Genomic DNA, 72,089 nt, shown 5'->3' with positions numbered 1-72,089 from the left:
ATCTCGAAGAATTTCGCGGAAAATTCTTAATGCACCTATCAGGACGATGGCCACGTACGGACTCACGGCCGCGATAAAAGCTCTATCGGCCGGCCCACCGGGAAAACTCCCGATCATCCTGATTGCCCCTCCGCCCCTGAATGTGGCAACGGCAACGTTTTGAATGCATTTGTTTTTTTTTTTATTCACATTTTTTTATTTTCAAACATAGTGCAAAATAACAGTTACACTCTAGGTATTTAAACCAATACTGTAATACATTATATCAAGTACATCCTTACACACTACATTATCACACAACAACAACAAAAACAAACAAACAAAAAAACATACACAACATAGCCGCACAGCAGGTTCCCTCTCTTCCCCCTCTCCCCCAACACACACCATAATACACAATATCACACATTATCATATATATCAATTGTTATCACAACTTATTTTCTACTGATCCCCATCTTTAATATATGTCAGGAAACTACCCCACATAGCAGAGAACTTTGACACTGAGTCTCTCACTTTAGCAAGCATTAGTTCGTAAGAGGCTGTACTTGTCATGAGCTCCCACATGAGATGTAGAAAAGTACCCACATAGTTCTTACATTTCCAGCATTTGTCGTTTTTTAATTAAGTGTGCTTGCAAAGCAGCACACTTATTGTTCTTCTTAAGTTTTATTATTTTTCCCGTCTCCCTAATTTTTTGTCAGCCCTAGCGCCTAGGCCCTTTGAGACAGAGACACCGTTCCAACTTTAAAACGTCCGGTCAGTACCGGTGTAAGTTGGTCACGAAGATGATGTCAGGTGGGCGTGTCGTTTGTCCACCATATTGGATTGAACAGAAAGCGAAACTAAATTTTCACTGGTCACAAATTTGGTCCGAACGCCACGAAACGTTTGCGTCACAGCCAAACGAAATCGAAGCTCCGAAACAGGAAGTCGTCCATATCTCAGGAACACTGTCACATATCGATACCAAATTTTGTATTTGAACTGGGGACTCCAATGTGAGGGTGCATAAGCTAAAAACAAAAGAAAACATTCCAAAAGTTTCCATCATTTGGCAAACCACCCACAGGTATTTAGTAACTCTCACCATTCACCTTCTATCACAACTCCTTCAAAGTATGCTCAATGTTTCTGAGCAGCCACAATATCTCTGGGCAATCTTGCCCAATCATGAAATCCTTGCTCTGCCATGGGATAGTATGGACTCACGAACTGAAATAGCAAGGAGAACAGTAGCTATATATAGCTTACATAATAGAGTTGTTTTCACATAGACGGTTTTCAAATTAAATTTGTCATTATTGTTAAATATCATGATGGGAGAGTATTATTAAAAATGTTACAAGTATGCAAATGCATATGTTTACGGGTATTTAGGTTTTACTGTGTTGTTTTGTTGTAAAGACATGCAAGGCATTCTGGGCCATGTAATGAACAGTGGTCGGCAGCACTCCATAGGCTACGTATTACTATGAATAGGTGTTTCTGTAAACCTAGGGACAATAAACAGCTATCTCTGTTACAAAAACGAGCTGGTAATCGCTCATTGAAGAGGGAACTATGATAAAAAGATTGTTTTCCTAAAAGCATGGAGTTGACGAAAGAATAAACAAGCAATGTCACGTTAATGTTAAATAGCCTACATCTGACGCTTAGGTGGCAACGTTGTATTACATTTCACTAGTGTAGCCTACTTGAAATACGATGTGAGATTCACAAGTAAGGAAGGTGCAAATATTATGTAATTTATCATGGGAAATTATTGGAAATTTTATTTCTTGTTTATTCTAATTGCAAACCACACACATCCATTCGGAAGCACACGTACACATTTAATACTGAAAGACTATCATTTCGTTCAGAGCCATATAAAGGTAACCTTATATCAAAGATCCTTGATTACTAGCAAGATAGAGCAACGTAATTCGTTACTATGGGAGCAAAATGGGACAGTTCCGGTCTGCATAAGTGGGAGTGTCACCTTACGTCACTAAATAAACTTTCTCTCTTAATAAGCAATAAGAACAGATAAACATAATTGTGTTCACAATATCATTGTCTATAATCATGTATGATACCAATGAATCATTCTTTAGGACATGATATAAATAATTTAATTAGTCATGTGTACCGATTAGTCAGCTAGCTAGCTAGCTAACGCTAGCTTAAAACGCCATACAAGTGGATGGGAGTAGCTATGGCAATACAGATATGCGCTAACAAGTGACTAGTAGTTGAAGGACTCCAAAGCTGCTTGCTGTCAGATTTGGTTCCGAGGGTACAAGTTCAGTGTATCAACAACACTCAATAACAGTTTATGTGATGTGTTAATCAATTAAATTCCCAACAATTTCACAACAGCTAGTTCTGGAGTAGGCCATTCAACTAGCCCGCTTGCTTATGACGAGACTCACGAGATTCAGGCTGCGCAGTTGGCACCCGCTTCCTTATTTGGGTTTTGGGTTGCCAGGTTTTAGCCTATGACAAAACGGTTGAAATTGAAACTAAGTGATCGTGTATGTGTAGGGTGTATTTCATACACAATCTGGCAACCTGAATGGATCAATGATTTTAAAATGAAGTTTGATGGCCATGCAAATAGTTTTCCGGGAGAAATAACAAAACGGGAGGGTGCTGGGAGATGACCTTGAAATACGGGAGAAACCCGGGAAAAACGGGAGTGTTGACAGGTATGCTATGCATGGTAAGGGAGAGGGGGGGTGCAGGGCTATAGACTACTTAGGGTAAGCAGTGGTACCCTAGTACTTTGGGACATGTAGCACCATGTAGAATTAATGTTACACATACACACACACACACCCACAAACCCAACACACACATACCTTGGTGCCTTCCCTCGCATAGGCCTATATTTGATACATGGCTAGAGAAGGTGTGGCTTCTGCAGCTAGCAAGATAACCAGGCTCTCTTCCTGTTTTCAGTCTGTGGCTGCGAGGGTGTTTGTGTTTGAGACATCTAACCCAAGAGACGCTGAATACAAACACGCAAAACTAAGTAGTGAGACAACACAGGTAAATAACTTGATAGACTCAACAATGCGGTACATGTATTTGCTTGCAATTCATACACATACACATACACACACACACACACACACACACACACACACACACACACACACATATTATTGCCCACAAATATTTGCACACAAACATGCACATAGACATAACTAGATGTAAATCAGGTTTCTAGGCCAAGTATACTTGCATACAAGGAATTTGGTCTCTGCATTTATCTCATATTCATGAATTAGTGAACACAGAGCACATAGTGAACACACAGTGAGGTGAAGCACACACTAACCAGGAGCAGTGAGCTGCCTTGCTACAGCAGCGCTCGGGGAGCAGTGAGGAAGCAGTGAGGGGTTAGGTGCTCAAGGGCATAGATATACATAATAAAGGCTAGATGTCTTATGGCGGAGTCTCTAACGGCATCACCAGCTGCCATCTTGTCACAGGCAAGCTATCTGGTGGGCTCTGTGGTACCTGATGTAAGGTATATCTCTTCTTCTAAAGGCACAACATATAACAATGACACCTTCAGGTCACTACCTGTCATTACAGTGCACCATTGAAACACAATGTTATGAGTTTGATGTTATGAGAGGCATTTGGCCGCCGACTTTTTTGAAAAAATGGCATTACATGGTTGCAACTTCCGGCACCAGTTTCTACATGCTGATTGGTAGATGACAGCTCATGCACCAGTGTTGGGCACGCACGAGCGTCCTCGTGCGTCCATGTTGGTTAACCATATTTCTGGAAGACGACAAATAAAATGACTGCCTACTTGGATTAAGCTACTGATACTTGGCTTAATGCCTACATGGTTAAGCTGTATTATACCAGACATTGTGGTATATAAAAGAGAAAAGTAAATGTTGTCATAGCAACTATTATTTGCCTTATTTGTGGGTTGACAAGGAAACAGACTATGACAACACATTTATGCATAGCAATGACCTATATCCAATTATTAGCCTATAGTATAATCATTGTGTTGTGTATGAAAACTATTTTAAAACGCACAGGCTGTAGTTCCTATCTGTAGTCCATGACAACGCAACGTCGAGATCATGTAGGCTAGTAAGGCCCAAGTGTTTTCAAACCAAACAAATGCAATTACTTATTTATTTTGCTTTCTTGCGACATTGACATGATTAGGCTATGCATTTGATTCAAATGTTCAGGCTTCCAGTCGAGGCAAAAACCAAATATCCAACAACAGTGCGGACTCTTGAAATGCCTGCTCGAACCACAATAGCCTACTTGAGGGATGTGCGCTTCTATCGGTAAGTTTAATTTGCGTTGGCTTCATTTCGTCTGCCTGCAAATGTAGCCTAGGTTTAACAAGCTGCAAATTCACACTGGGTGCAGCAAAAATCCCAGCTATCCACAAGATTCTTATGTCCCATGTCTACTTAATTATAGTCTATTAAAGCGCATTCGAGATCCAAAATGTTTGTAGAGGCGGAGCTCCACCTGTAACATACTATATATGACAGAATCCTACACGTGAGATAACTTTGTTTTTCAAGACAAATTTTCAAGGGCACATTTGTTGTTTATTTGTTGAGTAGCAACAGCGATATGGGCGGGTGCACAAATACACCCTGCTTCTGTCATCCACAGGAAAGCGCACCAGCACACATCCATGCAAAACATTACAAATAGGCCTTTATCACGGCAGCCGAAGTAGGAAGTGAACAGCCCTGTTCCTGTGTGAGCACAGGTTTTTCTAATTAAGTGTCAGATTCGGCCACAGTTACTTCAACCAGAGGCCTCGTTAATGTTTTTAGGAACACCTGTGGTTTTGCCCGTGGGCTGCCGTGATAAAGGCCTATTTGTAATGTTTTGCATGGATGTGTGCTGGTGCGCTTTGCTGTGGATGACAGAAGCAGGGTGTATTTGTGCACCCGCCCATATCACTGTTGATACTTATATATAAATAATAAATTACACGATTACAATGGGAAACATCATTATAATAAAGATGGAGCACATAAAGCTATACAGCAGCCTCCAAACAAATCACAGAATTTCTCTTACAGAACAACTTACTTGATCCCAATCAGTCTGGGTTCAGACGTGGCCACACACAGCACACAGCAATACACAACTTTATCTATCCTTCCCTTCTGATGATGTCAGTCTCAGCACTGTCTCTCGAACTGTCTCCCTGATATATCTGCTTGGATGAAAGAACATCATCTGTTCATTGAGTTCCTGATGACACAGTAATGACATTTCAATCTTTTTCATAATTTCATATGGTGGCCATTGTTCCCGGTCATCACAGTAAGGGTGGGAAGTATCAAACACATGGACTAAAACATTATTGTCACTGTTATACTTATTTAAACACTGTTTAATTACAGTTTTACTGTTAGGGATATTTCTACTTTAGATAAAAGTTGGTTACAATACTGCTGGGGTTATTTATCCTTCAGATAGATTTAGTCACAAAAAAAAAAAAACATCCAGCGGCTGAAACAAACTCAGGCCTCTACAGAGGAAACCACTGTGGTTCTGGTCCCCACCACCTCTTCTCCCTGTTCTGGCTGACTGTGTGAAAAATGTCACATAGGCTTATGCATTTTGCACATAGCTGATTCTCCTCAAAGTACATAGAGGAACATACAGGTCTTGACAAACATTGCCTGACAGATGTCAGGTGGTTGACACGTGACATCTGTGGTTGACAGGTTTTGTTATAGGCTGTTTGCCAGTAACTCACCGGTCTCATTTAGCAAACTTAATACAGAATGCGTGAGTGTGTGATTGTGTGACTGAGTGATATATTGTACCACTAGTTTAATGCTAACAGGGTAACATACATTCACTAAATTATTTTTTTTTTAAATAAACATACAAGGCAACACATCAGATTGTTGACTAAAATGCATTCATTTAAAAGTGAGAAAGAAAAAAATATAGAGATTTTTTTAATATAGAGAGATTCATGTGTGAAACACACAAAGTCTGCAAAGGAAAACAACATGCAGCTATTGCGGTTTTGTCAGTATAGAAAACATACCATGTCAAATGAAGTGTGACATTTAAACGACCAAAGAGAGGCTGGAAACAGACAGACAGACTGAATAACTGACAACAGGAAGCAGCTGCAGTGGCCACACCTTCCCTAAGCTAGCTGTCAAATATAGGCCTGTGTGACGGAGAGCAAGCTAGCTGTCAAATATAGGCCTGTATGACGGGGAGCAAGGCAACATGTCTGGACAAATTTTACAGGGCAGGTGAAAGCCTTGTTTTTCCTGGATGATGTTGTGCAATCCAAATATGGACACTTCCTTTGTAGGATTCCTGTCGATTCCTGCCTTCTACCGTTGTGCCCTTGAGCAAGGCACTTAACCCCAAATTGCTCTGGGGGAAAAAAAATTAATCCCTTGTACATACAGTATGTAAGTCACTTTGGACAAAAAGTGTCTGCTAAATGTAATGTAATATACTTGCACTGAAAACATGCAAAAGTCTGGGCTGTCCCATTTATCAAACCATCATATTATTTTGCCACAACAATCAATTTATCCAACAGAATCATGCAAGATCACTGTGGCTTTCTCAGTGTAGCAAACAAACTCTGACACAAGGTCACATATTGCACCAGTCCCACCCCTCTTTTCTGCTTCCTCTCTGTGGTTTTTCGTTATGAGCTGGGTGGTCACTCACACTTTTTCACTAGAGGCTTTTTTGGCATGTAGCTAGGCGGAGCTAAGTGGAACGAAATTCATCTGGTTAGGGTCAGGTTAAGAATTATTGGCACCTCTGCTAAAGTTGACTAAAACTGCCCCGCCCCGCAATCGGCCCGCACTCGGGATGACCTACAGTAGAGAGGGAGACAGAGAGACTAGACAACCCACGCACCACAGCGCAAACAGGCAACACAATATTAATGCTACAGGAGCATCTGCGTAACACCCCCACCGTTAGGAAAATAAATTGGGGGGTAAATATAAACCCAGTATCAAAAAAACGACCGCCACCAAGTGCCAATTTACAATTTAGGTCCCGGGTTCAAATCCCGGACGAGCCCCCATTATTATGTTACGAGACCATACAATCAATGAGATGGTTCAACATAACATAACAAAGGCCAGAGAGAAGTGACGGTTTAAGGATATTTAATTGAACAAATAGCCAGAAATAATAGTTGTACCCTGTGACTGACTGACTCAAAAGAAAATCAAGCTGACTCCCGACTGTAAACAAAAGACAATAAGGATTTGTGAGTCTTCTCGGGTCTGCTTCACTCCCTGGGCCTGTTTCTAATAACGTGCAATAACCCGCCACCAAACACCACCCGCTCAGATAAACATAAATAAAGTACAAGTGCTTTACAACTAGCCTGTATAATGTGAGTGCTAACTTAACTAACGATATTGCAAACAAAGGAAAAATGGCGATAGCAGAGGATCGACGAAAGCGCGACGAGCCAGCAGTTCCGCTCCGAGAGAGGCGAGAGCGAGGAACGAAAAGAGAGCCCTCCTTCTAGGACGCGGCCGTCTTATTTAGGCCCTGCCCCGCCCCGCAATCGGCCTGCACTCGGGATGACCTAGAGAGGGAGACAGAGAGACTAGACAACCCACGCCCCACAGCGCAAACAGGCAATATTAATGCTACAGGAGCATCTGCGTAACAACCGGTATAAAGCAAATTTATTAATAAATAATTTATAAAGGGAAGCAAATTTATTTTGAGAAAAAGGAAAATCTCATAAATAAATAAATATAAATGAACAGAAACAGAGGACAACAGCTGTATATAGACACACACACACACACACACACACATGCAAAGGCAAATATGTGCGCACACACACACACACACACACACACACACACACACACACACACAAGAACAATATGTAAACAGACAGATTTTGAATGTATGCACCCCTCCCCCTACAACCTCCTTCTTATCAGATTGGGTGTTGCTTCTGGCAAGCAATTACTTTTTCCTGTACTATTTTGGATCAGACAGACAAGTATAAGAGGCTATAGAAGAACATCAAAAAGAAGGAAGGTATAAAGAAAGACAGACTGACTTCAGGCTAAGGACTGAATCACAGAGCAGATAGGCATACCTTTTTCATATACAGTAGCTTTTGTGTAACTAGTACACACACAGACAGACACACACACACACACATACAGTGTACGTTTTCTGTAATGACATACAATCTGATGTGTTGACACTTTTCAAGTTTCTCAAACTTAGGATAATATGAACAAGTTTGTAGTGTAGATTGTGTACACATACATGTACGTTTTCTGTAATGACATACAATCTGATGTGTTGACACTTTTCAAGTTTCTCAAACTTAGGATAATATGAACAAGTTTGTAGTGTAGATTGTGATTTTCAATCAGAACCAGTTCAAGTTTTAGTTAATTATGTTCTTCTCATATCCATGCATCAACTTGGTTACATTTCTATTCAAAAGAGACAGTGAAGAGATGTTTTAAAGGGACACAAGGCAAGCCTGATGCTTTTTCTCTACGAAACTCCCCCTCGCTCAGTCTGAAGCTCTTTTCCTTTACTTTGCATCTTCCGTCAAGGGTTTTCGCTGCTTCTTCGCCAGCTCTGCCATTATACACACGTTTGCAACAATCGCTAGCGTTTCGTTAGCCTGCCTCTGTGCTGTGGATGCAGGATGTAAACTGATCCTGCTTCGGTCGGCTGGTACAATACACTGAACTTGCAGGGTGTAGGGGCGGGCAAGAGAGTCTTCATTCGCCCTGTAATGAGTCATTTAACCATATACCGACTTACGAAGATGAGTAATTAACACAAAAACATTGCCTGGTGTCCCTTTAATAGGCAGACTGGCCACAGCAGCACCACCGCAGAGACATTATAAAACATATAAAACGTGACACAGCAGCCATGGAACAGACACACAATGCACATTCAGGGCTCTATCTTGCACTCTAGCACAATTAACTTTGCGCAAGTTGCTTTGTGGGAGGATCTTGGGCGGTGAAGCTATTTTACTGGCGGGATAATGACTGTTGCGCCCGACGCAAATCTAAAATGGTGTGGTCTGTAGTAGCTACATTACTCATGGGTGTGGTTTGGGCGTAACATGCAATAAACCAATCAGAGCGTCATCTCACATTCCCTTTAACAACAGGCCCGCTTGTTCCATAGTGGATTGCTATTATGATGGCGGATTTGCCAGGCGCAGCCAGGAACGGTTCACAGCGCTATAGTCAGTTGGGAACAGTTTGCTATTGATTTTTCCCCATGACAAAATATAATACAGAAATGTCACTTTCCGATGTTTTGGGATCACTCTCACTGAATCACAAGGTTATGAATGCATGGTGATATTTTTGCAATGTAATCTAACATTACCTCACTATAGACCAGTGGTCCCCAAACTTTTTCTTCCAAGGGCCAGCTTACTATGCCTGGCTCTAAGAGAGGGCCAGAGACTCGGAGTATATCAGTAACCATAAATAGCTTAGTGCTGTGAACAACAGCAGTCAACCTTAGTCGAATATTCCATTACATTTAATCTATAGGCTATTGCAATTTAATACCATTGTTAGCTGTGTTTATATTGCCATCATGCCATATCAGTGTAAAACATAACTCAAATTAAATAATACTAATAAAAAGACTTTTGCATTCCCAAAAGTATATTTTATTAGAAATGTGTGAACTCTGCGGTGTCGAGTCAGTCAATGAAACCCGGAAGCTTCTTTTCACTCATGGCCTCAAGTCCCTGGATTCAATCCCCCCGACCCATATGCCTTATTCCAGCATGGAAAGCGTGCCCTGCACACTGCAGCTTTTGTCTGGAAGCAGTCCCTCTCCAAAACTCCAGAGATTCCAGACCCCAGTGAGTGGGGTTGGGAATGGAATGCCAGAACCAAAGTCTGGGTGCCATATTGGACAGATCTGGAAGATGCCAGCAAGTGATGCTCACTCCTCCTCAACTGTGGCTGTGTGGTTGCCTGTAGAGATAGATAGATAGATAGATAGATAGATAGATACTTTATTGATCCCCAGGGGAAATTCAAGGTCTCAGCAGCATATATACAAGACAAACACATTCTTTAACAGCAGAAGAGTAATTAAAGTATATAATATAAAAATATAAAAACTCTAAGGTGCTCTGTGTGAATGAGTGTCATGGTGGTAGTGCAATGGTGATAGTGGTCATGGTGATAGTGCAAATGAGTAAGTCAACAGTGCAACAATGCAGAAATAAAGTAAAGTCTGTATATCTATATATTTAACTATTTAAGAAAATGTATAAGTGTGGCCACAGTTCGGCTGTGGCATGGAGGGGGGGGTTATGCATATGTGCTAATGTGCTAATATAGCACGCAAACAGTGAGGCATAAAGACAGTGGTACAAGTGGCTAGTGGACAGGCAGTACCAAACATGGAGGGGATGAAGAGGCAGACAGACTATGCAGAGAAGTCTATCTCTCCACTTCCCTTAAGTGAGGCATTGAACAGTTCAATGGCCCTGGGGACAAATGACTTTCTCAGTCTGTCAGTTGTGCAAGGCAGTGAGCGAAGTCTCCGGCTGATCAGGCTCTTCTGTTTAACAATAGTGCTGTGGAGTGGGTGACACTCATTGTCCAAGATGTTGATCAGTCTGTTCAGGGTCCTTTTGTCAGATAGTGAAGTGATACACTCCAGTTATGGGCAACTGTAAGTGCCACCGAGCTGGACTTTGCTGTACCACATTGTGCAAGTGTGAGGGAGGCTGTACTAATAATAATGAAGAGTGAAACCAAAAAATCTTTTAATAAATACATGATGTTTAAGCAAAGTCCTTTTAGGCAAGTCCCTCCACTCGGTGGCCATATTGCAACGCTTTTTGGGCACTCATCAGGCATCCATTTCGGAAGCAATGAGCGTGCGCAAGGCTTCACGACACCAATCTTGCTCCAGCGGTGAGATCACAACACATGATTGGCACGATGTCTTCACAACACACTACATTATTGGTTCAATGTATTCATAACACAGCACATGATTGGCTCAATGGATTCACATGTCAACATTTTGCCGCGGAAGGGGTGTGATTTGGGATTAGACAACTGCCATATTGCCGTTACAAACTAAGCTCATGCATTTCTATTGAGGATTTTTTGAGTACTGTGTCTCCTCATTAGAAAGCCTCTGGTTTAAGTATGATTTTTATTTTGTGTTATTTGACTAAAATGTAATATTGATCCTTAACATGATGAAAAGCCTAATGTACTGTAACTTTTCACTGTGGCATAGTTCTGAATTTGTGTTTATTTAAGGCCTCAACAATGGTCCTTTTGGTCACAACATGTGATTTTTGACACTATAGTGATAGTGACCTGTCCAATCAACAAAGAAAAAGCATACCTTGGAGGTAAAATATGGGTCTAGGGACCTGAGTAATATTTCAATGTGACTTTTTCAGATATATTGACAGTTTATGAGCTAAATATGACTATGATACTAAATTTAACATGAAAATGGACTTAAAATAAGAAGAATATATCAAAATTGGATTCCTTGTATCAAACAAACTAGAGAAAATACATTGTACAACAATTTAAGACTAAAGGAAGCTGAGATATAACCTTTTTTTCTTTTCGGTGGGGGCCATTTTGGATTTTATGGATAACTGCCACTAGGGGGGCCACCCATCTTGTATCCATGGATTTTTGAAAACCTAGGCCTATACCTAAGTAACACCCTGCCAAAAATCAAAAAAATGTTTAAAGGGCCAGTACAAATGACCTCGCGGGCCGCCAATTGAAGAGCCCTGGTCTATGCGCTTTATCGGTCATGAAGTTTGTGCGTTGGATATTGCGCACCCGCTCAAGACCCTGCAATAATGCATGGTCATCCCCTGTCTGCACATCTTTGGCATAGCTCCAATGCTTGTCTTTCAAATGTTTATTCGCTTCAGATGGTATAATTGTATGCGGACGAAAGCTCCGGTAATCTCCCCTGTCATGCAGGTGGCCTTGCAAAAACAATGAGTAGACGTCTGCATTATATAACTACCTGGCCACTTGGTAGCGATAAACAGAAAAGCGCAACACAGCAGGGTATCCTCAAGCGCTACCATAGAAGAAGCTATGAGGAAGCGCCTCAGAGAGGGCGTGTCTTGTAGTTTTGCTGGGCGCAGATGGTGCATGTAGATACTGATAGGAGTTTCATATCACCACCACGCACTGCCTAAATGTGGATGTTCTTCTGTAGCAGAACCGCAGGGGATCTTGAAAAACATTTCTTAAAACGACGACTCTGGGAAGAAAAAACTCTAGAGATAGCCTGCCTACACACAAAACTGAAAACATTCGTTTGGGAATTTGAAGGACCCAAGGCAAGGCAAGTTATATGTCCATAATAAAACCTAAGGAAACTTATCTTAGCAGAACAAGGAAATGAAATAGCCTTACTGTCAAAACCTATCGTTATATTAATCAATATGTTGTTTCTTCCTGATGGATGTGACGTGACGTCCCGTATGGATACTGTATGTCTTGGAGGAAATCATTGAAGTTCAGCTAGTCCGTGTACGACGACAGAGTATTAGGGTCACACATGACGTGTCGACATTAAACTCAACATCTTGAGAATACAGTTTGGAGAGAGAACGACCGCACAAAAGTAGGGTACAAACGGGACGATCGAAAAGGAGGACGAATTAAACATTACAGTTTTCTAACATTAACCTCCATTGCTCAGCCAAATTCGTTCCTGTTACGTCCTTGAGTTATTATAGTCCGGTGGCATAATTAAAATACCGTTACCGAGGTGATAAAAGCACCAAATTTTGCATGGTGTTTCCTTAGGGTCTATAGTGTCATTTTTGCCTAGGAACCCTCGGAAAAAAAACTTTGTGACATGTCATATTAGAAGTATATCATTATCAATGAAATATGCTTAAATATAACAGCGATATTCAAGTTCCTGCACAAAATAAAGTGTTCAAATGAATCCCAAAGTTAACATTTTATATGTTTATTTATGTTTATGAACTTTTACATAACTAAAGCTTCAATACATGTCAAAGTATTAGCAATATGATCTTTATTGGCCCTGTAAATGATAATTTTGCACTGTAAAAAAACGTCCCGGCCTACATTTTTCTTAAAGGGATCACATATTAATCTTTACTGAAATTCAATTTTATATTACAATATATAACAATAAGTGACACTAAAGGCTATATATACTGTTGTTGTGTAATTTATGTGTAATTTATGTTGATAAATCACCCCATCAAGTGACTATCCAAAACACACTAATCCTGTGAGTAGAACTAGTGCTGAGAGACAGACACAGATCTGTAGCTGGAAACCATACAGGTATCCTGTCTCTGCTATATTACAGAGGCTAAGCAAATGTGGCCTTTTTTAGTACTTTGATGGGAGACCTGCTTGGAAACGTATGATGATGCTGGAAATGGTGGTGTTAGTGGCTGTCCATTAAAAGGCACTCTCCTCTCTGGTCAGGATAATATCAACCCCTATTGCCTTAGTGATGTCATGAATACATTTAACTGCAGGAAAGGGCCTTTGAATGCAACGGTGAAACAAACTCCTGACTCACTGTGAAAATGAAAGATTAGGGGGATCCCTGAACCTCTGGTCAAATTCCCAACATGGCTACCTCACTCTCCACCTCAGGCTGGTGAGCATTCTGGCACATAATGGCTGCAATGCATCACCCAGGTGAGTGCTAAATATTGGTGGTGCTTAGTGCAGTACTTTCAGAGCATAGTAAAGCACTATATGTAACATGTTTATATTGTTTTACCCAAGCATTAGTATAAGTATAATGTGATATACTCTTTTGATCCCTTGAGGGAAATTTGGTCTCTGCATTTATCCCAATCCGTGAATTAGTGAAACACACACAGCACACAGTGAACACACAGTGAGGTGCAGCACACACTAACCCGGAGCAGTGAGTTGGCTGCTACAGCGGCGTTCGGGGAGCAGTGAGGGGTTAGGTGCCTTACTTAAGGGCACTTCAGCCGTGGATGTGGGCATGGGAGACCAGTGCTCAACCACTTCCCCCGCCATTTCATACTGGGTCGGGGATTGAATCGGTAACCCTTCGGTTACAAACCCGAAGCCTTAACCAGTAGGCCACGGCTGCCCCCACTTAGGGTGTTTTGGATAGTCATCTACTTGATAGTGTGATGCATCAACATAAATTACACGTATACAAGTATAGTTTACTTGATTTAAATGATCATGTTTACTTTTCCACCTCGACATTAAATTACACTCATTTTAGGCAAGTAATCTCAAAATAAAAGACAAAATCAACATAATCAACAAAAGACAAAAACTGAGTTACATTTTACACATTTTAAGTAAGGATGGCTGTTAGATTTTACAGTGTATGAGTAGTTTTGCATAATGAAAGAGAGGGAGAGACTATAAAGCCTGTCCTAACAAACAACTGTTAGGTAGGTCTGCAAAAATAGCACAGAGAGGCCCATCACTATGATTTACCTGGCATCACTTTCTCTCTCTTTCTCACTCCTACATGTAGACTAATCGATTTTCCACAAAAGTGTGATGATTTCACACGGAATGACCCTGATGCAAATCTAAAATGAACATTTACCAATTTAAGGAGTTTGCTTTTGCATGGCTTCCTGCGTGATGGAATGGCAGTTGATTCCTTATGGTTCATGTCTGTCGGCCTACATGTAGGTCTGTTATTAAGATATCTTTGGAATCTGTGGAAATATTCTGAATATGAATAAGTGGGCTATTCGGTGAATTCATCACACCAATACTTTGTGACTGATTGGTTGGCAGATGTTCCAAGGACATACGGTACACTGTTAGACATTTCATTACTGTACTTTATATCACACAGTAAAATACTTTAAATTATTATTTCAGTACGTTTCTGCAAGTATGTGGATTTTGCGTGATAAGTGTGGTAAGTCACCAGATTTTTTAATTGTAGTAAGTTACCAGGTTTTTAAAAATTGCTGTCTACGTCACCTGCGACCACACACAAGTCAGAGTGACTTTCTTTGTTTATGTAAAGACTGACACAGTTTGAATGGCAGCACTCAGACTATGTGTTAGTGACATGTTAGAACATTTTTTATAAGCAATGGATTTTTTTTTTTTTAATTGGTGAAATTAAATTAAGTTAAATGTGTAATTTGGATAAAATAAACTTTTTAATATTTTTCAATAAGTTTGGCTGTGTTAATTTGATCAGCAGTAGGCTACTTCTATATAATACATTCACAATGAAATACAATATTATAATTATACACAATACTAATTAGGCCATTATTATTGATAGTATTATTATAGTAATATTGTCCAGTACAGTACTGTAAATCTGAATTGCAGTAACTTGTTGCCATTTAGTTACTGTAAAAAAAAAGCACTGACATGTCTAACAGTGTATTGTAAGAAGTCATGAGAGACATGTTTGTTACTAATGAGAAATATTTAAGATAAGATTTAACAACCTCGGCATCGATGCCAATGCACAGATCTCTCTAGCATTTTGTTGTCACAGGGGCCTTGCCACATCATGGACTACATTACCCATAACACCTTGCACATCTCATTCAAACCCACAACAACAGCTTAGTTCACTGTAACTATTTTTTTTAGCTACCTCAGATGCGAGTTAAGTAATGGCTGAGACTGAGAAGTTGGAGGAGTGTTCAAACCAGGTGAAGAGGAAACGCAGTCCCTCACCAACAATAGGGTCAGTTATGCCCAACACCTACACCTTTTACAGTGATGAATAATACATGATGCGTATATATTGTTGCCTGAGGTCTAATAGATGTTAAACCCTGCTCTGCCTTGGGACTGCATATAAATTAGCCCAAGGCTATAATGCATCAAATGGCAACGGACCTAGGGAAATATGTACAATATGTGTCATGTCCAGTTAAGTGTACTAACGGCTACATAATGTACAATATGTTGAATGTCCAGTTAAGTGTACTAATGGCTAGATAATGTACAATATGTTGAATGTCCAGTTAAGTGTACTAATGGCTACATAATGTACAATATGTTGAAATTCTAGTTAAGTGTACTAATGGCTACATAATGACATGATGTGCAATGTGTTGAATGTCCAGTTAAGTGTACTAATGGCTACATAATGTCATTTGTCAATAGGGAGTCAGCTGCTGATACTTTCAAAAAGTCTGGTGAGAATTCCATTTAATGCAAATTACAACTTATCAACGTTTCAATATTCACTAAGGGAAAATGTATGATAATATGCCATGTTATTATGACCACCTTTTTGAAAGTAGGTTTTGTATGCTACATCTAGCTAAGTTGCTCGGATATGACTTCTGCTGGGTGGTATGTTCAATATGTCTGCTGCATTTTCACTTCCAGTGCTGTTTCTTGTAGACATGTTGGCTAGTGAAAGACAGCTAATGCACTGCAGTGATAATTAGTGCTGTATGCTAAGTGCACACAGACTGGTATGTGGAAATAACTGAATTTTCTCTTTTTGCTTTTTGAATACCTGGACAATTCTTCTCCACTGCTTCCTCCAACCCAGTCCAGCCAGCTTCCGTCTCGTCCTCCATTACAGCTGAAACTGGAGGAGTTGTTGTGTCCCCAAATCTTGCCGGCAATATCATCCATGGACCAGTATCCATTCAGGTTTTTTCAGGTATAAAATTATGTTATGCATAATGTATGACATGTGCAATGCCAGACTTGCACACTTCATGGTTTAGATTTCTGGTGTGTTGAGGGTATTTGTTTCCCAAAATCGCTGTTGAGCAAACCATATGGTTAAATCACAATCTATGTTCCATTATTTAATGATTACTTGTCTGCCCCTCATCATTTTCTATATGGATGTATTAAGTAATTATTAAATATTATTAATTATGTTTTGCTTAGGATCTCATAAAATGGTTGTATTACACACTGATGTACACAGTTGACATGGTATATATTTGAAAAAAAAAAAAAATGTTATTCAGCAATGGAGAACCATCTTTGTGTCTCTTTTGTCTTCAAAGGATCTGCTGGAGCAACTTCTGCACAGAAAGAGGATGTTCGTTCTTCCGTGTCATGTGATGCAAAGACAGGTTCTGTATACAAACATATATGTTCGATTCAAGTGCATTAGAAGTGAGTTAGACCAGTTGGCCTATAACTCCAGTGAATTATGTGAAAGATCACACAACACATGAGTACCTTGTCTACCTCGCCACAGCACAAGCAATCTCTGTGCCCAAGTAGCACTGCTTCACCCCAATAGTCCCAAGTCAATACCTGCCTAGGAAATTGTCTCGTCTTAATCTACATTGCCATTTGTACTAAATGTGAATATGCAGACCATAAGAATTAATTAGGGATTTTTTGGCTCACTTTTACTCAAGACATTCTATCTGGCGACGAGATATTTCATTCACTATTCTAAGCTATGCTAGCGGGGTTGCTGCCAGACTATGGCAGGGATCACATTAGCCAGCGGCAGTGGCAAGCATAACGCAATGCTCAGACCATAATAAGCATACCATAACCATACCGAACCATAAAGAACAATAGGAAACCTGCCGCTTGCTAATGTGATCCCCGTCTAAGACAATGGAGGCAAAATGCTTTTGCTCATTCACGTGATGTGTTCCTTTAATAATGGACTTATTTATCCTGTAGTTGAGTTTTTTTTTTGTTCCCTTTTACATAGATGATGTCATTATTAAGAGCATCAGTGATCGAACCAAGAGGAGACTTAAGAGTACAGAGTACCTGTTTGAAGGTACTGAAGTGCGGAGAAAAGAAAAACTCTGTGAGGTCTACACGGAACTCTGTATCACAGATGGAGTGAGCGATGAGGTGAAAACTCAACATGAGTTGCGACAGATGGAAGTACAGTTTCAAAGGGAAAGATTTGCACAAGCTGCCATCAACTACAATGACATTTTCAAACTCTCTGCTGAACCTGGAGAACACATTAGAACTGTCATGACCAAAGGGATTGCTGGCATTGGCAAGAGTGTAACAGTGCAGAAGTTCATTCTGGACTGGAGAGAAAAAAGAGCCAATCGAGATGTGGATTTTATCTTAATGCTTCCTTTCCGTGAACTGAATTTGTTCATCGATGACCAGTACAGTCTGCATGGTCTGCTCTGCGAGTTTCACCCTGAGCTACGGAATATCCCCAATGTGGAGTTGTTCGACAAAGCCAAGATAATATTAATCTTTGATGGTCTAGATGAGAGTAAATTTTGTTTAAATTTCAAAGGGAAGGGGTCTTTGTCAAGCATTACAGACACATCATCGGTGTGCATGCTGATAGTCAACCTCCTGAAGGAGAATCTACTGCCCTCCGCCTCCATATGGATCACGTCCCGTCCAGCTGCTGCCCACCAGATTCCTCCTGAGTATATTGACCGATGGACGGAGATCCAGGGCTTTAATGATGAACAGAAGGAGCAGTACTTCAGAAACAAAATCAAAGATGGACCGGAAGCCGACAGGCTCATGAAACAGATTAAGGCTTCCAGGAGCCTCTACATCATGTCTTCCATACCTGTATTCTGCTGGATTTTAGCAACTGTGATCTTAAGAACGGGGACCAAAGGCAAGCAAGCGATTCCCCAAACACTTACTGAACTTTTCGCTCACTTTCTTCTGATTCAGCTCACAAGGACGGAGCAGAAGAATGAGGATCCTGATGACAAAGATGTAAGACAGGTCCTGAATTCCAACAAAGATGTAATCTTAAAATTGGCAGAGTTGGCATACAGAGAGCTGGAAAAGGATAATGCACTGTTTTCCGAGGAGAACTTGAAAGATTGCAGAATCGATATCCAAGACCTGGAGAAATCCGGTATGTGCACAGAAGTGTTTGTCTCAGAAACTGTGATCCTCCAGAAGAAAGTGTTCAGCTTCGTACACTTGAGCATCCAGGAGTTTCTTGCAGCTCTGTTTGTGTTTTACTCATTCTCCACTGGCAACCTGGAGGTGCTGAAGTCCTTTGCCATGGAAGGACAGCAGCTGCATGACCTGCTGGAGAGCGCAGTCAGGAAGTCCCTTCAGAGCCAGAATGGACATCTGGACCTTTTCCTCCGATTCCTTCTTGGCCTATCTCTGGAATCCAACCAGAAGCTCCTTAAAGGACTGCTCATGCACACTCAAGAAAACTCAGGGAGCATCAAGAGGACCGTCCAGTACATCAAAAATACCATCAACAGGCACAACCAGTCCACAGAGAGATGCATGAACCTTCTCCTCTGTCTGCTGGAACTGAAGGACCGCTCTCTGCACGAGGAGGTGCAACGGTATGTGGAGTCAGGGGAACTGCTCTCTCCTGCCATTTGCTCCACCCTGGCCTACATACGTCTGGTGTCAGAGGATACCCAGGAGATGTTTGACTTGACGAAGTACAATACGACAGATAAGGGACGCATGAGACTGGTCATCGCTGTCAGGAGTTGCAGAAAGGCTCGGTATGTAAGATAATGACTGAGATATTGGTCTCCAACACAACATTACAATTTGTATGATGGTAATGTTCCTGACCAAAAACATTTGATAATGCTCCCACAGAAAGACTGATTGAAAGGAAATATGAGTATTTGACTATATACACTTTAGATGCAATACTTCACCCATACCCTTGTCAGTTAGCCATTATTTTATATCAAACAGGACTGAAGCCATTGCTAAAGCTACAACAGCATTGAAGCCAATGGGAGTGTTAACACATTGTACATTTTCTTTGTTCTTTTTTGTAGGCTTGTCCACTGTGGTCTTACCAAAGACTCGTGTGAAACTATATCATCTGCTTTGAAGTTAGAGGGCTCTCAGCTGATGGAGGTCGATCTGAGTTACAACGCGGTGGGAGACTCTGGGGTGAGCATGTTACTGGAGGGGTTGACTGACCGAAACAGCAGACTGCACACTTTGAGGTTAGTATAAGCACACATGTTTATTTCAATCTAAACCATTTTTGCTATGGAAACTCTTGTTGCACCCATTTAGGTGATGAGATAATATTCAACTTGTGTTTCGAAGGGTGGTGGGTTCAATCCCTTGACAGCGCTTAGTTAGAAACTGCCGAGATAAGTTTTTTTTTTTTTTTTTTTTATAGACACAAATAGAAATAATTTACCTGTTATTGAATGAATGATTTTATGAATGTTATATTGCTATTGTGTGTAAAATCATCGGAAACCAATGACACCACAATATGGCAGCTGGATGTTGGACATGTTGGAAAATTCAATCCCACTAGTCTCACACTTTTCAAAACACTGTACAAACAGATTGAGGTGAATCAATATATAAATTACATGAAATTCCAGTAATGGTATGGAGCATATTCTAGACCAGGGGTTCACAAACTTTTCCACGACAAGGCCCCCCAAATACCACTAGGTTCTGGCCAAGGACCCCCTTGCTGTGTTCGTAAACCTATCGACAATACTATGGCAAATGTAAAATTACATTAAGCTAATTCTAACAATTATTTTAGCCACAAGCACTTCGCGATGGAGCATACATTGAGGCCCCCCTGGCACCCCCTCGCGGCCCCCACTTTGAAAACCACTGTTCTAGACGACTCATTTGTAGCAAATACTTCAGTCATTTCCCCTTGGAAAAGTAGGCTTTTACAATGTTACATTGCTAAGTATTTGCCCAAACACACCATGTAACTAGGTTATATCAGTGCCAACCGTGCCATTATTTTAAGGTTGCTAAAATTTGGCTTTGTAGGTAGATGGGTAGGGGATAGGCAGCTTGCCCCGCTAGGTTTTAGACCAAAAGCGCCTCACCAATGATTTCAGTTATAGATGGCGTCCTTTGTTGGATTAAAGTTAATAGCAGTAGTTTATGAACAGTGCAGCATTTTTTTTCCCCACCATGTTGCGGGCTGACTGAAAGTAGTATGCTGGCCGTATATTGCCCAGGTATGTTTTAGACCAATGCTCCTCACCAGCTCTATGCTATTCTCTCAGTGTTTCCCATACATTGACTTGTTTGTGGCGGCCCACCACAATATCAACACTGACCACCACACAATGATTTTCCACGTTGTACTAAATTGTGCTTAGATCTGGTTAGCATCATAACTACGCTGTGCTAATTTGTTAAAAACTGTTGTATTAAGGTTAATTCTGCAAATCAACCACCACAAATGGAATCCAATACTGTGGGAAACACTGTCTCTGTTCCCTCTCCGTGCAGGATGGCGAGCTGTGATCTAACAGGAAGTACTTGCAGGTCTCTAGCATCAGCCCTTCAGCTCGCGGAGTCACATCTGAGAGAGCTGGACCTGACCAACAACGACCTGACCGATTCAGGTGTAGCAGAGTTGTACTCTGCATTGTGCCACCAGGATTGCAAACTCAAGACATTGAGGTACGATGTGTACACTGATATCACTGACTGTTCTCATCCTGGAGTCCAGAAATGTATATCTACAATGCATGAACATTAGGGAGGTAACAGGCATTGTGTTCCTTTCAGTATATGAAGAAATATTTTGAGTTTTAATTTGTCTCCAACTTATTCTATTTAAAGAATCTTTAGAAAATCATATTATGAATTTAAAATTGTGAATCACACTGAATCAGGAGTTGAGTGTATTGTTACATCCCTAATGAAGTCATTCATTCATTCATGTATTTTATCCAATGCAACTAAGGCCATCGTTATACCAGAAGACTTTGACTTGATTTGTGAAAGATTCTTGAAAGATTATAGTCTTTTGAGTAAAGCTTGACTGGGAGGCATTAGTTGAAAGACTCCAATCTTTCACAAATCTTTCACAAATCCCGTCAAAGTCTTCTGATGTATGGGTAGCATTAGTCAGATATTTTGGTGATTGCAAAGCCAGTCTCATTAGATCAATTTGGGGTCAAGTGTCTTGCGCAAATATTTGCTTTTAACACTTATACGCACAATATGAAATCTTGATACAGTATATCATAAAGTACTTCAATTAAAACACAGTAATATTTAGCTAAATCACAGAGAAAGAATATCCCTTGGGATCAATAATGGTATATATACTAATTTAATACTGGACTATAAGAATAGTGCATAGAGAATAGTGCTGACATATAATTAATATCATGTGATGTGGCCTCCAACAGCAGGAAAGATGCATGTGGTATTTGGCTTGAGTTGTCTCTGCTGAAACTACAGCATGACAATCATGGGTTTTGTCATGTATGTAATGGTTTTGCCTGGAAACAATGTAATTGAACCTGTATAGGAATGGGCCTCGCCCCAGAGAACTTGGTTTTTCTGCTGGATATTGGTAACATGATTGATGGTAACATGTCCCCGGTCATGATTAAAGATGGCACCCTTTTTACTGTGTTGCTTTGTGGTTAAGATTCTTTAACACATTTCACTTGAGAATACAGTAAACTAGTCATATTTATTTTATTCCTATGGATTATTTACAACTGCTTTTGTTCATGGCAGACTTGCACAGTGCAACCTCACAGGAGACTCTTGTGTGAAGCTGGCTTCAGCTCTGCGATCGGCACATTCCACCATTTTGGAGCTGGACCTGTCCAATAACGACCTGGGTGACTCGGGAGTTGAGGGGTTGTGTGCGGCACTGGGTGACCTGAACTGCAAACTGGAAATGCTGAAGTAAGTACTTCACACACTTCAGAGGAGTATACCGGTTGTTATATGCCTGACGAGTTCGGACATCTCATAACATAACCTCTTTCTCTTATGCTCTTGGGTTGTCTTGTCTCAGTGAGAGGTTTCTTCAGCCCATCTCTCTCTCTCTCTCTCTCTCTCTCTTTCTCTCCCATAGACTCTGTGGTTGTCTTCACCATACCTAGAGATTGGCATGGGGTACTTTCCATAAGATCATCTCTCAATGCAAATCAAACCAGCTATTGGGCTAACTGAAATAAAACCATGCCAATCTAGGTATGGTGAAGGGTATGTGATGATGTGGGCCTATTTTAATTCCAAAGGCCAAGTGTCCTGGATCCATGGAATAACTGACCTTTAAAAATAAAATTCTGCCTGCCTCTATGGGAATTTAACATAGGAGTGTGTACACATATGCCCCCTGTATTTTAAGGAAGAGCATGCATTTATTAATGATACATTACCAATATTTATTCACAAAAAAAATTGGTGTCCTTAAAGGTAGGATTTTTCCTCTTTTTTTAAATTCAGGCATTAAAGAGCAATTTCCAAAAAATGATTTCTTTCCCCTATTTTTAGTCAACTTTAGCATGGGTTTGTAAACTTATTCTCACCACTGTAGTTGTGTAAATGTCTAAACTGGTTGAATGGAAGTCCCCTTCGTGGGACAATTTATATTGTTCTTTTTTGTTTGTTAGTGGGGTATTCTATTTGTTATACTGGTATCCTAAGTCAGTGTGTTACCTGTAGTGAAGTTTTTTTAATCAAATCTCTTCTCTTCTCTCTCTCTCTCTCTCTCTCTCTCTCTCTCTCTCTCCCCGAATAGGCTCTCCGGTTGTCTTGTCACAGAGAAGGGTTGTGGCTTCCTGTCCTCAGCTCTCAGACAATGTCCTTCCCGCCTCAGAGAACTGGACCTGAGCTACAATTACCCAGGAGACACTGGATGCCTGAAGGACAAAGAGTGCCACCTAGAAAAACTGAAGTGAGTTTTAGTGTTGTTTGTGTATGTATGACCAGAAATGTACTTGTATTCATTTAGAGTTGATGTTTTATACAAAGTGATTTACAAATGAGGAATGACGTTTAAACTACAGTGCAATAGTGCTAAGAGCATGGATGGATTATCATGACCATAGGCCCTAGGCACAACATGCGAACACATACACACAGTCTAACAGGTGACATATGGTTTGGTGTTGGTTTACTCATGCATTACCATTTTCAAAAAGTGTGAAACCTGTGAGAAATAGGCGAAAGGCTAATCATTAATCTACTAGCCTACAAGCTGAAATTTGGTATGAAATTGTAGGCTATTCTGTTTAGATTCTATTAAATTCTGGAGTACGGGGGTTTCTGGCAGATAATTGGACGATTTCCACACAATTTTGAAAATAAGCTTTAGGATAGCTGCCTGTCATCTGACTCATCCAAACCATGTGCATGTGTGAAACAAACACTAACATGGGACTTGGACATCACAATGAATGAGGAATAAACAAATCTGCACTGATAAGTAGTACTACTAGTTTAGTACTACTTTAGTATAGTAAATTTTAAAGAGGCCATCATTGTTTCTCAAAGCTGCTGTTGCCTACTGGTTGTGCTTTGGGGTTAGTATGTCTATATTTCTTCACTTTTAGCTTTAACTTTGGACAAAATGTGTCGCATATCAACACACATTGATTGTAAGCTATACCAGGCACTAACAACAAACAATAATGTGCTTGCTCTATGCGTAAATCCATTTTAAATTATGCATGTGCTTACTGCGCTACACTCAAAATATAATTTGCAGTAGTGTCTATCCCGCTCAAAAGTTTAGACAGAAGTAGATTTCATGTTCATGAGTTGTTGAAGTAGATAGATCATCACATACCCTAGGATTGTTATGAATAGTGTACTTGATGTGAGCGCATTGCTTGCAATAATATCAATTATTGCGGAAGTTTCGTGTCACATGTCTGTAAATAAGTGCAATTTGTCAAGTCTTTCAGGACCCCCCTGGAGTGCTAAGTGCCCACTTTGCCTAGATGCATTAATCCGTCTATGCCTAAGAGTAACAGGAAATGCTTTGGAAATACAAAGAGAGGGTTGCCAACACAGCTCATTTTAATTTCAGGAAAATGTTAGATATTGCAGATCAAAAGCACAGGGATTATTTATGATTGACGGTGATGATGGTTACTAAATCAATCCTATTCAGTAAAGGTTTTGATATCTTGTAAATAATTGTCAACTACGCAATACATGTGTATATTATTTGTATGTTTGTATGTATGTGTATCAATGTATGTTTGCATCTGTGTTTCCTTTCCTTACAGTGTGGATCATAATGACGGTTGCTGGCTGAAACCAGGTCTACAGAAATGTAATTATGAAACCTCTGGATTTTGTTTTCTATGTATTTGCTGAAATCCTTCCTGTGTTCTGGATTGTGTTGATGTATCATCAGATAAGTCATAGCAGTTATTTTGGGGGTTTGTGTGTGTATATTGGATCCACAGATGCACGTCCAGATTGTTTATGTTTATGGTTGTTATGAAAATGTGCCATTATTGTTATTATTTAGAATATGTGCAGATGTCTGGGATACACACACACACATAAAGTGTATTTTTTAAGTATATTGTTGGGGCTTGTTTGGGACACACACACACATAAAGTGTAGTTTTTTAAGTATATTGTTGGGGCTTGTTTGGGATACACACACACACATAAAGTATATCAGTGTTTCCCATACATTGACTAATCTGTGGCGGGTCACCACAAAATAAAAATCGGCCGCCACACATAAATATTCTATGTTTAATTTAATTTAATTTAATTTAAATATAAGATCAAATCCTTGCATTGCCATTGAGCTGTAGCCTGGCGGGCCATCCTATATCATTGAAATGTATAGTCTGGAATCGAACCATTTAACTCACTTAATCCAAGGGGCGGGCAGAGAATTGTCTTTCAAACTGCCTAGGCATGCAATAGGCCAGCGCTACGACCATATCCGTATCCGGTCACCAAAATGGCAAATACATCCTTCTTCGAAAGGAATGACTTAAGTGCATTGTGTTGCTCAACTTTCAAAGAAAAGCACAAATCCAACTCCTCCAACGTTAATGCCAACGCCGATTCAAACAACCACACTTCGTTCGCCATAGCCACCTTCCTTGTTGTTCACCGTCGCAGGACTGTTGTTATCCTGTTAAGCCCGCCTTAAGACTCTCTAACAAAATAGAGCGCTGTGATTGGATGACATCCACAGCGTCAGCCAATAGAAATCCCTATGGTTTGGTACTAGACGTACAGGCTGAGCAAATTAATTTGCCGCCGCTAGGTTGTGTCTAGATTTCTAGGCTAATTGAGCTGCGCTTTTTATGCACGCAGCCTTTCCTTGCCCCGCCCCGCTCTCTCTCGTAGCCCGCTGCCCCTCCTCTGCATGTGCATTTAACAAAATATTCACGATTGTTGAAGGATTGTTGTTGCCACATAGAAGCATTGCATAGAAGACGTCTGGCTAAATTGCTATTAAATCCGCTTAGTATCGTGACCATGCTGCGCAAATTTGTTCAAAACTGCTGCATTGAAGTTAACTCTGCTAAGATCTTATCACAACATAGTAGGCTACATTGAAGAGACTAAACTAAGTTCAGTTATGCAATCAAGCAGTATCTCAAAGCTAACATTAGAATACTGTTTGGGTGTCGAATTTAGCATGCTTAGCCTACTTACAGCTGCTTGTCAATTTAAGTTGAAGGGCTCATTTTATTGACTCTGACACTGAATGTTTGCAAAATCCCGATGTAAATGGAAAAGTGTTTTCCAAAATTCAAAAGTGCTTGTCCCAAGGAGAAGTACGAACATTTATTTTAACTATGTAGAAAACGTTATGAATTGCATCCACACATCAGCAGCCTTTAAACTGTGTTACAATTGCAATTTGCAAGGGTTCCCTCACGAACGTCTTAAAGTGACAGGCACTCAATTAGACCTATACACTACCAAGGCGTGCCCCCCTCCCGTTGTCCAAGTCAGCTACCGCCACAAATAGAATCTAATTCTGTGGGAAACACTGTATATTGTTGGGGCTTGTCTGGGATTCACACACACACACACACACACATAAAGTGTAGTTTTTTAAGTATATTGTTTGTGATAGTATATTGTTGTTGTTATTATTTTTTTTAATTATATTGTTGGAGCTTGTTTGCCGTTATTGTGATGAAAGAGACTGACAGCAAGCGTGTGGGAGAGAGAGATCGGAAGGGATTGGGAAATGACCCGGGTTGGACTCGAACCTGGGACCCCGTGGCCACTCGGACCTCGAAGTGGTGCGGGCGCTGTAGCCAGGTGTGCCACAGTAAGTGTAATATATATAATCTGACATTTCTGCAGATGCCTGGGAGCTCACACTGGACATCAACACGGTCCACCCCGAGGTGCAGCTCAGCGACGGGAACAGGACGCTGACACATGTGGACAAGGAGCAGCCGTACCTTGACCACCCGGAGCGGTTTGACCACTGCCCCCAGGTGCTGTGCACCGAGGGCCTCAGGGGACGCCACTACTGGGAGGCCGAGTGGAGCGGCGGCGAGGCCGTCATCGGCGTGGCCTACCGGAGCATCCGCAGGAAGATGTGGGGCGCCGACTGCAAGATCGGACTGGACGACAAGTCGTGCGGCCTGTGGTGTGAAGGTGGGCGGTACTCCATGAGGCATAACAAGAACAAAACGATCATACCCCCACCGGCATCCTCCTCCTCCTCCTCCTCCAACCCCACCCATTCCAAGAGAGTGGGAGTGTATCTGGACTGGCCCGCCGGAACCCTGTCCTTCTTTAGTGTCTCGTCCGGAAGACTCGTCCACATGCACACCTTCTACTCCACGTTCACCGATCCCCTCTACCCGGGGTTCTGGGTCCACGTCGATTCCTCCGTGTCCCTGTGCCAGGTCACATGATGCCCACAGCCACTAGTTGGGTTCATCCAAATCTGGATGCCTGTAGCAGCACGGTAATACATCACATCATAAAAAAAAAAAATCCATCATGGGACGATTACCCTGTTTTTGGACCTTTTAGACCTTTTTTATGTTTGGACCATTTACCAGTGGGGATGTCGATACAACAAAAACTGTGGTTAAAACATGGACCAAATAATCATGTGAAGGAGTTTTGACACTCCTTATTGTATAGTTATGTAAGTGTGTGCATAAATAACAGTACAATAATTTAAAGGTTGTATTCATTAGGTGTTTTTAATATTTGTTTAGTTTGTTCTTGGTTTTATCTTAGATGGGACTCTTGAGGTCCACACAAGTTGCATGTCTGCACTGGCTCCCTGGTTCATCTACTTTACATTCATTCACCCACCCTGTAGCTGCCTTGCTGACCTAGCTGTTGGCTGCAGCAACTCAAGCTAGGTAGCACCAATTTCCGTTTTATTTTTCATACCAACATTACTCTGTGACCTCGAGAACAGAGATCACTAGATTTCTCCTTTAAGTGTCACCTGTATCCAAAAATGTTATATTTTATGAATGTATTGGTTTTTTTTTATCTGCACTGTATAGTATTTTGTTTTAGATAAAGTATTTGGTAGTATATATTTTATAATACAGCAGTTCGTTTTGTACCTAGTTTAGCATTTAGTTTAATTTTGTAATATATGGCCTGTGTGGTCACGTCCTGCAGTGTGTCTTTCTCTCTTTTATGAGACTGACTGCTCTTGTCTGAGAAAAAACACTGAACAAATAAATTGTAAAACTGATATCTAAAATATCTGTTTTATATTGAAGGTTCCGTCCACGATTCTAATGCAATCAAAACTACCATGAAAAAAATATATTAAAGATGACAACAGCGAGTTTGATGTTACATTCCAATACACTTTCATTACACATTTACACATACACTAAGACTGGACTGAAAGGATCTGTAGACAAAGCATTTAATTCTTATGAAGTTTCATTACTAAAGCACAGCTGATCTCAATTCTTCAGTTAACAGTCTCATAGAAACCCAGACTGCTCGTTTACCTTTATGAGATAAATCTCTGGTGTCACAGAGAGAAAAAGTGCAAGCAGAGAACATAATTCAGGTTTGAGAGACTTGTAGTATACGTCAAAACTGAAGTTCCAATGATCTACAAATCAGCCCTCCCTGTGAAAATACCTCCCATACTGTACTCTTAAAACAGTCCTGTAGTGATGTAGCAGCCTCCTCACTCCTGCATTGTCTTTACAGCTGGTTTGGTTCTGCAGACAACTGGTTTATAAGATGTCAGTGTCAGAAAGAGTGAACGAGCAGAGAACCTAAATCAGGTTTGATAGACCGGAAGGATATGTAGAAACTGGAGTTCTCACTAGTTGAACCCACAATAAACAAAACTAAATGCATGGGATATTTATGTTTACTCACTACGCAGGTACTGATCTCAGACTCTAAAGGGCATATAACTAAGGCATGCATTATGTACTTTGTGCATTATGTACTTTGTGCATTATGTACTTAGTGATGTCATAATAGATGATGTTCGTACAGCGGAGTAAGGACATTACTGTGCCCCGGAACGTACACACTACTGCTCTGCTATATGCTATACATGTATGTGTACTACAATACTGCCATACGATTGCAGTGCCACCTACAGGTCATTACATGGCATTCCCATCCACTACATTCTGATACATTTTCAATCATAACACGTTCCCCTGGGAAAATGAAGCCATGGTATGAGTAGCACTTTTTTTCAAGTTTACACAAGTTGTTCATCACTAAAATATGGAGTACTGGAGAATCAAAATGACAAGCATCATCTCACATCAAAACAGAATTGTCCCAGGTTACCCATTTGAAACATGAACACAACACTACAATTTGATGTTGTATAAATGTTGTAAGTGCAGCTGCACCCACTGTAGGTTCAAATCTTACCCATGGTCATTTCCTGTGCCCAACCTATCTTCTCCTCCAGGTATTATGTAAGATAATATATTGTGTTATTCCACTGCTTGGTTGAATTTCCCATTGTCCTAGGTAATTTAGAACGACCATTAACCGTATGTTATTTGCACACCTATGAAGTAGATCCATTTTGTTGGCCGTATCACACTTGTATATTAATTCGCCGAACTCGTTGTGAAGTTTAAATGAACTGTCACGTTGCATCTGAGCTGTAAAATGCAGACGTTCAGAACATAGTAACATTGTAGCATATGACGGAGATGGCTTTTAGCTAGATGGATTACAGCAGGCTAAGTAAAATAGCGATGTTTCACAGCTAAAGTTCATGAGAATCTTGGGATACGCCATACCTGTCAACATATGGACCCTTTCAACAATAAAAACAAAAACAATGCTTGAACATTCTATTTGGGCCCCAATCTACTTCCTCTGCATTAAGATAACATATGGAATGTTAAAAAGGAAGTCTTGTGGGGCCAACTATGATGCTGATAATGGAACTGTCTTGAAAGGGTCTTAAAAAATATACAATATTGCAAGTAGGCTAGCCTATGTCAGCAACATGTTGATATATTTATATGTATATAGATATCATTTTAGCGGAAGGCTTAAATGCAAGTAGGCTACGACCCTAAATATTTGAAGTAATATTGAAGTAATACTTGAAGATATGGATTCACTTAAATTGAGACAAAATTGGACAGAAACCTTAGTGTGCGATGATCACTGAATTGCTGGCATATGAGAGGAAATACCACATGGAAACAAAGCACCCCTGTCAAAGACAAACCTGTTGAGCACTGAAAGGTGACATCAGGAGTTGAAGACTTCACAAATATAATGCCAAACATCAGCATGTTCCAAACATACAGGCACTTTGCATGTATCTGTTGGCATAATCGCAAAAAAATATATATAAATAAAAAAAAAAAAATATATATATATATATTTATATATAGGTCACGACTAAATGAACATGGGAAATTGTGGGTCCCAAAGCAAGACCAGTTAAGAACCACTGATCTAATGTATCTGTGCACTGCATAGTTGTAGACTAAGAACTACACTGTAGTCTTTAGGTGTGAGTTTCACAAGCCTCACACCTAACTGCTCTTGGAGATGGAGAGGTCTCTTCTCTTCTCTTGACTCCTGCAGCTGTTTTAGATCCAATAGTGTGCGTGGATACAATAGTGTGCGTGGAGGTCACACTGACCTCCCTCCCTCCTTCTCTTTAGTCTTGTCTTTCCTTTGGCTCTCTTCGACTGGCTAGGCTCTGTCCGGCTTGTTCACTTCTTCTGGAGGAGACCTTGCTTCCACTGGCCTCCCTCTCTCTTCCTCCCTCCCTCTCTCTCTTTCTCTCTCTCTCTCTCTCATTTATATGAGGTCTGTTTCTTTATGTTTCATGAATTGTTTTATCTGGTGTATTTGACAGACTAACCTGTTAACTTGTTACGTTTGCCTACTTTGTTCTTTTGTTACTTTGTTACAGTTTGCTTACCTATCTGAGTTTTTACTTTACATTCAATATGGTATAGGGCTGGGATAAACGATTATTTTTTAAACGATTAATCTAGCGATTATTTTTTTCGATGCATCGATTAATCTAACGATTCATTTTTTCAGTCCGATTCGATTTCGATTCGATTATCGATTATCTCCCCATTAATTGACTAATAGCAACTCATACATGTTGATTTACATATCTGAATGAAAAAAACATGAATTCCTTAACATTGGAATATATGTTTATTGCTCTTAAGATTCCAAAATAAAAGACTATACAAGTGCAAAGTAATGCATTCTTAGCATTCAGCTCAGTTCAGTAGTGTATAGGTCTAATTGAGTGCCTGTCACTTTAAGGCGACGTTCGTGAGGGAATCCTTGCAATTAACATTAACACAATTAAAACGCTGCTGATGTGTGGATGCAATTCATAACGTAGTTCAAATAACGGTTCGTACTTCTCCTTGGGACAAACACTTTTGAGTCTTGGCAAACATTCAGAGTCAGTAAAATGAGCCCTACATGAGTAACGAAATTGACAAGCAGATGTAAGTAAGCATTTCCAAAAATGGGAGATTTTTTTTTTTTCGCGGGGTAGCGGGGTCAGTGTTTATACCGGATCTGTGTTTGCATATTTAATACGTTTCATACACGTGTTTCAACACTGCATTTCGGTCGCTGCTTTTACCTTACCATTACCTTACGCATGCCAGTTACTGTATGTATCCGCCAGCTGCCTGCAGTCTACTTCCAAAACTCCAAAACTGCTTGCTGTCAGATTTGGTTCCGAGGGCACAAGTTCAGTGTATCAACAACACTCAATAACAGTTTATGTGATGTGTTAATCAATTAAATTCCCAACAATTTCACAACAGCTAGTTCTGGAGTAGGCCATTCAACTAGCCCGCTTGCTTACGACGAGACTCAGGCTGCGCAGTCGGCACCCGCTTGCTTATTTGGGTTTTGGGTTGCCAGGTTTTAGCCTATGACAAAACGGTTGAAATTTAAACTAAGTGATCGTGTATGTGTGGGGTGTATTTCATACACAATCTGGCAACCTGAATGGATCAATGATTTTAAAATGAAGTTTGATGGCCATGCAAATTACGGGAGTTTTCCGGGAGAAATAACAAAACGGGAGGGTGCTGGGAGATGACCTTGAAATACGGGAGAAACCCGGGAAAAACGGGAGTGTTGACAGGTATGGGATACGCCCGCTTGACAACGGGATGGATAGAACTAACGACTGGCCTTTGGCCGTAGCAACCAAAGATTCTAGAGCGTTACGCGTATAATTGCAAAAAGTAGAAAAAAAGTAGAGCTCAATGCAAATCAAACCAGCTAATAGGCTAACTGAAATAACACCATGCCAATCTCTAGGTATGGTGAAGGGTATGTGATGATGTGGGGCTATTTTAATTCCAAAGGCCAAGGTAACTTTATCAGGATGCACAGTATTCTGGATCCATGAAATAACTGGCCTTTAAAAATAAAAATCTGCCTGTCTCTATGGGAATTTAACATAGGGGTGGGAATACTTATGACCCCTGTATTTTGTTATTGTTATGATTATGGTTATGGTTATGGATTTAGCAGACGCCTTTGTCCAAAGCGACACATAAATACAAAACAACATAATAATATTTAAAATTGAACAGGGAACAGATTAAAATGTAGGTCAAATATAGTAAGGAGAATAGTTGTAGTACACAATAATATCAATTCAAGCAATAGCCTAATAAAAAGGAATGTAAAAAAGGGGAAAGGCAATAATAAAACAATAATGTCAATTCAATCAATAATATAAAAACAATGACATGCTAAGACTACATTAAGGAGAATATCAATAATAAACAATAATGTCAAATTAATTAACAGCCCAATTAAAATAAAACAACATTATATAAACCATAACACATAAGCGCTTAAACAACTAAGTATATGTTGAATAGGAATGTCTTTAGACCCCTCTTAAACGACCCAAAACTACCACAGGAACGGAGAGCACTGGGCAGTTCATTCCACCAACATGAAACCACTGAAGAAAAGAGTCTGGAATTAGACCCAGTTTTCATGACTGGTCGACACAACATACGCTCACCAGATGACCGCAGTGGGCGGTTGGGGATGTAAGGCTTGATTATTGAATTAAAATAACTAGGAGCAGATCTAGTTAGTGTCCTATAGGCCAAAGTGAGAGATTTAAATTTAATTCTGGCTACTATAGGGAGCCAATGGAGAGTAACTAGGAGAGGAGTTACATGTGTCCTCATTTTAGGGAAGAACATTTATTTATTTATGATACATTATTCATTCACTAAGAAAATTGGTGTCCTTAAATGTTAGATATTTCCTCATTTTTCACTTAAGGCATTAAGATCAATTTCTAAAAGATGATTTTATATTCCTCTTTTCAGTCAACTTTAGCATGGGTGCCAATACTTTTGGCCATCACTGTACATATACAGGAAAAATTAGGGGGAAAAAAATGAAATAAGGCTAATAAGATAAATGTTCTGCTCTCTACACCCAGATAAACATCAATGGGCTATTACTCAGCTGAATATCTCCTCTCAGGCAAAAACTGACAGAGATATACACAAGGAAATGTAGACAAGGAAAACCACATAGTGCCAAAGGCACTTTGTGTGTTCTCCAGACCAGCCTATACAAACACAGAGGCAAGCAAACATAATCAAACTTTGACTATAGATAGATAGATAGATAGATAAAATAAATAAGTAAATAAATAAATAAAAAGTTTGAGTTGGATTTGAAGTCAGTCATTTAATATGACATAATATGACAAGTCTTAGCTCGACTAACAGTCAAATATATATCCAACAGCCAATATATATCCAAAAGGCAATATTTACCTCTCTTGTTCCATCTCACTGAATTTATTTACTAACAAATTCAGTGTGGTGGAATGAGAACAAGTGAGTGTTAAGGCAACTGTGCAACTGGATGTAAAACAGGATTTGCATCTGCACAGATTACATCAGTCTGATCTGACCTGGGGGCTTGTTTTGAGGGTTACCTCTTCACCAGCGTTTCCTCAATTTCCATGAATACTGAGGCCACCTTCACACAGTGGTGCATTGGAGGCCACCTGCACAGTGGTGCCTTTCATCTGGATACGTCACCTTCATTTCTCTGACACACGGTACCTTCTTCTCACTGTGTTGCTGTCTACAACCCACTAATGACCCTACGGGGACTGACACCATTTCACAACTGCAAGTTGGCTGTAGCTGACATGGCTGTCCAAAATTGCTCACCAAAAGGAGTTTAGATGGGATTACGTACCTTGAAGATGGTGGTCATGGGGTCAATAAGAAAAACAAATGTCCTTCGACTGACATGTAAGTAACTTTGATAGTTTAAATGTAACAATTAGTATTGAAAGTATTTGATGAATTAATGTTTTTCACTGAATGCATGACTTAACAGCCAATATATATCCAACAGCTATTATGTATCATAAAGGCAATATATATATCCAATAGGGGAATATTTACCTCTCTTGTTCCATCTCACTGAATTTATTTACTAACAAATTCAGTGAGGCAGAATGAGAACAAGTGAGTGTTAAGGCAACTGTGCAACTGGATGTAAAACAGGATTTGCATCTGCACAGATTACATCAGTCTGATCTGACCTGGGGCTTGTTTTGAGGGTTACCTCTCTCCACCAATGTTTCCTCAACTTCCATGAATACTGAGGCCACCTTAACACAGTGGTGCATTTGAGGCCACTTGCACAGTGGTGCCTTTCATCTGGATACGTCACCTTCGCTTCTCTGACACACGGTACCTTCTTCTCACTGTGCTGCTGTCTATGCACTACATACTGAATGACCCTATTTGACTGACACCATTTCACAACTGTGACTCGGCTGTAGCTGTCGGCTGTCCAAACGTGCTCCCCAAAAGGAGTTTTTATGGGATTACGTACCTTGAAGATGGTTGGTCATCTGGTCATAAGAAAATGAATGTCCTTCAATTGACATGTAAGTAGCATTGATAACATAAATGAAAGAAGTATTGAAAGTATTATTTTGATGAATTAATGTTTTTCACCAAAGGCACGGCATAGAGTTGATAAAATGTGCATGCCTCTCATCACTGTAAAGATAAAAATAAAGATATACTTGCTTGGGCAAATGAGAGTGACAATGGTATTTCAGTGTTTCCCATACATTGACTTATTTGTGGCGGCCCACCAGTATCAACATTGACCACCACACAATGATTTAACAGGTTGTACTAAATTGTGCTTAGATCTGGTTAGCATCATAACCACAGCGTGCTAATTCATTAAAAACTGTTGCATTCAAGTCAATTCTGCAAACCAGCCACCACAAATGGAATTCAATTATCTTGGAAACACTGTATTTGTTAATCATTTCATATGTTTCAGCATTTTCTGTTCACTTCCTTTTACCACTGTTGTGTGTGATAATGAGGTCTGTACGTATTCTTTGGCAGTTTGGCTCGTCATCTTTCTTCTCCTGGATGGAGTCCCATGTGTGTCAGCACTTAATACTACAGGTGAACCCAATTTACCAGCTAGACCTGTTTGATAGACTGAGACAATCAGCTATAGCCTACTCCAACAGTTCGTCTTGCTCCCAACCCATATGTGTGAACTGAGCCATTACAGATTTCACTAAACCCAATCCCAGACTAAAAGATGTTTCAGTACAAATCTGCATTGACATTCTCTTTTAGTTTTGGGCTGTATCGCAAACCACCTACTTGCACACTTCAAATACTTAGTTTAAGTATATAGTGCAGATATTGGGACAATACTAACCATCGAAAAGTGGACACAACGCAAGTAAGCGCTTAGTGCACATTAGCAGCGTACTGACGGAAGTATTCGTTTTGAGACAGCCTTGGACTAGGCTTAATCCACAACTGTTAATCCAGCCTATATGTCTACCTCTCTTTTTATAGGGAGCTCTTTTGCTCAGTTAAAGGCACAATCCGTCAGGATTTCGTTTTATTTAATTCACACTCCACACGCCAATCCAGTTGGGGGCAGCATGTAGGAAAACAATGATGTCACAATGATTTGCTAGTGGTAGAAATGACGAAACGCACATTGCCCATGCCCTCCTCTCCTCCTCCCTCCCCGTCTCCGTTTTCGCTACTGTGTCTATCAGAGAATGTCTCTGTGTCTATGGTCGCCGCCTAGAAAAAAAAACTCCTAAATCCGGAAAATGTCTTCTTCAAGCGGCTCACCCTTACCCAATCACTACATATAACAGTTTTTTATTAACGTTTTGCTTTTCACACTGGTATTGTTGGTAATGAGACATTTGGGAAATAAATACAGATTTGCTAGCGGCATTTGGCAAGTGAGTAGCAAAGGCTAAGCCTAGCCTGCGTGTAGTAGCGATTGTATGGATGGATAAAACTGAAAATAGTAATAAGGTATTTTTTTCGGGTGGAGACTGACAACGAAGATTACATCCCCCCTGCATCGAGTCAGACAAGAGTGGGCAAACGTAAGGGCCAGGCAAAGAAGAAAAGGCCTGGGTGTCTAGTGTCAGTCCCAGACCTGGAGAGAACAGTACAGGGACGGCTCGAGCTGTCAGAGCAGCCAGAGCAGAGCGCTGACCAGCAGAGGCGTTTGGAGAACAGTCACTGTGAAAGTCTGGCAGCAACACAGGTGTTCTTGCTACGTAGCCAGTAACTAAAATGCTCCATGTAGTCAGTGGCTACAGCCAATCGTTCTGTTTACTATTAGAGGTCATTATTATTACCATTTATTACACGGCTCTTTATAATGCTGTAGAATGCTCCATTCACTCCGATGGGACTTCCCAACGTCCTACGGTCTGATCATTTTTAATACCGGACCGTTGCTAAGTATAACCAGAGAATGTCAAGGAAAGTGAAACTCGGCAGGCCACGGCCAGCGCTGCATCACTGTCGGGAGATATGCCACGATAATGACCGCCTTACAGAACGTTATTCCTTACACAATCATCCTCTACAACTAACAATAAAACTTTCTAAGAGCACAGTGGCTACATTTCATGTAACATAAAGAATACCTGAATTATGACTAAAATGTATGTTTATCTTTTCCTTTGCACCTTTAGGCTATGAGTTCATATTTAAAACTATGGGCACAAATGTCAAGAGCCAAAGCTACCACTTGAAATTACATGAGTTTAAACAACTCTTTAACAACAAATAGATTCTAAGAAGTCAGGAACAGGAGAGAAAAGCATGATGTTAGTATACCAATCTTGATCAAAGAACACTTTCAGGCAGGCTTGGAATTTCACCATTCTGGGGGCAAGGCCACTTGGCCTTCAGTTGGGCATATTTGGTGGGGGGCACAAAGGCCACATGTCAGGGCACCAAGGCCAAAGTTAACTATACAGTAGTAGGCTATAAAAATGATCAAAGTTTAGCCTATTCACTGCAGTAGACCTGCATCACTGTATGAAACATTACAAAAACATGAAATGAAAACATGACATATTACATAGAACTGTAAATCATCTGACTATCTAGGCTATATATAACATTTATTTTATATTTGGCCTGTTATGAAATCATGTATTGAACAATTTAATCACAGCTCAGCTTTAAGAAACTCAAATAGCCTAGATGCATGCTTAGCATTTTGTGATCATTAAGGCTACTTTCACAAATTCTTAGTCAGCTGTACTCTGATTTACCAATATCTAGGCGATATTTGTAACATTTATTTTTATTTGGCCCGTTATGAAATCATGTGGAACAATTTAAACACATTGTAAAACTTAAAGCCCAAATTTGGAGACATCCATGTATGTCGAACTTTACTGCAAATTCAAAACTGGATTACTCTGGAACGGCTAACTGTACAGGGGACTGCTTTACACCTTTGTGTTCGGTAAGGTCTCCTGTTTATTCTGATATATGGTTTGTCATGTGTTAAAAGAAGGGTTCGTAAAGTATTCCACCGAGATGAATGGGTAGGGAGATCATGGGAAGCAAAACCTTCAGTAGAATGTATGATTAAATTTAATTATATTATTTACTTTTCTCGCGAACCGTTCAACACAGCAATTATCGGCTAACATCGTTTAAAAGCTGAGAAAAAGCTCTTTCATGTGATACTTGTGATGTCTGTGTGATGAATAGTCTACTTCGCGAGTAGTTCAACTGAGAATGGGTGAATTTGGACGCAATTTCTTTCTTGCGCTGTCACTTTCTCCACTGCGTAAAAGACTAAATAAATTTGCGCTGTAAATGCTAAGATTATTTTGACAGGCCACAGGCTAAATAAAATTGCTATTAGTAGGACGCAAAGCAGAATATTGAAAGAAGGGGGCACCAAGGCCACCGTGGCCTGTAAACCTCTGATTTTCAAAGGGACCTCACGGCCAAAGCAAGGGGCTGCGACGGCCATGGCCGTCGTGGCCGCCGTGAAATTCCTACCCTGCTTTCAGGCACAACCAATGTTTCACCAATCCTGATTCTTGGTATTTATCATAAAACTACAAGACAGGAATAAACTTTACATCTGCCAAGTGCAACAACATGAATAGAAATGTAACTTTTGGACTATATGAGGCAGGAGGGAAGCAGCTGGGCACATGGATAGTCTTCAACAGCAATAAGTTGGGCTAACGAGTCGCGCTTCATGTTGATGAGCCACAGGAAATGAAGAGGTGATCTGATCCTGTGAAAACAGATACAAACACACACATGGGTATATTGTGATAAAGACATGTTTGAAGAGCTTCAAAGGAAAATGGTGATGCTATTTTGCAACAGGCCCGACACAATCTAAATCCTCGTCCCCAAAAAGATGTAATAACTTCGTACAAACAAACTGTCTCACTGTAGACTGTTAAGTATTTTTAATATTTAACGGTTACACAGGTGACCACATCGGACTCTGCTATGCTTCTAACTCATGTAGAATTGCACTTCTTCTACCTTAGCTTAACGGTACCCAAACACTATAACTAATGTTGGAGCGCCATCTCCTGGGCAACTCCTAAATAATTCTGACACTAAAACCTAGGATATCACAACAACAATAATAGTAATAACACATACACTCACACACACACGCTAACGACCTTGTTGTGTGGTAGGTTACTGTATACGTCTGAAGGACCCGTCTCTGGCTCTGGCTGTTGAGACCTGTCTAAAGAACCTGATGACATCCTTCTGCTGTGACAACCACAGAGACGAGCGTCAACTACAGGCACTCACACATAGATACCTCAGGGGTTGGAGACCCACCATCATAGTCAGCCATTTCAGCGATGTGCCCTACAACATCACCCAGAGGTCTGTACACCAATAAATATTACATGTTAAATGTACTATTTTATATAGGTAACTGGTAAACTATTTGCAAACTATTTTTTTTTTTGTAACACTCACAGACAAACACAAACACCTTTCCTAATGGATATCTGATTGTTTATCAAACACTCAAGCTTGTCTTGTGTAGGGTTGGGCGATGTCCCTTTAATTGGCATTTGACGAAGTGTACAGCAAAACATTGCGATGGACGATGATATCGGGGGGGGGTATTGTAGGCTACATATATGGCCTGATGAAAGTGGACAGCTAAGAGGCATTGGCTACCAAAGTTGTGTGCAAGTTCTGCTCCAGTGAAATCCGGGTAAGAAATGTACAGACAACCAATCTGAACACTTGCGTGTGCACCAACCAGTGGAATACTCACACATTACCAGCTTGTGCTTCGCAACAAAACGCTACTACTACCAGGCCTGCTATCACAGTCACTCATCTAAAATCTTCAGTAGTCTTATACGCAACGCATCTCACACCACGTTATTACCAGCCATGCCGACTATGAGCAGGGGCTATGAGCAGGGGCAGGTAAGGAGCTGCGATCGAGGGTGAGAAGCTCCAGGCTACTGGAGGCAGGGCGCACTGGCAGCAGCAAACAACTTTTACAAATGACGAATCTACTCTGCTGCTGTCTGGGGCTTTTGCCAAAGCACAACATATAAGCCATAGTGAAAGACGGAGGTCCTCTGATCCTATACATTTACAGAAATAATTGTTTTTTTTTGTTTTTTTTAGAAAAAAAACACAATAACAATGTCACAATCGGGAATTATTTGAATAAGATGGTAGTTTCACATAAGTCCTTAATTTTGGCACTATCTGTCTGAGTGTCTTAACCTACCCTATAGCTATATGCATTTAGCCTGGCGAGCCAGACCCACATTAAAATGTAGGGTCTGGGCACTCACCGTTCGCAATGCTCAGTCCGAGGGGCGGGATAATCAGTTGTCTTTCAAATTCCCTCTGCACGCAATAGGACAGCGGCATCGCTATGAGTCCCATGCGTTTCCCACCAGCGGAGCTAGTTGGCTAGTTCAAACGTTTGCCAACATAATAAAAGCAACTTCGTGTCACACTGTTAGCCAGCAGCAACATCCATCTTATTTGTTTTCAAGTAGCAGGGAATTCAAGCCAAACCGTTGCAACTCTGCCATCAATCATTATGTTAAGCCCACCTAACGACTCTATACACGATTTCAATGGCCTGATAAAGTTTGGATTTCTGGAGCTCACAAGCCAACGGAGAGTTGCTAGACTAGCCCTGGCAGCAAATTAATTTGCTGCCGCTAGGGCCGCGTCTAGATTTATAGGCTAATATGCATCAGTTCTAGGTTCAATTTCATTTCCTGAGAATTGTTGTTTTATGTTTTAACCTTTGTTGAGGCAGGGTCTATAGAATTAGTGCGTGTCTGGCTTGAGTGGGGTTGGCATCACAATGGTTGCTTTTCATCGTGATGTCGGTCAACCATCATCGTCCATCGGCCCAACCCTAGTCTTGTGTCATACTTCTCTGGGTTGGATGACTCTCTGCCTGGTTGACCTTTGACCTCTGCTTCTAGGGCTGTCAATCACCCGCAGTACCCCAGTGTACTACAGTCCCTGAAGATCGATGACCCCAATGTGGCCAACAGTTTGATCGACATGAGGGGAATCGAGACCATACTGCTCATTAAGGTGTGTGTGTGTGTGAAACTTCAAAAAAAATGAATTCAAAATGTTGTTTAATATGCATACGCCCCATTTTCAGTTTTTACCCCAACATTGCACATCATCTACTTAGGAGGGCATTGCTCCTACATACTTAAGCCTATAATCAAATGCCTCTTTGGAAAGCTGAGACACTGTAGTTTCTTGTAAAACAATCAGAAAAACTGTGTGATGTACTGACACAGAGTTACAGACACTAGAATATTGTTTTCTCATTCTGCCGGATAACATGCATCTCTGAACTGATCACATTTCAGCCCTCTAGGTCACTTGATATGACTTAGAAACTCAACTGAGCCCTAGCATCAGGTCTTGCAGGGCCTAAATTTTATTGCAGGATTGCAGGTATTGCGTGTGTTGTAAAATGCCCTATGGAAATTACTGATAGGACTTTTGGTTATGCAAAATGCACGCTGACAATCAAATGCTTACTGCCTATGAACCCCTTTGTGTATAAGCATAATCTTGGTCTCAAATGAAAGGTAACACTTTGAAGTTTCATACTTGCATTTGGATTATACTTCAGGGGTTCTGATATGGAATAACTACACTAAATATGGAATGATTACAAAAAATATATAAATCTTTACAATTTCTATTTCAATTCAATTGGTGTGTATAAGATACTCTATACACATGCATAACTAATATTGGATCAAATTACATGAATATTTAATTTCTATGGATTTTTGTGAATATTTCAAGACGCAATATGCTATATCTAGCATATTGCTAAGGACATACACTGCAGCTAGAAGGTAGGGAAGCACCAAAGGCGGGCAATGGATCTGACAATGTAAAGCACTACACATATTTTACATGACAAAGAATGTCATATATTGATTCCCAAGAGTCCAAACTTTCAAATTTATAACATGACTATGCTACATAACAATCTGATGTATAAAAATGATTTAGAATGTTGGGGGAGGTGGAAGGCAAAAATGACCGGGGCTGGAACATGTGATGGTATAACAGATTTTAAGTCAACTTGTAAAAAAGAGAAACACTCCTAATGGTGATACTTGCTTGATTATGCCCTGCAGCATGTCAATAAATGATATAGGCATACAGCGTTGTTACACAGTGTATCTTGTGTGTCTAATGCTAAAGGGCAAATGCTAAAGAGGAAAAAATGTATTTGCTAATTTGATGCCATGAGGAAGATACTAAACCACAAACATAGCTGGAGCAGCTTAATGCTCCTGAATGCCACACGATAGCTGTAGTTCTTGCAGTAGTGTCATTGCTCACTGAGGGACTTCAAAATTTAAATGACTGCATCGTCATTGATATTGGGGCACTCTGTGTGAATGAATCTCTGTGTAGAGGGAGAACGAAGCCAGAAGGGTGATGCTACAAGGCCGCCCTCCTCAAAACTGCAGGGAGGCCTTCACTGAGAATGGCGACCAAGTCTTCACCAACCGCTGCTTCACTGTGGAAAAGCATGTTAGGGCCCTTTACCTCAGCGGAGACGTGGATGAAGAGATCAGGTGTGTGTGTGTGACATACAAAATGTGAAAATGATGTGAACATTAGAATGTTTTTAGTGTCAGTTATGAAGGCTTTTTGAGTCAGTTAACCCCTCAACCCCACCCCGACATTGTGATATCCTCAGGGGTATCAGAAGATTCTAGCTGACACTGAAATGTAGATCAGTTATGCCTCTTTGTCGGCCACTATGATCTTTCTACATGCAGGCATTTGCGGGATGCCCTTGAGAACCAGTGAGAGAATCTGTCACGCCTCCGTCAGCACAAGCAGACGCTCGACTCTGAGATCCGCCAGAACAACGCCCTGTTCAAGGCCGCCTATGACGAGCGCACCAAAGTCAAGGTTGACCTTTCACCTCTGACCCTCCTTCTTTCACACAGTCACACTGATGCCTTTAACCATAGACCTCTGAAGTTCGCCTACAAAAAAGAACCAAAACGGCCACCTTTGCCCATATAAGGAAATCCGGTTGTTAATTGAAGCTAACTACCTATGGAAAGTTGCATTGCAAGTTAGCTCTGGGGTAGCAATAATCTAAGTGTGCCGCCTTCACGTACCGGAGATCACAGTATCCACTCGAAGGCAGAGGACAAAAGTGTGTTCAGGAAAATGTCTGCATTTCAGACTTTTTCATCCCTGCGAGAATTTAACAGGTGTGATAATTCAAAATCCCCATGTTATTTTCCTATAAGAAAAATCGCCAGATAACGGATGTCAAAGATGCCAGCTTTTTTGTAGGCAAACTTCAGAGGTCTATATATATTAGAAAGCTAGATACTGTAACGCATTGTCCGTCGGGTTCCATTAAGTGGCATACATGAACACGGCTGCCATATTGCTGGGACAAACACCTTACTATGTGTGGGCAACACTTGCCAGCAATCAGACACCTGTCTGATTTCCAATCAGAGGCACCTGCTTCTCCATTGGCCTCCAGTGATTGTTGCTCCCACCAATATATGGCGCTATTTACGTACGTTCTGTAGCCCAATGCTGTGTCTAGCTTTCTAATATCCATGGTTGTACGTATAGAGCTCAACAGTCCTGCCCATCGCCGATTCTGGAAGTAAGAATTCAATACAATTTCTCCATTGACAACTAGAGTATAATCCAGAAAATCGTAACCGTCAATATCTATGCCTTTAGCCCTTTGCACATATGCGATGACTACTATGACGAGCACACCAAAGTCAACGTTGAACCTTAAGCCCCCTCATCCCAGCACTAACTGACTCTGTATGCAAATGAGTTTGAGAAACATCAGGACACAACCTGATGGAAAAACTTGAAGAGGGGCCGTCGTTTTTCAAATTCACTTTTGGAACATTTAGGATTTCGCAAAAACTGCAATGAAAGACAATGAGCAGTTAGCTTGGCGTCGTCCTTATAGATAGAAGAACAAAAAAACGCACCAAAAACATTATTATTATTATTATACTGTCTCAGGATTCTGTCACGATTGAAAAAATGTTACAATGTCATAGTCAGTTATATTCAATAATATCATGACCCCTCCACACACAGGCAAAGCAAGGCAGGCAATTTTATGTATATAGCGCACCAAGGCAGTTTGATTTGGTTTAGCCTACATCATCACTAACACCAATCGGCAACTTTTGAAGTCCATGAAACATCAGAGAGAGAAATTTAAAATAGATTGACACCAACACCCCAATTCTATCCACTGATAGTTGCACGAACCAATTGAAAACTTTCACACAGTTAAAAATGAGGCCTAGACATTCATACTGCCTTTTTTGTCTATAGGCAAAATGTAGTTAATTGTTTCAGTGGGTATTTTTTATATTAAAATATCGAAACCATACCATTAAACCGTGATCGATACCAAACCGTGGGCACACTGTACCGTTGCATCCCTACTGTGTCTCTGTGTGTATGTTTGCGTGTGTGTGTGTGTGTGTGTGTGTGTGTGTGTGTACTAATGAGTCCTCTTTTACAGGATAAGTCCAGGAGGTTGCAGTTGGAGGTCAGTGAACTGCAAAATGTGGAGGAGCCCCAGTCTGAAGACCTGCTCCCACTGGTCAGTTAAGAGGAGCTGGGCGACGCTGACGCTGCATCAACAACATATGTCACTATTTTCTACATAAACAGTATAAATGACACCATGAAAATTCAACACTATATCAAGATATGTCACAGCGTTTTCTACATTAATTATATAAATGATACCATGAAAATATCGGCCTTCTCCGTCCTTTGCTGCCTGTAAGGAGGAGGAGCTGGAGGAGATCCGGGCGAAGCTGACTGCGTCTGGACAGAGGTGTGCGGAGGCGGAGCAGAACTACCAGCGCCACCGGGAGCTCATGAGTAGCGCGGCCGAGGAGGCTGAGCCAATCAGGGTGCGTAGAGTCTACTGGCGAAGCATGCTGGGAAGTCTTTGTTAAGGAAGGAAATAACTCTGGTTGATGAACGCTTTTGCTGTGTCCATATTGGTGTGTCTGCTTCCGTTGGTATGTGTTTGTAAATCTATTTGACACGACATCTGTGTGCGTGCGCCGTGCGTGTGCCTGTGTGTGTGTGTGTGTGTGTGTGTGTGTATGTGTATAATACAGGAGAAGCTAAGCAAGTGTGATCAGGAGGTGGAGAAGTGTAAGCACCACAAGAAACACTATGAGGAGAAGCGCAAAGCCCACGTCAACAACATCCAGGCTCTTAAAAACAACCTGCAACAGAAAGAACAGGAGCTCCAGGTACCAGTGGCCACAGTGGGACAGTCGACATGTTGGAGTTTATGGTACTCCAACTTATGGTACTCAGTCACCAGTGAACAGATAACGTTACTACTAATAAATTATCATTAAAAGTTTAACATCCGGCAACACAACACTGAATAAACCCTTCATACATTTTCAGTATGACTGGTAATTAGTTGTGTCTGTGTGTGTGCGCGTGTGCGTGCGTGTGTGTGTGTGTGTGAGTGCGTGTGTGTGTGTGTGTGTGTGTGTGCGTGTGTGTGTGCGTGTGTGTGTGCGCGTGCGTGTGTGTGTGTAAGAAATCCGTAGCAAAGGCGTCAGAGATTTGTCCAGAGCGTGTGGAGGTGAGGAGGACGGCGAGGAGCCTGGACGTGGAGTTGAACCGCCTGCGCACCGCCATCAACACCCAGCAGGGGCAGCAGGGGGACCACGAGCTCATCATCAGGTATGCAGCTTCCCTGGACACTCTATAGTTATGTCTCCTCTCTCTTATACTCTATAGTACTCCTGTAGTACTGTCTGCTCGTATACTCTATAATACTCCTGTATCCTCTTATACTCTATAATACTCCTGTAGTTCTGTCTCCTCTCTCTTATAATCTATAATACTCCTGTAGTACTGTCTGCTCTCTCTTAAACTCTATAATACTCCTGTAGTACTGTCTCCTCTTATACTCTGTAATACTCTTGTAGCACTGTCTGCTCTTATACTCTATAATACTCTTGTAGTCCTGTCTCCTCTCACCTATATTCTCTTTAATATACTGCTGTTGTAGTATCTCTCCCTCTATGCACTCTCTCTACTAATGTAGTTTCATCTTTTGTTTATTCTATCTCTTCTAATAACATCTTTTCTCTCTTTTTTCTCTTCCTGTCCTGGTTTATTTTTCTGCTTTTCGTTTCTGTTTAATTTCTCTGTCCTCGTTTCGTAATTCTGCCGGTGCTGTGTGTATTGCTGGAGGACTATAGAGATACTCATGTGTTCCTAGGGAATACCAGGAAGCTTCACAGAAGTACAGCACTGCTGTCAGGGAACTGCGAAGCCTGAAGCAGTTTGGCGAGGTGATCGCCGCCGTCGGCCACCAGAGGCAGAGAGCCTTCACCAGGCTTAGGAGGTGAGAAGAATTCTCGCTAAACTTGTGTGTCCGTGAAGGTGGATGGTGGTTGGTTTATTTAACTTATCCGAAGTGCTATTTTTTCTCTCACTCTCTCTCTAGTTTATACTCACTGCGCTGCAAGTACTACTTTGACATGACCCTGGCGCAGAGAGGATATGCTGGCCATATGAACTTTGACCACAAGAATAAAACACTCTCCATAGCTGTAAGTCCATCCTGGGTCTTTCTAGGACACCACTATTATAAGTGGCATATCTCGTTCAGTTATATTGATAATGTATAATGTACACTACAGGCCAGAGATTTGGGCCCACCCTCAGATATAAAAAAAATAACGATGCATTGCTTTTAAAAAAAAAAAAAACAAACAAAAAAATAAATAAATTACAGTGTAAGTTCAATTTAATGAATGTGACTGCTTCAGTACGAGTTTCATCAAAATAACCACCCCTTGCCTTTATCACAGCAGCACATTGCTTGATGCGTCCTCTCCAGCATATTTTGTACATAACTTTTGTCAAAACCCTCCCAGCACCTTTTCATGGATGTAAACCGTTTCGTCATTAGCTGGCGTCAAAGTGGGCCCATACTACTGAATCAAACCTCTGGCCTAGTTTACATAGTATAAACATTTCCCATTAACAACCATATCCGTCTGCATTAGCTTTATTATAGTCCAATATACAGTAGAATCATCTACATTCACTCATTCATTAAGCAAGTGCTTTTACATCTATAGCATTACGATACATATATGGAGATATATTTTAACAGCTTATTTGCTTTTAGAGCGTCCAGCCTATTATCTGAAAACACAAGATTTGATGTACCTGTCAGTCTGTGCGTCACAGATTGACTGGTGCATGAGTTCTTCTTCCCCAAAACACATAGCATATGAACAAAAAAGTGTTTTATAAGAATATGATGCCTATAAACAAATGTCAGTAACTATGTCTGTGTCTTTGCATGTCTGTCTGTCACATCAGGTGCAGCCTGGAGGCAAGAACAAGGCATCTCTGAGCGACATGCGATCGCTCTCGGGAGGGGAGCGATCTTTCTCCACTGTCTGCTTTGTCCTCTCTCTCTGGTCTGATCACCGAGTCACCCTTCCGCGCCCTGGACGAGTTTGACGTCTACATGGTAGCAATCTAGAACGCATTCTCATCCCAGTTTTTTCTTTGGATTTTGTTGATGGATTAGCCATGGGCTCACTGTCCCATCATTCATGGGATTTATAGATGCAGATGGAAAAGGTGTTCAAACCACAATGAAAAAGTCAATCTCTTTGAGACCTGTTTATAAACTTGCTGTTTTAGACTGTTTTCTTTTATATCTGTGATTAAATTAACCCAAATTCAGAAAAGAAATTGGATTAAATTAACCCAAAATCAGCAATTCATCATCATGTTTTTGCAATGCATACGTATCTCACAAACGTTTACGAATTTGAACTGTACAACTGTGTTGAAATGCAGTGTGCTCAGTGGTGGATCTTGATATGGGCAACAAGAGCTTGAAAGTGATTGAAAAACTATGCTGACAATGTAGGCTAGTAACAAAACAATTCTAACCTCAATGTTTTGTGCTCAAGAAGGGAGATTGTCAATGCTGTAATGCTAGAAAGATATCTAGCACTATATCAAAGGGGTAGTCAAGTCAAGTTTATTTATATACCGCATTTTATACACAGAAGTCATTCAATATGCTTTGCATAAACAAAAAGAAAAAAATATTAGCAATTAAAAGTATAGAAAGGCTATAGTCAAAGAATAGTTTAAAAACTAAAGATCATAATAAAAAAGAACCTAAAACACACAACATAATAGTAAAAGGGCAATAGTTCTAAACATGTTAAAACAGTAATAATTAAAAAACATGATTAAAATACACAAATGATTTGCTATACAAGATAGAACCGCCACTGATTGTGCTTCCCCACCTGCTACATCTGCGTCTGTCTAATTCCATGTCCACCTGACTGACCCCCTCTCATTAATTTAATTTCCCATCTTTGCTTTGCCTTACATTTAGAGCTGAGACTTGTACGCGTCTGCATTTAAATGCTTTATTTTCTGTATCTGTATAATCCCACGTCCACCTGTGCTGTTGCCCACCGGACTGCCCACCTCTCACCCGTCTCACAGTTCCCTGCCGGTCAGCAACCTGATCCGCATCCTGCGCCTGAACGATCCCGACCGCAACCAAACCGGCCAACCAGACGACTAGACCTGAGGAAAGAGGACCTGATTAGGATCTCTTCCCAGAGGTGTTCCCCCTCTTTAGGTCCTTTTGGTTAGTTTGTTTGTTTTATGTTTTACATGTTTTATTTAAGGAAATATGATGCACCTAGACCTCTTAAGCAAGGTGTGGTTAAAATTGTTGTTTTAATTAACATTTCAGAGTTAATTGTGTATGTTTCTTGTGTATGTTTCAAAATAATTGTTTAAAAGAAGATGGAAAAACATTTTAAATGTTTTTATATGAGCTAATAGCTCACCTCGAGTTCCTGAACTTTTTGTTTTTGGTCAACTTCACCTGTCAAGGAGCTGCACATGTTTCAATTTTGATTACAATTTTCAAGTGACCTGATGATGGTATGTAAGATACCTGTTTGCCTGTAAGTCCGATACAAGCACCTGCATGTAAATGTTCCATGTGTATCTCTGGTGTAATGTAATAACACCATTTTGTCTACGTTTCTTTCTGTTTTTTTTTTACTTCCGTCAGTTGCTGTGCTCATTCTTTGCTCAACATGTTTGGCAGTGACCAACTCAATATTATTAAATTGAGGGTCTTATAACTTTGTGATGAGAGTGAACAAAGTATAATCAACTCTATTCTGTGTGTTTGGTGAAAAACATTAATTCATACTTTCGTTGCACAATTTATAGGGTTCCCACAGGTCATGGAGTTTTTGGAATATCATGGAACTTTAATAAAGTCTAATCCAAACACGGAAAGTCAGGGAATTTTATAATTTTGGTGGGCAAAATCAGGGAGTTTTGTTGTAACAGTTTGATATTTGCTACATGGGAGCATTTTAAAGTCCCCCGTCTTAGTGTACCGAAGATCACAAAACCGACTCAAAGTCAGATTACAAAAGTGTATAGGGCAAAACATCTGCATTTCTTTGTCACTGCTAGAGTTTTAGAACTTAGTGATGAGAGTGATGAAAATAAGCAACATTTAATTAATAAAATACTTTCAATAGTTGCAAAATTTATGTTATCAATGCCTTTTATTACCAACCGTCATGTATGTCCAACCTCTTGCGTGTATGTGTCACTTAATATTCATTTCTATACAAACCAAGACTGCGGAATCCTAAAGAAACGCAAGCATACCCACACCATAAGTTTATCTAAATTAGCTATGTACCAAAAATTACATTTTACCATGACTCGAAGAGCTGTAAATAGTGTTGTAAGGCTGCGTGTACAAATCCGCTTGGAACTCCAATTGAATTTTGATTTACCGACGACAATTCGCGGGCTAACCATTCATGTGCCTGAGAAAGGTTGGGAATAAGCACCCATCAGCCCAGCACTGAACTCGAAGCGTGGTAAACAAAATTGGATATTTCAGGCAGTAAATGCCCTGGTAAGAACTAAACTAGATTTTGTTCAAATCTACACACCTATGGCTACTGAAAAATGTAAGGTTAACTTAGCAAATGTTATTTTGAAGTATTAAAAAACATCATTGTTTTAAGAATTTTCGAACGGAATGGTTGGTAATTAGCACGTTTACGATATCTTAATAATTATAAGACTTTAAGGTGTCTTTTTTTTTTTTTTTTGCCAGCTCACTTCCAGCAGGAACCTCTTCCAAGGAGGTTTGTTATCCAAGTACTAACTAAGCCTGCTTAGCTTCAGTAATTCAGCAAAGTCAGGGTATCTGCTGGTCTGGCTGCTGGCTAAAAACAAAAGGTGAAAGGCATATATGATTCTAACTGTATCACTGAATTGCATTATGCACACTCAATTCTCACCAAACATGATTAATTCATAGATTTCACATGTAAAATACATTTTATACAACCCCGCCCCCATCTTGCCTGTTCATAATTCTGAGAAATTCTTGAATTGTGTGCGTGTGTGTGTGTGTGTGTGTGTGTGTGTGCGTGCATGTGCTTGTGTGTGTGCCTGTGTGTGTGCATGTGCATGCATGCGTACATACAGTATGTCTACTGTGTGTCTACTGTGTGTGTGTGTGTGTGTCATACGTATGATTACTGTGAATGTATGTGTGTGTGTGTGTGAATGTCTGTTTATGCACATGTGTGCATATGGAATGGGTTAGCATGACCCCTGGAGGCAAACATACGCAAAAAATTGGTCATCCTAGGCCCTACGGTTCTCAAGATATTCACAGAAAACTGTTGGTGTACGGTCACTAAATGTACACATAAATCAATGTATTGTATGCCCCCCCATGAACGAAAATCTACGAAACTTGGCATGCATTCAGAGGGTGCCATAATGATCCTACACTTTCAATTTTGTGCAGTTTTGACCATGTAAGCCAGAGATATTGTGATTACAACACCTAATGTTTTGCTTTTTAATTTTTAACTAGGTGGAGCTATACATGAATTGAGTGGTAATGGGATGGGTTGACATGGCCCCTTAAGACCAACATACAAAAAAAAGGTGGTCCTCCTAGGCCCTACGGTTCTCGAGATATTCACAGAAAACTCCGCCCTACCCTCCTTTCGGGGGTCCAGTCCAGCGGGGGGGCTACAGATCAAAACGAAACACAATGGTTCCATGCTATCCTTATGGGGCTACATGCCCCAGGGGCGGAGCTTGAGGGGGTGCGGCACGCCCCCGGCCCGGGACCCGCAGGGGCCGGTGCGAGGGCGCCCCTCCCCCACCTCCGGGTAAGGTGGGACGGGCCTCTCCCACGGCACAAGGTCGGAGTAGCTAAGATCATGCAAACGGTTTCTTTTCAATCATTTTCATCAGAGTGGGACGTATTAGGCTTATAGGTTGTCCCAATCAGGACGAGTTAAAACTCACGGTTGCTGAAAAGTTTTGAAATTTACTCTCATATTGAACTTTACGACGTGCAAATTTACAAAATTGGATCAACGATATTGTCTCCTACAGGCGTCAATGACAGAACACTTACACTTACATGATTTTGGTTTCGATTTTCTAATTGGAGTAAGTTTTTGTGACAACACGTCATGATACATTTGATGTTTGATCGTTGTTTTATATGAAGCATCTTTTACGTAGCCTAATGAATGCGCTCAAAGTGAAAGTAGCCTAACCTAGGCCTATGCGCTCTGTGTGAGCTGTCTGTGCACGTCCGCAATTGATTACGTTCCTCAAATGGAGAACACATCAATCCCATGGTATTTTTGCCCTAAAATGCATCAAACATGCAAGTTCAAAATCCCGCCGGTAGCCATGTTACATCTCCGTTTCATATTTGCCCATAGGCTAGCCTACAATAAATGAATTGAACGAACTCAACTGACAACAGGTATATCTACTGATTCGGTCATTGAGACTACAGACTACAGAATACAGTACAACAAACTTTCTGTCTTTCTGAAGTTTATTTTTGTATTCCGGGGTACAGTAGCCTAATTGCCCATGTCTTGACAATAGTTTTTCTTACCGGCTTGCTGTTTAAACTGACTGCGCCGCTCTGAACTTTCCTGCCAGGTTTATGACGTACTGTAAACCGCTACATCTCGGCTCTAGCATTGCCTAAACTCATTGTGTGGGAAATCAGATTATCTGTCAATATTGGGCTTTGAAAGTAAGGGATATTTGCTCAGTAATAGTAGGCTACATTTTGTAACATAGAGAAACCGAGGGGAAGTTAAATTAGAAATTAGAATCGTTGGAAATTGAAAACACATACAAAAAAAGATTCAGGGTTTTTAAAAAGAGATTCGGGGCTTGAGCCCCCGAAGCCACCCCCTCGCTCCGCCAATGCAACCACCCAGCAGTAACTTCTGCATTCAGTGAGATTTGCACCGCCTAATTTTATTTTTGACTCTTCCCGTCACCGTTGCAACCTCTGAGCGCTCATTCTCCAAGTTAAAGATCATTAAAAACCACTTGAGGAGCACAGTGGGACAGGAGAGACTGAGTGGACTTGCCATGTTGTCCATAGAGAATGAGAGAGCAAATAAAATGGACATACACAGAGCCTCGTGGACGAGTCATATGCCCTTCAAATAGTGCTGCGTATTATTGTTGTTTTATTATTAGGCGTCATGTAGCCTAATGTTTTTGTTGTTGTTCTCTTGGTTACACTTCATGAAGGTTCGATGGACTTCAAAATTACATAGTTGCTCTCCGTGGCGCTGACGCTTGTAAGACCCGCTGTTGCGGGCATGTGTAGCCTATGTTGTAAAATTATGTTATGATGAGTTTAATAAAGGGCCCGGTCATGTGCCCCGCCCCCGGCCCGGCTCTGACTTGTTCCGCCACTGACATGCCCACCAAGTTTCGTGCACCCCGGTCTTTCAGTGTCCCGGGAATCCTTGACGGAAAATTGGCCATGCGAAAAAGAGAATGAAAAAAAAAATCTGACTAAACCTATATGACCGCCGCTTCGCTGCACGACGGTCATAATAAAGTATCACAAAAAATGAATAGGAGAATGAAAGTAAGTTGATGATTTCAAACAAGGAATGGTGTAGTTGTTGTGAACTGCAATGGAAGTGTACTAATAGTGTACTCTCATTAATGAAGAGAACATGGATGGAAATTTTAAGTTACATTGTAGAGGACACCACTTTGCCAGTCTCCTTCTCTCTCATTCTCCTGCAGCAGCAACTCCAGAACTGCTGTCGCACCTGGATAGATAGGATGAAAAGGTACAGTAAGTGTGTGTGTCTCTGTTTGTGTCTATGTACACAGGCTACAACAGCCTCTCTCTCCCTCTCTGTCTCTGTGTGTGTGTGTGTGTGTGTGTGTGTGTGTGTGAAAGAAGTGTGTGTGATTATTATATCGGGGCATTGCCATCTCCATGATATGTTATATAATTAACATTGTATGTCACATTCTAATGACAATACAACACTGCTGAGAGTAAAAAGGGGATTAACTAGATGTACCGCAGAGCGGTACAAAATATGACTTGTGGCTTGAATTCGGTGCATATGGGTCGTTAGAAAAACTGTCTGCGGCCCTCATGCACTGAATTCAAGCCACAGTGCACTGTGAAGACAGTAAAGCATGGTGATGCACAATTCATGTTATGTGGATGTTTCTCATATTGTGGTGTTGGACCTATTTATCGAACACCAGAGATCATGGATTAGTTTCAATACATCACAACATTTAAAGAGGTCATGTTGTCTTATGCTAGCCTGGCTAGCGCCACCACTTCTCAATGACACGTGGTCTGGGAACCAAACGTTAATTTTCTCGTATTTGAAAAAAATGCCCAGATCCGTTTATTGGGTGCCACGGATGTCTATCAAATGCGTCTGTGCATAGCTCATCATCGTCTTGCTTTCCCCCCTGTTCTGTGATTGGTTCCCTATCTCAGGCGAAAATTTGCTCCATGGTCTCCAGGCTGCCTTAGCAGCGTGAATCAAATCGCGTGCAAGGCAGCATGGGAACACCCAGGCTAGTCTTATGCTGAAGAGGGAATGCCTTCGAAATGGGCGTTTCAACAAGACAATGACCCAAAACACACCAGTAAGCGAGCAAAGTCTTGGTTCCAGACTATGAAGATTGATGTTATGGAGTGGCAAGCCCGATCCCCAGACCTCAATCCTATGGAAAACTTGTGGGGTGACATGAAAGATGCTGTTTCTGAGGAAAAACCCAGAAATGCAGAGGAATTGTGGAATGTAATTCAATCGTCCTGGGCTGGAATACCTGTTCACAGGTGCCAGTAGTTGGTCGACCCCATGCAACACAGATGTGAAGCAATTCTCAGAAATAATGGTAATGCAACTAGATATTAGTGCAGTGATTAAAAAAAAGCAAAATATTGAGACATTTTTCAGTTTATACAGTAAATGTTTGAGTTTGTAAAGAAAATTGCAAACACTGCTATTTTTTTGAACAGCCTAACATTCCTTTTTCTTCACTTTCTGTAAAGGTATAACACAAACTTGATCAATTTTGGTCATGTTTTGATTTGAAATTGAATGTGCATTGTTCCCAATGCATTGATATTATGTAATTAACAGCTATTCTAAGGATTTTGAGCTTTAGTCAATTTTTTAAAACACACTGCTATTATTCTGCACATAACCATGGCAACCGTGCCATGGGATGCCGTGAGTCAGGACCTCAATTTAACATTCATGAAACATCTGCAGTACAGTGTCCCTGTCACTGCAATAGGACATTGGGATTGATATTTGTTTGGTGGCAAATCAAGGAACCGCTTACTCTTTGTGATAAGTACCATGGGATCTTAAACAACCATGGTGAGTCAGGACTTCAATTTAACATTCATGCAAAGGAAAACATCTCCTGCAGAACAGTGTCCCTGTCACTGCAATAGGACATTGGGATTGATATTTGTTTGGTGGCTTTTGGTCACAGGGAAGAGTGCCACCTACTGGCCACCAACACTACTTCCAGCAGGAACCTACTCTTCCAAGGAGGATTCTTAACCAAGTACTAACCAAAACATGATTAGTTCATAGATTTCACATGTAAAATACAATTTTATACAACCCCACCCCCATCTTGCCTGTTCATAATTCTGAGAAATTCTTAATTGCTTATGTTTGTGTATGTAGATGTGTTTGTATGGGTGCATGTGTGTGGGTGCATGTATGTGTGCGTGTGTGTGCATATGCCTGTGTGTGTGCATGTGCATGCATGCGTACATATGTCTACTGTGTATGTATGTGTCATACGTATGATTACTGTGAATGTATGTGTATCATTTTTACTTTTCCGTTTGTAACTGGGTGGCGCTATACAAGAAATGAGTGCTTGCTTTAATGTTTTTTTATATTTACTACTTTTACTATACTTAGGGGTCCAAGCAGCGAAGCTGAAGAAACTGCTCTACCGTAGTCTATGTAAAATACATAAAACTGCATTGGTGTGAAATGTGCTATAAATAAATAAACAAATAAATAAAAGACCCATGTCTCTATTGAACCTACTTTAAATGATGGGCAAAAACAAAGTTGCTATCAACAAGCAAAGTGTTTTTATAACAATTGCGTGGCATGTTATTGGTATTGTGTTGACTCAACAGAATATACAACATAATGGGTATTGTGCCAACAAATCACGGTCTGGTAGTACACAGAGATAAAAACAGAAACAGATCTATGTGGAGAGATATATGTGAAAAATGTGAGTTTTCCTGTAAGGTCTTCTCCATGGTGTTAAAATAGCAAAATGATTTTGCCTGACTTTGCACTTTGCCCATTTAGTCAAATTTTTAGTCAAACTTAGTCAATTTTTTGTCAAATTAGGGCCTAAAGTCTTACCTCCTCATTGAGAACACAGTGTAGCAGGAAGATGAAGGTTCCCTGTTGGCTGTTGAGTGCAAGGAAGAGCACGTCCACGGCCTGGCTGCTTTCAGTGAAGAATCCCAGTATCCAAGGCAAACCAACGATTAAAGACTGGATCAGGGTTTTAAACACCAACATCCTATAAAGATGGTAAGATATGATTTTGCAACATCATCTTTGCCAGTAGAGTAATGCTAATGTAAAAAATCCAAATAAAACTAACAATGTCTCTGTTTCACAAAGTGATATCTGATGTTGTATCCTAGTTTATATATAAATATGCCATGCCCTAATAAAATCCTCCCTGGACTTTCAGTGTGTGATGCTGCCTTACCTGATTCGTTTATTGTGTGTGGGGCCATGTTGCATCCGTGACAGGGTAGTGTGAAGGAGGATGGTGATGATGAAGAAGAGGACAGTGTTTGTCTAGTTTGGTTAACAAGTGACACAAGCATGCAGACATTCATTAATTAGGTTTTAATCTCGTCACACGTTAGCTCTTGACATCCCCGGCACCGACAGCATTACAATACCCAGGCCCCTTCCACCCCCTGTACTGTACATCAATTCTATGCAACATGTCATAAAGCTCTATAGTAATACATCAGTAGTAGTACATCATCTGAAAGCTGAGACTTTGATACATGTAAAACTTTCTATGAAAATTTTGTGTCTCTATACTTTTAGTCTGGGTTACACAAGGATGGCAATATCCCAACCCGTCATAAATGTTGGTAAGAACTCATAGTAATGGAATATTCATGTTGTTTCATTCATAATACGTTTGTATAATTCAGCTCATACAAAAGCAAAGAATTAGAAACAAACAGTTTGCAAACTTATTTTTCAGTGATTAGCATGTGCTGGAAGCTGTTTGCCTTGACAAAAGTTATGTTGACGCACACCGGCATGTTCATGAGAACTGTTAATTAGAGCCCACCCATGTGTCTAAGCAACCAATGGTTCTCGAGATATAAGCAATCACTGGGAATTGGGCAAACAAGCTGTCAATCAGACAACCCAGCTTTGATTGACAATAACTCGAGTTTAGAGCATGCCTCGACAATGAGAATCAGATATTCTTGTAGCTGAGGAGTAGACACTTACAGGGCTGGACTGGCCACTTCCCTGTGGGCTGGCATACCTTTTGGGCCGTTCAAATTAAATTAGTATTTGTTATCGTTTTTTTAAATAAATCAAAATCGGCCCATTAGTACAATTTCTATACTGACACTAGACAGGCTCTAGACTGGCAACTCTTATCACACCCCACCCATCCCACATTGGTTCAGCCAAAAGTCAGTGAGCGTGTCAAAATTGATAAATGAAGTGCATGCAGAAGTTGGGGCAGGTAAAGACGGGATGTTAATTGTGCAGAAATGTGCTCTAGCCTACCCGACATTCAGGTAGCCTATGTCAGCAACAGTTTGAACTTTAGTGACGAGAAGTAAGCAAACGTAGGCTATTACATGGCAGAGGGACAAGTGATCAGAAGGAGAATGTAGGCCTATAGCGCGGCAAACGTAGCTTCATAATTAACGGGTTCACAGAGTCATGCTGCTGATGATGATGACAATTGATGTGGCCACTCAATCAGTCAAATGGCACAGCATACTGTGCCTAAAAGTTTTCTGAACATGACACTGAGTTAAACGCATAGATATTCCCGCACAAATAAATGTGTTAAAAAATCATATTTTACTCTAAAATGATCTTCTTTAAATCACAGCTTCACAAGACCTGGTTCCAGGACTCAATTGTGTTTAAAGGCCACTTCAGGTGACCTAGAGGGCCCAAATGTGGGCAGTTCCAGGGATGTATGTTACTGGCTGAAAGAAAAAACAACATCTGCCTCTGTTACTCTTTGCTAGTACATAACACAGTCACTCTGACTATCCGAGAATTCTATGGGGTCAAGCATTTGATGGACCAAAGTATGTGGGAACAGTGCCCTCATAAGTAAATGATGTGCAAAAAAACTTAAAATATAGCTGCCTTCGCAGCAATGAGGGGGCCAAGCTCTTTGCAGATACTTTAGCCGCCGAGATGGCAGATAAATTTGACATTGCCGAGGTCTCAATTGCTTCGCCTGCCAATTGCCTAAAGGTCTCTACTGCACCACTTGCCCATTGCCCAGGGTCTCTGAACTGCACTGCACTTCCTGTTCCTCTAGCGCCTCCCTAGTGGTCAAACATTACTATATGTACTGTGCGTCCTCAGGATATCGTCCCGAGTCTACGTACCAAGTTTGGTGTCGATACGAGAATGTGTGGCTAATTATAGCGCCCCTTGTGGTAAACGGTGACTACATTTATTGTGCGTCCTCAGGATGTGGTCCTGAGTCTACGTACTAAGTTTGGTGTCGATACGAGAACGTGTTGCCAATTATAGCGCCCCTTGTGGTCAACGGTGACTAAATTTATTGTTCGTCCTCAGGATGTGGTCCCGAGTCTACGTACCATGTTTAGTGTCGATACGAGAAAGTGTTGTTAATTAAAGCGCCCCTTGTGGTCAACGGTGACTAAATTTATTGTGCGTCCTCAGGATGTGGTCCTGAGTCTACGTACCAAGTTTGGTGTCGATACGAGAAAGTGTGGCTAACTATATAGCGCCCCTTGTGGTCAACGGTGACTAAATGTATTGTGCGTCCTTAGGATGTGGTCCCGAGTCCATGAACCAAGTTAGCTTCCGATATCTGAAAGCCTTGCCAAGATATTAGCTAATTTCCTGTAACTTTAGTGCCCCCCTAGTGGTTGAAAGTCGAAAGGTTTTTCGGTGTCCTCAGGATGGTGTCCCAAGTCCATGTACCAAATTTGGTGTCGATACAAGAAAGTGTTGCGAATTATAGCGCCCCTTGTGGTCATCGGTCACTTAATTGATTGTGCGTCCTCAGGATGTGGTCTCAAGTCCATGTACCGAGATTGGTTTCAATACATGAAAGGGTTGCTGAGATATGAGCTCATTTCCTGTTACTCTGATGAAAATTATGAATTTTGACCTGTTGGTGGCACTAGAGGCTTAAACCCAAAGGTGTGGAAATTGGTGTGCGTGGTCATCGTCATGCCCTGACGCCTCAAGATTTGTGAAAGGGTTGCTGACGCTTTCAAGATTTGTGAAAGGGTTGCTGACATGCGAGTTCACTTCCTGTTTCTCTAGCGCCGCACTAGTGGTCAGAAATCTGACCAGTAACTTTTGTTGGGCTTTGTCTAAAAATCATATGTGCCAACTGACCTGTCGCTAAGCGCCACCCTTAGAACGCTGATGAGCCAATGACAGTCCAGCCTCAATGGGACTCGGACATCAGCTCGGACAACTCCATAGGAAACAACAGGGAGCAGGCATAAAATGACAAGTTAATGGTTATTTATGGAGTTTATTAACTCAAAAAAAACCCGACGGATAACCATGGTCAAACGTTTTGCATGGGGGACGTGTAATTCTGATAGCTGGTACCCCGAGAGGCTAGAAAACGGGGTATATTTTCATCAGCAGTAGCCTACAGGACGTCTCTCGCGTTTGCAACAGCTCAACGTAATGTAGGCTACTAAGCCAACAACGTGGGCACAGGTTCCCTGTTAAATCCCAAGATGAAAATGCTCATTAACCAACTATTATATTCTTACTACATCAAATATTAACGTAACCTAACATATCTTAGTATCAATCTTCCACTAGCTAGCTAGCTAGCATTAACGTCAGTGTTTTTTGCCGCGGTGATTTGCACGGCTACTTCATACAACTGCTTGTCACCTTGTATGTATTCTAAAGTTTTGAATACACCCCTCCATAGCATAATTAAGTCCCTTTTGATAGCTTCTGGAGGAAAGTAAATCCTCTTATCGATCAAAACGTCCTCAAAGACTGCTTTCATATACTGTCAGCTGCCATTGTCCACAATGTATTTCTAATCAAGTCTGGTTTGTTTGTCCGAGTTTTCACACGGTAACAATGGGGGGCGGGGCTTAGCGACAGGTCAATTCTTGTCAAGATCGGTTAAAGTTTGTGGTCTCTGAAGGTTTTCTTGCTTTCAAAAATTTGAACTGTTGGTGGCGCTACAGGGTAAAACTTAGTGGCACGTAAGTTGGTGTGCGTGGTCAGGGCCATGCCCTGATGGCATGTACCAAGTTTGGAATTTATAAGTCAAGGCACTGAAGAGATATGAGCTGACTTCCTGTGTGGCAGCTTCGCCGCCATATTTGATTGGCGCTCACCTGCCGATACTTTTGTAATTGAAAAATCTGACTCCTAACTTTTGTGAGGCTTGGTCTGAAGATCATGTGTGTCAAGTTTCGTGAGAAACGGACAAAATTTGAGACCTGTGAAACTTTTGGAAAGTTTGCGCCTTGGCCTGTTGGTGGCGCTACAGCAAGTATGATAAAGTCTTAGAATTTGGTGGGTGGGGCCGTACCTTCTTCCTTAAAGGAATTATCTGGAGTAAAATGCACTTTAGATCAATTTACGGATGATTGGGAGTACATACGTTGAGTTGACATCCAAATCATGTCATTCTGATGTGTTTTAAGAAAGTTTGATGTTACCGTTTTTAGTCAAAACTCGTTAGCGTGGAAGTGAGAAGGGCATATTATTTCGCCACTACAAAACGCTATTTTTATACCTCTTCTACAGTTCCAAAAAACATTACACTTACGTGGTAGTGAGTAGAGGGTCCCTAAAGCCAAACCGAAGTATCCCGAGGTCTTTATGTGGTCGGATAGAGAGTCCAGAATGAATTTCATCAAGCCAGTACCTTTCCGGAAATGTTGTCATCTTTGCTGTCATCTTTAGGGGAAAGTTCACAATTTCTTCGCCGTTTAAAAAAAAAAAAAAAAAATAGTCCAGTCCATACAACTTCATTTCAATTTCAAAAGAAATACTGGTCTATGTTTTTTTTTTTTTTTTTTTAAACGGCGAATAAAATTGTAATTTCAAACACACTTGGCAATCGACTCCTACGGACTTTCCCCTAAAGATGGCAGCAAAGATGACAAATAACTAAAGTAAGATGTTAAATAACTAGATGTACCACAGAGTGGTACAAAATATGACCGCCGCCCAGTCCAGCACATTTTTTCCACAAAAATAAATCACTCTGAAAAGCCTATATGATTCTAACTGTCTCACTAAATTGCATTATCCACACTCAATTCTCACTGGTATCTGCTAGACAACAAGTACCAAAACATGATTAGTTCATAGATTTCACATGTAAAATTCATTTTATACAAGCCCACCTCCATCTTGCCTGTTCATAATTCGCTTCGCAGCGGTCATAATAATAATAATAGGAAAAGCTAGAATCACTATGGGTTGCCACGCAGCTTCGCTGCTTGGCCCCCAAATAGGGCCACAAGGTAAGAATTTAAAGGAACATGCCAACATTTTGGGTAATTAGCTTATTTGCCATCCACTCCAGTGTTAGATTAAGAGGATACATACTCTTCTCTTCTTTGTGCGTGCAATAACCCAGTCTGACACTGTTAGCCTAGCTTAGCATAATTCACTAGAAGTGGGTTACACCAGCTAGCATATGGCTGCCTTTTAGCTGGAGGCTAGCTATAGTTGCCCCACAACCATCCTCTATTTGTCCCCCTAATGCACTGTTTGTTTGTTTTAACTTCCAAACTCACTCCAAGGATGAAGCACACAGGACCAAGAAAACTCCAGGTGAATTCTCTGTTCAACCAGCACCTATAAAGGTAGAACTTAAATTACTGGTATGTTGATACATACAATTTTATGATCCAAAACCCTACATGAACCTAACAGAATTTTGCCATCATCAAATTTAACACAACACTAAAATGGTTAAAATACTAATAATTAAAATAAAATAAATTGGTTACTGATAAATACCTTGCTTATAAAATTCTAGAAAAAAAACACATTAGTGCTAAGGAAGTTTTAGGAGTCTACTTCTCATTCAAAAAATGTATTATAACTAGACTATAAATGAGCTTTATGATCAAAACAGCCAATACCACAGAATATGTTCAAACAAAAAGAAAAATGGGATACACGTTAAGTAATACATATAGGCAAATTAAGGTAGTTTGATGATATCAAGCCACAAATGGGCTAGGAGAGAATTCTAAATGTTGTACACTGTGTGGGAGTAGGGGTATATCTTGACATACTGTATGCTATTTTGCAACTAAGGATGGGTTGCAATTTGCAGATGATATTCTGGTTTCATTTATGTTTCCACAGTGTCCCATGACTCCCAACATTCTTGGAAAGAATTGAAAAAAAAGAGAAAAACTCCTTTGTGGTACTTTCAGGTATGTTGTGTAGGTACTACCCACCCAGGCTAAACTCACCATGTTAATTAAAGATGCAGTCAGCAATTCTGCAGGAATCACACCTGTTTATGTTTTGTCCAAAACTATGTGTATTTCATTTTTAATCAAGGACCAAACAAAATCCACCAGGGATCTAGCTTACCCCTCCCTTCAGTATTCCCAAAGAAACCCCACACAGGGTTTTAATTTTTGTTTGGGGACAGACCGCACCCTACTTTGTTTGTTTTCAGTTTTCAGAGTCTGGGTCGCCTACAGAGACCGTGTCTTTTACAGTGTTCTCATGGAACAGGCAACTAGCTGATCATGATGAAATAACTGTTAAATGTGACAAAACATTAACCTGACTCCGCCAGATGGATGCTTCTTCGCATTTGCTCTGCATGTCCATCTGGGAACTTTAATGTTGGTTATCGATGGGCCAAATCAACCAATCAGATGAACAAAGTGTTCTTCTAGTGCCTTCATTTAGCATTCAATTTAGTTAGAAAACATAACTAATGTTAACGTTTTTAAACTTACCATTTGTATGTGACATTAACCTCATCAACGACAATCCCCACCAAGTTTTCACGGTAGGCCCTACACTTCTGAAGAAAGTATATTCCTCCATTACGGACTGGAATTGGCCGTGAAGGATGTCTGTGTCATTCATTCCTCCCAGCTGCATGGCTGAGACTCATAGCTTCACAGCTTCCCCAGGAATACTTTCTAATTCGGATAAAACTGGCGAGATAGCTACGCTCATCTCATCTGTGGATGCCGTCATGTTGTTCGTTGCGTCACACCTAAACCTGCCTCAAAACCAACACTGATTGGCCGTTCGTTTGGCAAACTGCTAAAACTTTTCTGTACCGCATAGACGCCATACTGATCTGCGAGTGGAAAACTGATGCTCGCAAGATCAGGATGGTCTCACGAGGCTAACAAAACATATAATGGGCTTGAAATTGTGTACAGTCACTGACTGCACCTTTATCTCCACAAATGCACAGAAATATACAGTAGTTTTGGCTTTTTTGTGATGACAAGTCAAGTCTTTTAACTCATACCTAATTAGCTTGCTAATGAAACTTCATTGCTTATTCCATATCCGTCTTTACAATCATTATGCCGGGAAACGTTGCTCACGTGTTACCTCAAAATGTGCAATTCACTGAATGTGACAGAAAGTGTGTTGGAGTTGTGGACTGTATCTTTAATACACGCTTGCATACTGTCACTCCCATAGCCAGGAGGCACTAGGGGGGAGGAGTGTGTTCTGACTAGCCATGGCCTGTCCATTTTGAGCTGTAACTACGTGTTATTATCTCTGGAAAGAAATTTGATAGAATTATCCTTAATTATCACCTGTCACTCCCATAGCCATCCGGCATAATTCCAGCTGAAACAGCAACAACAGCCGAGGGACCTCCATAACCAATCAGGCACTGGTATCCCCAGTGAGGTCCCAGCCCCTGTGGGGATCTGATGTCTTTGAGCCTGAGGACAGTGTGGAAAAGCCATATAGTCTCCAGGAGCATCCACGTGAAACTGCTCAGGAAGAGGTAGTGAAGAACTCCTGAGAGCACCTTGCAAACAATCTGCACACAGCATAGACAGGAAATAAATATTAAGTTACATGTCATGATTCAGCGGGTGGTTTTGCATGTATAGCACATGTGTAATTGCCATAGCTATGCATATTAATCCTGTGTTTTTTGTCGATGTCTCCTCATGGCAAAATGTAGAGGCTAAATAGCACAGGTCCCAGAATGGCACCTTGTGGTACTCCGCATGTGATATTACTGTTAGCTGAGGAGTGATCTGCCAGACAGATACAGTATATCCTAAACAAAGTCAGCACTGAACCAGGAGAGCCAACTCAATACTGTAACCTGTTAATCAGGATGCCATGGTCCACTGCATCAAATGCAACATATGTGTCTAAAAGTACTAAAATATAAAATGTAGTGGCATCCATGATCATCCTTAGATCACTGATCACCTTAACCAGCACTGTTTCTGTGCTCCATGGTGGTAGCACAACCCAGAATGGAACTTCAAATTTAAAATATAGGTGGTCAGCTAGCCGTTTAGACAGAGTGACATCATTGACTATGAATTACTTGTTATGAAATAACGGTGTGTTTTTTTGTGTCTGTCTGTGCTGCAGATGATTTTGGTATAAGGATATGATTGTCATCCAATTAGCTGAAGGAAAACTGGCATCTCTCGCAAAATGTTGGCATAATGTGTAAATGTTGAAAATGAAATGCCGTTTTTAAATGCAATCACCTTGTGAGGGTGGATGAAGTGGATGAACTCCTGGACGAGCAGGAAGAGGAGGTGAGCGAGCAGCAGACTGATGCAGAGGTTCAGACGAGTCGTGTTGTTCACTTGGGGTTTCCATCGACAGAGGGCAAAGGCCATCACGGCCAGGGTCAAGAACCCCAACCCAATAGAAACAACGATCGTATTCAGTAACGCCATCATCTGTTTTGTCTAAGAGATGAGGTAAAATGTTGTAGAGCATTACTCAATAACATTGTGTAATCTCCACTTTGACATGTTCTGTGTACTGTATACTATTAAAAAAATGTGTTTCTGTATACAGTGAACTGGGAAAACCCTTTTGTATTTGCTTACCTCCGCCTTCGCCTCCGGAGGTCGCTGCACCTGCATGATCAGAGCGAAGGTGGAGAAATGCACACAGGTGCAGACGGTGTGGGTGGCGTTGGTCTGGGTGACATCACAGCCGTCTACCGCCCAGGCGCTGCCATTCCAGTACACACAGGAGAGCACACCCTGAGGGTCCAGACTCTACCCACCCCCAAAACACAAAACAAATAAAACAAACATTACAAAGACATCAGATAAAGCAATATAAAGCATCTTCAAACAGGGAAGAAAATGTTGCCATCCCAGTAACATGAATAGAGCTCAACAGAAGCCAGTAAGGCCGAGCTCTGTGTGTTTGTGTGTTTGAGACTGCCTCAAAAAGATTACACTAATGTTGATATGTATTAAGTTAACAAAGACCAGTAACACCAAGAAGCACACAATTTAACAGTTGCTGGATTTGGACTAGGACTAGACTATGATTTCTAACACTAACAGCCAGCAGATTTCACTGTTGCTATGGTTTCCACATCACAAAATCAGGAAGATGTTATGCGGTTTGTCAGCTTAAAAACTGTTTTGCTACATACAGCAAACATCTCCTCACCATATGCTAACTGCCTGTCCCCTGAATACACCGTAAAACATGCGGTCTCTGTGTACAGCCCAGGCAACAAAAACAGCCTAATCCAACCTGGGCCATGAAATGTAACAAACTGTTCCAGCCAATCTTCGAGGAGGTGTGTTCAGGAGAGTTTTAGTTGCACAGGAGGAAGGGGGAGGGAGGGGCGAGCTTGTTTTGTTTGAACGTAAACAGAAGTGTTGTTACCTACATCACTTACAGTACCCTTCATTTTTTGTTGTATATCAATATATAATGTATATCATATATAATGTGCGCTAGCTTCAGTAAAATGAGCATGCAATTTAGTAAAATTAGCGCATCATGTAGTAAAATGAACCCATGATTTAGTATAATGAGCACATGATAACAAACACACAATTTACTAAATGTACACAGTCTAAAAAAGTCAAGGTACATTTAGTAAAATGAGCACGTCATTTAGTGAAACGAAAAAAACATCACTGCCTAGCTTTGCCCATCACTATTGACTGATGTATATGAAGGTGATGCTGACTGAGACTGACCTGGATGTGTTTCATTGTGATGTTGGCTGGATTTGGCAGGACTTTGTGTGGGGTTTTTGGTAGGGAGGCACTCAGAACTGCCGACATCATGGTCTTCTTTGTATCATTGACAGTGTAGAAGAGGTCTGCTGTCAGAACTGAACTCAAGTTCTTGAAGTTTGTGAAGGCCACAGCGGCAGATCCTAACAGAGAAACACAGCTAGATGTGTGATTTAACATGAACAGAACTTTTGCAATATATGTATTTACAATAATGTGTTTACAATATAAATCAACAAAGCTGGTGCACTCTTCATTATATGGAAAGATCACATCTTTCACATCTGTACATGAAATGCAGTACAAATAAGGTATCAAAAGGAGAATTCTGTTTGAACCTGCCGCTATTGCAGTACAAATAAGGTATCAAAAAGAGTCAACGTGGTTTATTTCCGGTGGAGCAAGATGTGTTTGAACCTGCCGCTATTGTTAATGGGCAATTCCACGGAAAATGGACTTTTTGTCACATCCATAACGCCAGTGAAATGCCTTGACATTTGTAAGATGTGAATGTTACTATTCATTTTTTGTGCATTTTTTCTCATTTACATTCTTCAGCCAAAAATAGCAAATGCTCAAATTTCATGTAATCATTCACATTATACCATACCATCACATTTTATTGGCGTTATGGATGTTACAAAAAAATGTAATTTTCCATGGAATTGCCCTAATATACAAATACAAATAAGGTATCAAAAGGAGAATTCTGCCAGTTTTCAGTTCTCAACACACCAACGTCAACGTGGTTTATTTCCGGTGGAGCCAGATGTGTTTGAACCTGCCGCTATTGTTAATATAATTTGTGTCTACACCGACCCAGTTAGGTGTTGCACCAGGGAATCGTCACGATAAAGAAGGAAGGTGGTAAAATTGTTATTATTGGGCAAACAAGATATTCAGTGTCAAAGTGAATATGTAAGGAGCAGAAGATGTCGTTACAACACAGTTAACGCTCCACCGGAAATACATGAAAAGCCTTTCGTGCACCTAGTCTATAGGTGTCGCCACCAACGTCATAAATTTGATCTTTTAAACGCGAATTTCGGAATGTGTGCCATCTTAGAGGAGTATTGAATGTTATTGCTGACTGTGCACCATACTGTATGGTATTTATGTCATTATGTCAAAATGGTTATTTCTCCACTTTCTGTTGCTATTTCTGTATTATTTTTGAATGTTCTAACCTAAACAACACAAATCCACATTAAATATAGATTGAGATGAAAAGTCATGAATATACCATTGTTGTTCCTTGCAATACCAACAAGGTCTAAATCCAAAGAGTTATTCTTATTTTCAACATTGGCACTCATATTGCTCTTATAGTCCTTTCCGATGGTAAAGGTTTGTACTTCTGAAAGATAAAAAAGATCATGTCTATTTACAACAAGTTTGTTATTAATATTAATCTGAAGTGTGTTTCCAGATTCCAATAATGACGAAAGTTTTTACTTAATGATAAAACATAGAGTGTAAATTGGAAAGATGAAACATAGAGAGAAAGAAAGAGAGATGTATTAGAATAGAAATAACGAGAGGAAGTAAGAGAGAGAGAGAGACAGAGGGTAAGACTGCACACCCATAGTTTTGGTCATCAGGGTTTTGCTGGCATTTGTGGTCGTGGGCTCCACCAGGGCCCCCACCAGCTTTTCGGTGGACTGCAGCATGGCATCACCCAAGACCACCAGCTTCTTTCCACTGGTATCCTGTTGCACCTCAGTAAGGGCATCTTGTAATCTCTCCAGTAAGGACGACACAACCTGCAGGTAAGTGACAGCAAACACACACAGGATACAGGTTGGCAAAGCTTTTGTTTGACCTAAATATTTATTAATAAGCAAGTCAACCAACAAATAGTCCTATCCATGCAGAAATGACTGAGCAGGGCTTCATCATAGCACACTGTGCCTGTTAAAGTCCCAAATATGTGATGCAACAACACATACTCACGTATGGCTCTAAAACAACATCATCCGTCAAATTCTTGACAACACTGTTCAGATTGTTAAATTGAGCCTCAGGCGACGTTCCCTATGAGGAAAAAATATACATGAAGGTGATTTTTTTTGTTGTTGTTCATTTTTAAAACTTTACTTATGAGAAGTGCATTTTGATTGGTATATAATATAAACAATTTTTCATATTTGGTTTCATTGATATCTGGGGACCACAGACCTCTCTTGTTGGGTGCACGATTTAAACTAATCTTCTACTTTTAAATATATGTTGGTTCCATTGTACACTACAAAAGCGGTAGGAGTACATACAGTACACACTGAAATATACAGGAAACACATTTGTGATGTAGTGCAAGCCAGACACAATCTTGGTTTAAAATCTGAAGCCAGTGAATCTGACCAATATTTTAGTGTCAGCCATGTTATGAGAGAAAGATAGATAAAGATGTACCTCACTGCTGTGAAGATCTGAACATGAGATGGAAACATTCAGATGGTCATGAAGACAGGAGTTGAGATCCAAGAGGGAAAAAGAAAGATGAGATTCTACCAGTTCTTATACAGATCAATAAATCAATCAATCCAGTCTAAGTTTATCTATGAATGTTGCAACTGTTATGCTTTGATCAAAAATATGGGCAATTTGTAAATAGAGAGGTTGCTTCTAAAATGCTATAAACTCTTAAGGCCAGAATGTGTTTGTGTGTGCATATTTCACTTCCTAACGTGCACATTACTACTAAATGACCAATGTGTATCTAATCAAACACTTATTGCAATGTTACCTTTGCAAACCAATGTTTTGCCTGCAGTGATACTGGGTATGGTACCGTTTTGGCATTCACAGTAAAATCCCTCTTCGGTGCGGACACATATGGATGACACAGGACATACCTGAGCTAATGTGCCACACGCTTCAACCTGTGACACTGCAGTCAGACACACACACACACACACACACATTTCAGTGTTCAGTTTCAACACTAGTTTAGGGAACACATTGCAGGTCTTTTTTTCAATTGTTTAAAGGTGCTATAAGCGATGTAACACAGTTTCTAAGCTAATTTTTTTTTCTAAAACATCACTTCACCATCTGCTAGCTGCATGTGCCCCGAATACACTGTACAAAAATGCAGTCTCTGTGGACAGCCTAGGCTCCAAAAACGGCCACAAAACAACTTAGACAAAACTTGCCAATAAAATCATAACAAATTGTTCCAGCATCTCACCAACGACATGCGCGTTTGGGAGAGTTTCAATTGCCCGGGAGGGAGGGGGAGGGAGTAGCAAGTTAGCTCTATGTTTTGTTTGAACGTCAACAGAAGTGACGTTACCCTGCATCGCTTATAGCACCTTTAAGCACAATATCGAAAAATGGGCCTGTTTTTTCGAAACACTACACACAATCAACACAACACAACACCCAAGCAGAATCCCTCAAATAATTTGCTTAATTAAACACTTCAGTCAAAACTATACACTAATTTTTAATTTTGCTGTCATATCACAAACACGTCCGTTAATGATCTGATTATGGTTGAATCAGTTACACACAAATGTACTGAAGGCAAAATACATTTGACAAAAAACAACACAAAAAATGTTTTCTCAGGATATAACTTAGGATATACACTTGATTCTGTTTTCAGAGATATTGTTCAAATAGGATAAGAGGATTTAGAGTACAACAATATACTGACCAAACACAATACAGAAGGCCAAACCTTTCTCTCCGTAAAATACACTCAAAATCTATCCATTTCCAAATGCTGCATTTTGCACTGTAAATCAGAGCAGAATATAATTTCTAAATAGAATATGCCGTGAAAAGATTTGTGGAGACAAAAAAGGGTAAAAGGGATTTGCACTGCAGGTCCGTCTGGCCAAGAAGCCATTGACTCCCATTTTCAATGTTCCTAAAACCAGGGCATGTAATTAAAATCTCTACTCCGGCATGGACGTGTATTTTCTTTTGGATTGAGTAAATAGCTGCATTTAAAAACTTTGTTTACAAGATTGCTGCACAATTATTTAGAAAGAGTTTAATGCACCAATTTAAATTGATTTGGAAGTCATGAATCAATTAACCCTTTCCAGACCCACTCCCAATCTCAATTGAGAAGGGTCTGAGGTCATCGGGGCTAGAGGACTGATGGTCGAGTTTACAGTTATGCACCATAGTGGTTTTTCACCCGGTAGTTGCATTTGATCAATTAGTTCATAGGTGTGGTATTTTGGTTGGCCGTGGCTTGGAATTGCAAGGAGGAGACATTATCTGAGATTTCGGTGTCTAAAGGAGAGAAATATTTTTAGTGTTTTGCAAATCAATGTATGTAGTACTTTGTATGTACATTTGTGTAGCCTATATGTAGTGAATCCAAATTGATTGCAGAAAATACATTGCAGAAATGGAAGATTATAACGTTAAGAGGGACTAGAAATCAATTCATGGGTTGTTTTCTACAGCTCAGAGAAATGGACAAGGAAAAAACTGCTAACACACCGTATTGAACATAATAAAAACTTAATATCCTCCTAATAGCGTGTCTTAATATGTGACTATTCCTTGAAAAGTCTGGAATATATTTAATTTTACCTGAATATTTTAATATCCAAATTAAATGTCAAAATGAATGTATGACGAAATGTAAAGTTTGACTGACTGAATTTTGTATACAAAAAGATGAAGACTGTCTAAGGTCACTCTCACTCCCCCTTGCTAAAGTGCAAAACGGTTTAGTCCGCCTGCACAACGATTCATAAGGTTTCGTATTTTTTTTTTTTTTACAGTTGAGCATTGCTAGTAGTGGACCGCCACTGGTGTGCTGCTGGTGCATGTGTTTCTCCAAGAAAGCCAAGTCAGGTTAACAAAAAGCAAAGGCAAAAACAGGAAAAAGAGAGAGGAATATGTCCTCAATTGTTAGTGCTAAAAACATACTGAGACAACCCAGAAAATACACTTGTAATCTGAGGTATTTCAAGATCCACCTGCATCTTCATTGCTTTCAGAAAGACTTGGCGCTAGCTTGATTCATGCCCTACATGCTGGTCATTGTCCCTTTATTGGTTCAGGACCCGATTTTTTTCTTCTCCTTTTCGGTTTTCATTAGTCTTATTTATTTACTTTTTTGTCAGTAACTGATGGGATGTGAAATGTAGCAAAGTGCAATACTTAACCTAAAACGTAATCAAATAAAATTGAAATTACTGACTTATAAGTTGTGACAAACAGGAAAACACATCTATTTACATCAGCATACACAACAACTAGGGTTGGGTATCGTTTGAATTTGAACGATTCCGATTCCAATTCCGATTTCTTATTTCGATTCCGGTTCCTAGCGATTCTCAATTCCGATTTTTTTAAAGGCAGGGTCAAAAAAAGTTTAGGATATTTTAAATGAGCTAGCTAACCAACGGTCTTTCTCAGGGTATCTGCACATTTTCCAAGTGCAAATTTAAAGACTTTTAAGACCTTTTCAAGACATCTAAATGAAACTTAAGACTATACCACGGCAAAAAGATATATATGACTGTTTATGCAATAGTTTTTTTTCCTACTAATTTTAACCCCCACCCCATTTTGGATGTCTACAGAAGTTACCAAATATATTTTGGCGAAAGAAAAATAATTGTGTGTGAATTACCTTCAAAGATATAAATGGCCAATTTTAGGGTCTGGGCTGCTTGCTTTTGAAGCTGGCTGTATATATGTGGTTTTGCTTACTGCTGAGGCTGACTGTTTTTCACCTGTGTCTGTAGTAGCCTAGGCTACTTGCCAAAGACATGTGCACTGGACTGGATTCCCTTCAATATTTTTTTCAAAGTTAGACTAAGCTACATATTTTAATAAGCCTACTTTATATAATTTACTATGTGCATCTATTGTCCAATATGCAGCACAGCAAATTAAAGTTAATCCACTACTTTACATTTTGCATACCAGTTGTATCTAAACCAACCAAAGCTTGACTGAAACATTGTAAAACCATTGACTTGTTTTAAATTAATTAAGAGACAGGTCCTCCTCGCATGATCCTGCTGAAACACACGTTTTTTTTTTTTTATGTAG

The 72,089-nt window shown here is 40.5% G+C and overlaps 2 protein-coding genes, 1 non-coding gene and 1 pseudogene across 5 annotated transcripts; 3 read left to right on the top strand and 1 right to left on the bottom strand.

The window, feature by feature from the left end:
• Positions 1-12,190: 12,190 nt before the first annotated feature.
• LOC125298447 (NACHT, LRR and PYD domains-containing protein 12-like) lies at positions 12,191-28,428 on the top strand. Of its 3 annotated transcripts, XM_048249189.1 has the most exons (13): positions 12,191-12,384; positions 14,925-14,964; positions 15,663-15,759; positions 16,185-16,216; positions 16,582-16,695; positions 17,054-17,122; positions 17,725-19,489; positions 19,778-19,951; positions 21,231-21,404; positions 22,479-22,652; positions 23,494-23,649; positions 24,989-25,035; positions 27,057-28,428. In XM_048249189.1, the coding sequence occupies exons 3-13, from the start codon at positions 15,686-15,688 to the stop codon at positions 27,617-27,619; spliced, it is 3,342 nt and encodes a 1,113-aa protein (XP_048105146.1). In that variant the 5' UTR covers positions 12,191-12,384; positions 14,925-14,964; positions 15,663-15,685; the 3' UTR covers positions 27,620-28,428. The 3 variants fall into 3 exon arrangements, with proteins under 3 accessions (XP_048105146.1, XP_048105147.1, XP_048105145.1); XM_048249190.1 differs by lacking the exon at positions 14,925-14,964 and having other exon boundaries at positions 12,191-12,379; XM_048249188.1 differs by lacking the exon at positions 14,925-14,964.
• Positions 28,429-34,139: 5,711 nt separating this feature from the next.
• LOC125298237 lies at positions 34,140-47,657 on the top strand (annotated as a pseudogene).
• LOC125298675 lies at positions 42,299-42,373 on the top strand. Its single transcript, XR_007194250.1, has one exon. It is a non-coding gene; the product is annotated as a small nucleolar RNA SNORD24 (small nucleolar RNA).
• Positions 47,658-53,055: 5,398 nt separating the features above from the next.
• LOC125298236 (adhesion G protein-coupled receptor E3-like) lies at positions 53,056-70,196 on the bottom strand. The gene is made up of 14 exons (XM_048248942.1): positions 70,121-70,196; positions 68,803-68,946; positions 68,469-68,485; positions 68,010-68,090; positions 67,639-67,819; positions 67,300-67,413; positions 66,018-66,199; positions 64,896-65,069; positions 64,545-64,751; positions 63,618-63,850; positions 61,599-61,659; positions 56,306-56,397; positions 55,948-56,110; positions 53,056-53,328 (listed from the first exon to the last, which is right to left on the bottom strand). The coding sequence occupies exons 1-14, from the start codon at positions 70,194-70,196 to the stop codon at positions 53,248-53,250; spliced, it is 1,806 nt and encodes a 601-aa protein (XP_048104899.1). The 3' UTR covers positions 53,056-53,247.
• Between the last annotated feature and the right edge of the window lie 1,893 nt (positions 70,197-72,089).

This window comes from Alosa alosa, chromosome 7 (genome assembly GCF_017589495.1).
Source record: "Alosa alosa isolate M-15738 ecotype Scorff River chromosome 7, AALO_Geno_1.1, whole genome shotgun sequence".
NCBI lineage: Eukaryota > Metazoa > Chordata > Actinopteri > Clupeiformes > Clupeidae > Alosa > Alosa alosa.
This window is presented reverse-complemented; position numbering and strand designations above follow the sequence as displayed.

Coding starts and splice junctions, on each gene's coding strand:
- LOC125298447 (XM_048249190.1), top strand. CDS start 15,686: ATGGCTGAGACTGAGAAGTTGGAGGAGTGTTCAAACCAGGTGAAGAGG. Junction 16,217..16,581: donor TGATACTTTCAAAAAGTCTG/GTGAGAATTCCA, acceptor CCTCCAACCCAG/TCCAGCCAGCTTCCGTCTCG. Junction 22,653..23,493: donor TGCAAACTGGAAATGCTGAA/GTAAGTACTTCA, acceptor CTCCCCGAATAG/GCTCTCCGGTTGTCTTGTCA.
- LOC125298236 (XM_048248942.1), bottom strand. CDS start 70,196: ATGGTGCATAACTGTAAACTCGACCATCAGTCCTCTAGCCCCGATGAC. Junction 56,398..61,598: donor CTGTGTGCTTCATCCTTGGA/GTGAGTTTGGAA, acceptor TAACCAAACTAG/ACAAACACTGTCCTCTTCTT. Junction 56,111..56,305: donor ACACACAATAAACGAATCAG/GTAAGGCAGCAT, acceptor CCATCTTTATAG/GATGTTGGTGTTTAAAACCC.